Source organism: Anopheles marshallii, chromosome 2 (genome assembly GCF_943734725.1).
Source record: "Anopheles marshallii chromosome 2, idAnoMarsDA_429_01, whole genome shotgun sequence".
Taxonomy (NCBI): Eukaryota; Metazoa; Arthropoda; class Insecta; order Diptera; family Culicidae; genus Anopheles; species Anopheles marshallii.
Window position 1 is genome coordinate 39,620,413 of NC_071326.1, and position 70,712 is coordinate 39,691,124.

Genomic DNA, 70,712 nt, shown 5'->3' on the forward strand with positions numbered 1-70,712 from the left:
TTATACTCCCAATTTGCTTCCTGTTTCCCATCAGTCGTTTCGATTACTGTGCCATGTATTCAACGTTTGCCTAAACGAATAAGAAGTCTTTTACCGTCTAACTCATATCCTGTTCTTCTCTCCCACGTGATGTGATGATGTCTAGCCGACTGCCTTGCAACTTCTTGTACCTACAACGGTTCCATACATACTAGTGGGCATGAGAAAGTGCTACAGAAACATATTTACAACACGATTAAAATAAATTGTTTAAAACTTATGAAAAACTTCTTCCTCGAACGACGCTACTACGAACGGGACACGGAATTTTGAACGATTACTAAAACAAACCGAAACGGTTGTGCACGTGCTCTTTTGCTGTGCATGTATGGCTTTACTTTTTACCACCCAGGATGGCCTGAATCTGTGCGTTAGTTTTGCCTTTCGTTTCCGGTACCTTAATGAACACGTACACCGTACAGATCATCATCCACGCGCCAAAGAACCAGAAGGTCCAGTCGGACCCGAGCAGCTCCTGCATCGTACCGAAAGTCTTCGTCACCAGAAACACGAGCGTCCAGTTGAACATCACTGCCAGCGCTGAGGCGAGTCCCTTGATGTCCGGAGCACACAGCTCACCCATCATCATCCACGGGATGGGACCGAACCCGAGCGAGAAGCTAATGATGAACAGCACAACCGAGGCAAGCGGCAACCAGCCAATGTTCGATACGTCCACCTTGTCGTTCTGCATCTTGAAGTACACACCGAGCACGATTAAGCACGCGCCCATGATGAAGCTACTCTGCAGCAACAGTATCCGCCGGCCAGCCTTGTCGATCAGGATGGATGAAGCGAGCGTCATTACGACCTGCACGACACCGACCACAATGGAACAGACGGCCGGATCCATGGTACTGCCCGCGGATTGGAAGATTGGTGCGGTGTAGAAGATCACCGCATTAATGCCGGAAAACTGTTGGAAGAACATCAGCAGTAGGGAGATGAACAGGGCAGCACGGTTGGTCCCGTTGGTGAACAGATCAGACACCTTCGCATCACCCGAAGCAGCGTCGAGATCGGACTGGATGGTCTGTAGGGCCGACTGTGTATCAGCATTCGGTCCCCAGAACCATTTCAGTGCTACACCCGCATCGATTCGGCGACCCTGAAATGAGCGGTCGATTGGAATGTTTAACAACGCTACGCGATGGAACGCAAAATCGCCGACCGAGCATACCTTCTTGACCAAATATACTGGACTTTCCGGTACGATAAACATTGCCACAATCAGCAGCACCGGGAATATGGCGCACAGTATGCTCAGTGTAACCCAGTGCGTGTAGGAACCGACGGCGTATACGAACAGGATACCAACCGTTAGATGTAGCTGGAAGAAAGCGCCCAAAGCGCCACGAATGGACGTTTCCGCTACCTCCGAGATGAACATGGGTGCAACGACACAGGATGCACCGGTTGCAATACCTGAAAAGAGCATGAGCAGAAAGACGACGTGTTAAGGTGATGTGAAAGTATACGACGGGTTACGCCGCCATTGCTTACCAATAACCAAACGGCCAGCGTACAACATGCCGGCGCCGTTGGCAAAAATGATCAATGCCCAGCTGATGAGATATGGTAATGCTAGCGACATTGTGGTGTACTTGCGACCGATCTTTTCCGCCAAGTATCCGGCTGGCAGGGCACCGAGGAAGGCACCGACGGCAAGAAACGCTCCTACCCATGATCCTGCAACGATTACAAACCATATGATGGGTACATTTTTTTTTGTGATCTGCCAATAATATTCTTTACTTCCATTAAAAGTGGCACATGGTGTCCTCACTGTACAAACAGTAAGCTTGTCCATCCATTCTTCTCGATTGCCTCTAATTACCACCTCAAGAGGCCACGCTCGACCATATGATGATATTTACAGTGCCAATCGATTGAGCACAAGTCCTTCCACAAGGGCCGTCCTTCAAATCCATTCTCCAAACTATAAACGGCCGAGCTTTTTTATCGCTTTTTTGCCGATATTGCAGCTGGTTGGTAGATAAATATGATTGCATAGACCCATTAGAAACGCATCATGGTCCCACCCCGCATCGATGGTAAAATGGCCGAACGGGGATGATGCGTGCGCGTGCACTACCGCCAATGAAAGTGTAATTTATCTTGCACAGACAACCGCACACCGACCGAGTACGTGTGGTGTCCATTTCCCGCCCTCCGGTGCTGTACGTGAGCAGCGAGGGGTTTTAAATGCAAATACGAACGTCTCACGTTACTCGGCCGGTGAAGTTTGAAAACCGGTTGGATTTTAGCTAGCTTAGCGTACGGAATTCCCTAAAACGATGAAACTATTTCCAAATTCCCCGATACCTGAAGGTGTGCAATAATTTCTGAATGAGAAGTGGATGATGGAACTATAAAGAAACTGTATTAAAATCACACTCAAGCCTTTATATCTTTTATAATATCATCTATCAAATGTCTCGTCTAAATGCCGCTCAACTGATCCCGCAGTCTTGAGGTGGGGTTTGTTTGGATTCTCATTACTTAACGAGAGTAGTGCAAGTGCGATAAAACAACTATTAATTTCTATTTAATTCATCCCTACTGCCCACTCCAAGGAATCCACACTCACAATTCAAGTGATTTACAGTAGTTAAGAGGCCATAAATTCCCTCAATAAACGAATATAATCCCACCAAATACCGGGCAATACCGCCCGATTGAAGAATGAACCCGACCTGGGAGCCTATTTACAGCCCCCCCGCAGTGGGTGACAAACGTCAGCCGTGTGTGATAAGACGTGGCGCTGCGCTGATAACAGCGCGCCCTTTTTCCGATGGTCGAGTACCGCATGGGGTGTCTCCTTGCCGCCCTGTTCTTACCTTCGTCGGTCGTTAGCAGAAAGCTTTCACGCTCGAGCCCACTCGTGTCGCTTTGATTGGCCGGCACGAGCTGGGCCAGTACGGGCGACGTCCAGGCCAGGGCCGTACCACCGCTGACGGCTGCCATGCAAACTGCAAATGAAGCCAAATTGTTACTCATTATCTTGTTAAGCAGGCGCAACCGAATCGGGTCCGAAAAATGGTCCCAATTGCCAGCGGCCGTACACGCGTGCGTGCCCGTTGACGGGTGCGTGCACACATCCGCACCGTCTGCGGTTACTTACTTCCGAGCGCAGCGACAAACTGGTTGCGCTTCGACGTGGAACCCTGTCCCTCCGGGATGGGATCGTACAGCATGGGGTTGGTGGCCCCGGGCGCGTTGCTGCTCATGTTTACTGCCGCTCGGTTGTCACCTCGGTCAGCTGGAAGGAAAGAGAAAGGTAGAAGAAAACACACACATACAATAAGTATTTTTGCTAAGTAAACGGCACGATCTTGTAACACAATCCATGGTGGAAAAATTGGCCCCAATGTAAGGAGTTTTCCATCCCTTACCCGGGCCCTACGGGCATCGGGTGTGCCGTTAAGTGAAAATTCAATATTTAAACACTCGTACGTACACGTCCCCCGGTACGGGCCACTCGATGCGTTTGCATTGGCACCATCGGACTGTGAAACGTGCTGCACGCGGCACGAACGCGCCACACTGCGCGATCACCCACCGTTTGCCCATTAATTCACGGCACGGCCCCCCACACACACACACCCAGCTGTGGATGCAGGAAAAACAAACAAATTGTGACACGAAGAAAGGAGGTAGGAGGGAGGGAGGGGGGGAATGAAGGGGGGGGGGGGGGGGGGATGGAGGCAACACCCGTGGTGTTGGTTCTGATCGATTCCGTCATCGATGAGCGGGTGGCCAAGGAAATTGTTTTGGCGCAGTTTCGCACGAAGCAGTAATACCTTTACCACCCGCCAATTGATGGGGGGTTGGTTTGTTTGGTCCACTGACCGGGCTATCAATCAAGTGTTGATGGATGGCATTTGCTTCAGGAGAGCGAATCGTATATAACTGCTTTAATGATAATTGATTAGAATATCACATGTACCGCTTGGTTGTAAAATGTAAAATGTAAAATTAAACTGCCTCTTCAGAGCTTTGGTACTGACGTATGGAGTAATTGCGGGAAGCTTTTGAAGTAGAACTGAAATATATACACTTCTTCTTCTTCATCGGCCCAACAACCTCAAGAAGTCTAGGGCTACCATTTCTGGCTTTCTTTGACATTATTTACCCGTCGCGGAATAGTCCTGCGTACGGAGGATTGTTCTGGATGGGATTTTGACTCGGTACAGGTATACAGAAATATATTCACGTATATTCTACCATTTTCAAGAATTGCAAGATGAAAGCGGTGAGCTTGCTCATCTCAGAGCTTATCGGCATGTCGGATTTAAGAATCGAGAAAGCTTTATACAAATGGAAACAATTCTGAAAGGGGAGGTTAGACTCGGGCCCGTTTGTTGAGTCAAATGTTGAGGCTCAACAAACTTACTTTCTGTGGTCAGATACAACACGTTAGAGGCGGTTAACGAGCCTATTTCAGACGAGATTCGAAGTTTTAATACATTTTATTCAAGAATACGACGTGTCGTCTGGTACCCAATATGGCGAACAAGTGAAATACAAAAAAAATCAAATTAATCTGGAACAAGACTCAGAAAGATGAAATAATAACACATCTAGCTCTTTGTACGTTCCAGTTTAACTTGAAAGAAATTCAGAAGTTATTAAAACGCAGTACTGACTATCCTAACTGAGGTTATGGTTATTATAGTCAAATAAGTCAGAAATGGCAGCTCTAGCCCTCTTGAGGTTGCAGTGCCACTAAAGCAAAAAAAAAAGATGGCCTCTAAAACCGTTACACTTTATTCAAAACTAACTGTGAATACTACGTCTATGTTGATAATTTGTAACAAATTGCCAATAATTTACTGTCAAACATTAATTCAGTCAGGGTCCAGCGTCTTTTAAAATTTTTCAAAACATACAAATGACTTCAATCTTGTACTTTCTTTACGTCGAAAAATCACCAACAGTTTGATGCATTCCATCAAACCCATCGTTACTGAACATCATTCACCATTCACCAGACCATCGAACCGTAATATGATCGCATTTCAACTCACCGTTGGGCCGTTTGGGAAACACGAAACCCACCATTTCGCCGTCACACACGGAAGACGGAGGACACATGGTGTCACACTGCAAATTGCGTGTGCTTTGCGAGAAAATGATGAGCTGCTGTACAGCGAAGCGGTTCGCAGCAATAATTCGGCCCACGAACCGAAAAAACAAATCCATCAGCCGCATCAATTCCCACCGTTTCCCGGTTCATCCGTGAACATTCGTGTTTCGTGTCCTTGGTGTGACCTTCGCCATCCCCCTGAGGTGCACACAGAGATTTTCCCGCAGTTGACTGAGGGAAAATTCGACCATCCTCGTGTTTCGTTGTGGCGGCTTTCTATCACCCACCAAACAATACACACTCACACCACAGACGGTGTGGTGAGTCCAAAATGCAGACCAATCCACTACGACCGGTTCCGTAGCACCACAATCGGTTTTCGTGCGGCGTGTTTCGCTTTCCTTTCAGCACTGTTTATCAGCAAGTGGATTGTAATTATTATTAATTTAATGATGATGGGCTGTTGATGGAAAGATGGGACCTTTCGACGCCAAAACGGTAGCAGTGCAAATGGCGACACTGGTGGGTGCCCTTGAGCGAAACGCGCCAGCAGTGTGACATTTACATCGCCGACAAATAATGCATTTTAGTTGATAAGAATGCATTCGATGTGTGGCCGGGTGTAGCTCTGAGGTGCTTAAGATTATTGCAAGTCAAGGGGCAACGGATGATTGGAGTTGTTTATGGTTTATTCGTCCAACTTTGTTGCTTCAAATTTTGTATACAACTTATACTTTTTACTTTTGTAATTGAACGCTTGCTGAGCACCGCTTTAATTCCAAAAAAATTACAACAAGTACAACAGACAACAATACCAACAAAAACCGGCAGCAAAACTGTACACACATTTTGCTTACATTCCACACCCACCCACATGCAATGCCAATTGTCTTTGGCAAATTCATCGATTGGGGATAGCTTTCGCTTCCTGGGTTTTATTTTTACCACCAAACCCCGCACCAACTGACCTGCTGCTTGACCAAACGTTTGCATAATCCTGCACCCCATCCCACACCTGGCACACTGGGGTGTGCAAATTTTGCAAAACGCTTCGCGTACACGGCGTGGTAAAAATATATGTCTGCCCGTACGTCCCGATCGAACGAGTTCGCCACACGCCACTAAATGAAAACACACGCGTGAGCAAATGTTACGATTTTGTAGCGTCTATAGGACGTCGGGATTACGGAGAAAGCTGTAACGAGTGCGAGGCAACGTCAACAATCAGGTTGCCAATCGTACGGATCGGATGTCGTTTGCTATTACATTTACCTACACGTACCAACCAGCTACTGACAGTTGTTGCATCTTTACCTAACCCAAAATAGCGACACTGATAGCAGGGTGGCTCCATCTTATCAAATGCTACCGATAACCCCACCGGCGCGCTGTAAAGCGCAGTTGCACCCCAACACGTTCGATCGGTTGTTGCTCAATTTGTTCAGTCGGACAGATCTTCTAATCACCCGGATCGGATCCCGGCGACCAAATCAAGAGCAAAGTGGATTTTATTGCTGCATGGCAAGGAGAAGAAGCAGCTTGATTCGTTTGCATTGGAAACCCATTCATGAATCAATCGTCCCGTAAAGCTATCGTCGAAATCTTATCGTAGCGCACTGAAGAAATCGTACCGATGGCCGCTATCTCACGGATCAGGCATGCGAGAAATGCGTGCCGATCACGCTCGTCTTAACAGGAGTTAATTGGGCAATTGATATCTTCACCGCTTGATAAGATACTTAAGGCCACGCGTAAAGCAAGCGGATATTCGGATCATGCCTGGTGTACTGCTATTATACACATTTCCATTCAAATGACTTCCAGTGGGCCGTGTATCACTTCGTGGTCTATCCCATTCCAGATCACTCCAGCTTTTCGGGCATTGAAATTGTCTATAGGCTGGCTTATCAGTGGATGCTTCGCCGAGGGCGATCGAGAAACATCTCGCTCTCTCTTCTGATCCTTCCTTTCAATCGTCCTACAGAACGCCGAGAATAATACACGGGGTGCCTTCATTCACGCAAGGCATAAACAATGCTATCTGTGCGTACACTTCACTCACGAAAGATAAGACACAAATGATCAATTACATGTGTCGGACACACGGTCTAACGGTAACGTGCCCGGGGAAGGACGTTGATTACTTAATTCATGACCTACCCCCTGCCAAACAGCCCCGTGACTCTTCCTTCCCCTCTCGTCGGCCTTTCGTCTTAAGCGTGAAGGTCAAATCACACCTCGGCCTGTTCTCATTTTTGGGCGATTGGGGACGTACAAAAGTGCTGCGTTACGGCGGTGTGTTTGATTTCTTTGGATCTTCAGCAGAAAGCACATTTCGTGCAGCATGGAAACGATCGTTTCCGCATCACAATCAATTGAAACCGCAAGAAAACCGATGCCATTTCCAACGAGAAATGGTTTAATCAGTCCTCATCTGCAGTGTATTGGCCCGCCGGTTCCAATAAGCCCGTCGTCTACGCTGCCAATTGAGTTCGAGTTTCCCGGTTACATACTGTCACGCTTTTGGCGTAATTTGCGTTCAATTGTGTTTGCATCGATCAGTTTGTGGCAAGATGAGCCTTCAATTGAAAACCGATCGAGTACTCGTACTGATGTTCTCCTACACAGACCGACAGCACCGTTCCATCCGTGCGGAGTGTACCATAGTATTTGCGCATTTGTTTATCGCAAATCATGCCTTTTAAGAGACGAAAAAAAAAAGTGGGATGATAAAATGGTATCTTTTTTTTGGTATCTCATTTTGGCACCTTTCCTGTCCCTTCCGCACATAGATAACGCAAGTGTCATTATCCAAGGCCAGCTAGCAGCTGGCACAAACGGAATAGAAATGCGGGAAGAACACAAAAGATATGTTTGTAGCGCTATGACAACAGAACGAATTGTTGACCGAACACACGACCCACACATGAATTTAGTTGCTTAAAAAAAGTATCACATCGTCTTTTACTAAACCGTCACACCAAACTGTAATCTCTTCCTACAGCACGAATACACGCCGAAAAAAAAACAAAACTCTAAACTGGTGTGCCTGGAACCGGTACTAAACTTTTTGAAACGCCCTATTTGCATGTGGTCGAACTGGGACAGCTTGTTTGTAATCATATTCCAGCAAACACACGCCGTGGGTTTAACCAATATTTTTTACATAATCCCAATCCCAAAACGGAGCGGCCATTAAACTCCGCGAACGAACGGTAATGGTGGCAAACGGGGAGCACTTTTGCGGACCAAGACCGGAAAACCCTGTCAAAACTTCGTACCTTATCCTGCAATCTGCCAAACGGTTTTATGTTTTGTTTTCCACTGTAAAATGACAGCACTAAAATGCACGCTCAGTACGCTCACAAACAATCTACCAAACAATCAACAACAAACAATCTCACAACAAACTACCCAAAGAATCCCCTGCGGCAGGACACGGGCAAACGTACAACACTGACCGGCGTTAATGTGTCGCGAACCGTTTCGGTTGCGAGTTCGAACAGTATTAAAACCGTCTCGGAACGTGGCGCACCAGAAACTGCAGCCGGTTGGGTTAGAGAGAGAGAGCCCAGACAGTGGGCTGGTTCGCTCTAGCGCACATGATGCGCGGCACACGATTGGGACGCGTCGCATCCTCCACGGCGCACGGCACAACAACAACGATCGTTACCCCACGCAGACACTAGAAATATGATAATCGGGTCCGCATCGGCTGCGCCCGCTCGCCATCCTCCCATGGTCGCGATAATCTCGCTTTCCTTTTCTTCCCGACCGCTAAGAGGATTAGCGACGAATAGTAACGACCGAGCGATCGTGCTGTTAGTAGTAGAGCGAGTAATAAACCGCACACCAAACCGGCGATCTCGTTGGGGATGTAACGTGTAATGCAATGCTTTAACATAAAACATCCAGCCTCCAACAAAAGTTTTCTCTCTCTCTCTCTCTCTCTCTCTCTCTCTCTCTCTTACGAAAGTAATATTAATGCGCAATGTTGATAACGTGTTTTATTTGTTTGATCATACAATTTAAACCTCATTTTCTTCTCTCCCCGTTCCTTGTTCGACAGCACGCGTCACACAATTATAGTGTCGTTACAGCTACAGGCACTAAGCTCCCCGAAGAATGTCGTACGACACGAATGAGAATGAAAGTGATTTTTTTGTGTGTGTGCTTTTGCATAAATTACTCGTGATCGTGCAGCCAGTTCAATCCGGATGCTGGGGAGCTTGGTGCGAAAATTCGATCGTCCGTGATCAAAACCCAGATTTGACATTTTGGGGGCTCGCTTGGAAAACTGGTTTGGTGACGGAAAGTTGCTTTTGATTGGTTGGTTGTCACCAGCGGGGTAGCGTTTCTTTAAACGGGTGGAGTATATTTTATTAGTTAACACGTGTACACACAGGGAATTCATCTTTATGTACTTTGCATTATGATGAATTGAGTATTGTAGTTAAATTACAATCGTTTGGTACAGTATTTATTGTGATTTAGATCAGCAAATAACACTAGAATCAGGACACCAAAACACTTTCGTAGAAGTGGATTATATCCCAATATTTTTGTTTTAAGTTCATACTATAACAAATATATTCTTATGTCATAGATCAACTACAATAGCATTGAATTAGTATTAATTCCAAAAAATATTGCAAATAGAGGAAATATTATTTGTTAAAATTACCAATCCGGTAGTTCTAGTGTTAAAATGACGAATTCTGCTGTATTTTCGCCCAATAAAATATAGTTAAACTCAATTCCACACCCAGTGACGTAGCATGTGTAGCGGGAACCTGCCAGTGCGTAAATGCAATCCTACAGGTTACCACCACATGCGTACAGCAGGGTCACACAGGTCCTTTCATTGAACCTGCGAAACCCGGTTTTACATACGGCACACCGCCCCTATCAGCCATCGCGTACGATAGTCGTCCGATTCCGGTTCGTACATGCGCACTGCCAACCGCGCTCAGTTCCCCTCGCCAGTTGACCGGTCGTTCCTTCGCACACTGGTGGGAGAAAATTCGCCTTTTGGACACTTTTCGCACATCCCTTTCCAAACGCCAAATTGACTTTCACTTGCCTGTTACCCGCTTGAAATCGCCGTTCCCTCCAATCTTACAGCAAGCAACGCATCACCGTGTTCTAATCAACCAAGAGTACGTGTTATGCCCTGCAACACCCCACAGTACAGTGCCAGCAAGTTTGATCTGTCGGCAATCTGTTATCTCGCACCCGGAATGCTCAACTTGTCAAGCAACATTGCACGCTTTTGGGCGGCCCCAAAATTCCGTCGTGTCACAACAGTCATCACGCTTTGTCATCTGTCGGAGAGGTGGCCCCCTTTTTCGCATAAAAACAAACAACTTCGACAAGGCCACTGCAACGTTGTTGCATAATAGGGACATCAAATTACCGTTCAATGAAGTACACGTTTGCCGATATAGCACGGATATCGATTGTTCACACTGCTGCCGTGGAAATGGATTTCCGAAAACACTGCCTGCACGTCTCTGCAGGAACTCACGCACTGTGAAAGTACCTCTGCCCAGTTACCGACACTGGAGCGGCTTTAGACGTCCTGTTTATTCTGCTGCCAATCAAACACTAAAACCCACCGAAAATACACTCACTTGGACGGTTGATCGATAGTTCACCCCCACGGAAGGAAAGCGGCTTATGAGGCAAGGTCTTGCCGTTGCACTCCGAACAACGTACGGCTGGCGATTGCCCCTCGGTACAGTCCTTCGCCTGGATCCCACGCAACGCCGATGAGGGAAACCGGCAACGCTCGTACATAAGAACGGCATGGCACTCCCACACTACCGCGTAAAAACTCCCTTCCAGAAAGCGGAGCATAACTCCACGTGACGTCAACCCTGTTCCGCTCAAACTTGCGCTCTGGCTCTGTCTTGAAAGTGTTTGTGAGCAATTTGGCTCCGAATATCTCACACGCATGGGGAAGAAAAGCGTCAGGATTGTGATTCTCGTTTCGGACCGTACCGTTGTCCTCACGTGGCGTTATGTTTTGAATTGTCCCGTGTATTGGAGCGACGTCTTTTGTCATGGGCAAGGGCGGGTAGAAACGTTAGGGCAGCTGGAGTCGTTGGGACAACGGGTAACATATCGCAGAGAATTGGTGATGATAAATGGAAGGCACAGCAGCACAACATACGCATGCTTCCGGTGTGACGGTTTTGAAGTGCTCCCGTTTTCTTTACGCACCATGTGCTTGTTGGTTAATGCATATTCCAAAGACGACCCTAGTCGTAGGGCAAAAGGGAATTCCCGATAGCTGTGCATGGGGCATACACACTGACTGTGTTATTTCTACAGAATTGGAAATGTTTCGTCATCGTGCCGTAAGTCTGCAGTGGGTTTAATGGTTCTGGAAATAGAACCGAAAAATACGCCCGGTGTTTCCAGCATGACACCGAAACAGGGTATGAGCCCCTAATGATACTTGACTTCGAACATTACTGTTGTTATTTAGCAGTCTTCATAGTCAAAGTCTTAAAATGATGGACCTAACTGAATGTTTAGCTGAATATGTTCAAATAATCTTCAAGGAAGAATCATTCTTTTGCATCTTCACTGAAGAATCACTCAGAAGTTAGGAGTTGACACTCAAAAGAATTGTACGCTGAAGAGTAATGGAACTCTTAACATTTAGCCATCTCTGAAGATTAACGATTCTTCAGAGTTTCTGAATTTTAGGAGATTGATGATTTAATGCACTTATGTAGGAGATATTGTGGGGGAGCTATTTCTAGTTATAATTTCAAGATTGATTGATAAAAATCCTGCTGCGTTAGGCTGTTGCGATCGAAAGGATCTTTATCCAATTTAGGATATTTCGATATTCATTTCCTTTCTTCAACGATTTATTCATCTTCAGAATCAGAGATGCAGCATCGAAAGTGCATCACCTTCACTAATGCTGTTTCAGATTCATCCAACACTTCTCACTGCTCGATTACACAGTTGCTGCTGAGCATTCCTGATAAACTTTTATTTCATACGCAACGAGCGACACTTGACATTCCGTTGCGCAACAACGCGAGCTGCCTTTAGCATTGAATTTTAAACGTTGAATGCATTAGCCAGGCAATGCTCGAAGTCGGACCTTAAAAAGGTAATCATCATCGAATGTATAATATATTGCGATCCCGGGTTGGAACCGATCACCGGGTAATGCGTTCGTTTGTTACTTGAAATGGCATTAAAATCGGAGAAGATCTATTTTAGGAAAAGCGGAATCCGCAGTGCAATATTTCCAGCACAGTTTAGCACGAGAACAACAGCCTCAGGTATATATTTCGGTTTGTTGATGTAAGTAGCATTTAGCGTATACCTTTTGCTGGATCAAAGCCAATTCAGATGGACGCCGATCCGGAAAGGATGTTGAAAACTTTGAGTATGATTGCTTCAGAGTTTTAACAACCTTTTTACCGATGATCGGTAATGAGGTGTTTGTGTCCTGTTTTTCCGCGCCCATCACATGATGCAATTCCGGCTCTCCGCCGTAAGGCCAGTAACCTCCAAACGTCCTTGCAAGCTGGTCCAATTGTCCAACGCAAAGTGTTTTCTGTCGAGCAAAATCGGTTTGTTTTCCCCCCGAGCGTGAGATTCTCGAAAAATGGCATAGTATGGGAGTGTTTTTCCCCTCTGTAGACACCTTTTTCATGACGTCACCTTGGGAGAGAAAGAGGTCCCTGCTAAAAAGCCGGTTATGAGCTAAGCATGACGACATCTCAGCCAAACAACATGCAATACGACTTGTGGCATTTGTGTCCTCAAATGAAAAGTACCGGTTGTTTTCGATTCAAAACTACGGAGTTTGGGTGTAGAATTTAATGCAGAATATATAGCTTTGGTGTGTAAAAACCCGAATGCACATACCGGAAAAAAAACCCCAACCAGTTTTCAGTCATTCCTCATTTTATTTGCCTCTTTCGCGGTCGCTCTACTAGCCGACGTCTGTCTGGTTGTATAAATAAAACAACCATTAGACGACGATGAACCACGCGATGTGGAATGGTTGCGTAGTGTGTTTGTTCGTATCGACCGCACGAACGAGCCCCCAAGAAGCTGTTCAAGAACAAGAACACGCTCAAGACGATGAAAACTAAACGATACGTCGGCATGCCAACGTGTGGAGGCAAACGCAAAAAAAAATATTCCAACGTGTCCGCGGTCAACACGGTCCGTCGTCTTACGATCGTGAACGAAAAGCTTAAACAATTTCTAATCTTATAATCTCGTTTCCGATGCTCTTGATCGTGGGTCTCGGACGCATTGTTATGCGATATGAACTTGTTTGTGGTGGTTTTGCAGAAACAGGATGTGTGTGCCAGTAGCAGGGTTTTGTTGAACTAGCTGGACGTGTTTCATAAACAAGTTCCATTGCCACATTGCCACACTGTGCAATGTGGGCGAATGAATAAAATATCAATGGCTGTAGAAAATCCAGATACTGCTGATGTTCGAAGCACTTGAACGTTTAAATCCCCTTCTAGTGCTGCAATAAAACCAGTACGATAGACATGCAATTAGAGGGAGATTCTTTCCAGATGAGGTTACTATGGTTTTGATTGAAAATGTACAATTTACACTATCGTAGTTTATCATTGATATTCACATACATTTGTTGTATTCAATCATGTGTCTAGTTCAATCTTTGTTAAGTAAAGCACAAGAGTTCGAGTTACCTATCGAGTTCGAACGCCGGTTTTGATTGTTTGCTCAAATGTTATAAGCTTGAATGGATTGTTTATCTTTATTGTTGTGGATTGAACAGCTCTACAGCCGTTGGCGGTTATGTTGGCGCCTGCCTTTTTTAGGTCTGTTTTGCCTTATTACTGGCTATCTGTGACATGAATTACTCGTAGTCAGCCTTGTGTATTGGGAGCACAACGATGATGAAACGGTGATGAAAACACTCAAATGATATTAAACAGTGCAAACTCGCAACCTCTATAGTATAAAACAGTAATATTTAAGTGTACACTTCCAATTATGCTAGTTACAACGGACATTTTAAATATCACCCGATGTAAACACGTTAGCAAACCGTTACAAGGGCCCTTTGAACCGCACACCATAAACATGCCGGGCGTTACAATGTTTTTGCTGTCAGATCATTGATTGCGTTTGTTGATATTGCAATGGAGCACAACAACATTTTCATCTGAAAAGTGTCGCGCCGGCAAGCAAGCAGGAGGCGTGAAGAAAAGCAACGAAAAAAAAAGCCGTACAATGTGTGGCCTATTTTTTCCATCCCCCGTAATCCGCCACCAGCAGGTGTAACGTTTGGTAAATAAAACAGATCGGCGGCTGAGAGGCTAACTCGTCTAAAGTGCTAAACTCAAAAACGTGCCAACTGTGCAGTTTTTACATGGTGAATCATGCAGTTTACGTTCGATATACTCCTGTTGCGTGGTAAAGTAGTCGTGGGAAATTTACCGTAGTAATTTCCAGGCGGTAAAACAGGCAGCAAACCATTTAATTCTTGAGCTCACAGTAGCAAACAGGGCTTCATTTAGAAATCAAAATTTTAAGTGAAATAGCAAAATTCTAGTTCGGCCTGGGTTTCTTATCAGTTACGCTGCAGTAAAACCATATCGGAATCAACATGCGATAACGTGACGGCAGTGAGGATCAAAAGGAATTAATCATCGATTTTGTTGCTATTCGGCGTAGTAAACGGCCGTGAAAGGAGTGATAATCTTGGGTGTACCATTACATCGTAACCTGTACGTGGGACGAAAGTGCAACACGATGTTCAAAATCGAATCATACATCACACCCATCATTCTGAGCTACGTGGAAAAGTACGTGAAAAACATCCGTCCTGAGGACTCGCAGCTATCACTATGGGGTGGCGAAGTGGTATTCCAAAACCTGGACCTAAAGCTAGATGTCCTAGAGGAAGAGCTGCAGCTGCCGTTTAATTTTCTTTCCGGTCACATACACGAACTCGGCATACGCGTGCCATGGACGAAGATCGCCTCGGAACCAATCATCATCACCATCAACACGATCGAGTTTGTGTTAAAATTACGCGACACAATTGAACGGAACGTCGTGCCAAAGCGGGAACCTCCGCGCAAGGGCAAAAGTACGGAAGAAACTCCTCCGCCGGGATACATGGCTTCGCTGATCAGTAAGATAGCGAACAACATTACAATCCGCTGCCACAACGTGATACTGAAGTACGTCGAGGAGGATATCGTTGTGTCGATGAACATCCAGCAGCTATCGATGGAATCGGCCGATGGTAGTTGGAACCCGGCCTTCATCGACATGTCCCCGACGAAAGTGTCCCTGCGGAAGTTGATAAACATTGTCGACCTGACGATCTGCTTGGACAAACGCAATTCAGCTGGCAAGATTGAGGTATGCCAGGAACCGGTACTGTACCGGAGCACTCTACAACTGCGTATGCTGGTAAAGTATAATGCGGCATCGCACGATCGCTCCTCGCTGACACGCATTGATGTACATTCCAAATTCCTCGACTTTAACGTGTCATCGCAGCAGTTCCCAATGCTGATGCGTTTGTTCGATCTAGCGCTGGCGCTTAAGCAGGGTAAAATCAAAACCGAACCACTGCAACCCGTCGCGGAAGGGGGTCTAGATGAGGAAGACGATGCGGGACAAGAATCGTTGCTTTCCTGGGCCTGGAATTTGCTCCCTTCGTTCTTTCCCGAAGAGAACGAAAGCGATCACTCAGAGGAGCATGATTTCCGCGTACTGCACACGGGTTTGTACATCGATCAGCTGCGAATAATCTTCAAAACGCAGGAACTAATCGGCGATGGAATGGTGGGCACGACCAAAAAGATCAAGTACCATCCGATACTGCGTTTCGATTTTTACAATTTTTACGGTGAAATGATCGCCTGTGGACTGAAATGGTTCAATGTCACGTTGGGAATATCGCGCATCCAGGTACAATCGCTAGAAGATTGTCCATGCGGACATCGGGAGTGCAACGTGCGGGAAATATTCGAATCGATCGAGATGAAACAACCGGACGAAAGTTCAACCCATCTGGACCATTCCTTCTTTAGTGACAGTGCCGGCGGGAATAGGAAGTATAACGTAAACTGGAATTATCATTTAAGCAGCTTCAGCCAGGAGTATTTATTGCAGAAATTCCCTGCCATTGCTATCGATATCATCCACGAGGTTCAGCTTCCCGACGATAGACGAACGTCCGAGTTTGGAAGCGATCTGGAGTTTAGCAATCTGGCGGAAAAGTACATGATACGCGTCTTTGTGGGACGTTTCCGAGCGAAGATCTCAGCCGATACGATTCATCGATTCCGGACGCTTGCATCGTACAAAGATATCTATGAATATCCACCGTACTATGAGGATAAAGCGATGCCAACGCTCTCTCAGCTGCCACCACCTTCTGCGGAAGATTACGATGCACTTATGCACGAGATTCCTCTACGACAGATCCACATTACGCTGCAGAGTCCCACAATAGAACTGCACACTTTCGATCACGGATCTACGGAGAATTTGTTGCTTCGAAAACACAGCAGCGGAAAGATACAGACACCTCCTCTTAAACCATCTCTAACAGTGCAGCTCAACCGGGTCGAATGTAACATTCTGGCACCACTTTATCCGAATCGGCTTGTCTACACCACCTGCCAGTTACCAGAACCACCGGCCAAACTGTTCGATGCCTGTTACCAATCGATATCCGGTAACTTGGAGCGTTTGCAGCTGCAGCTTCATCACTCGCGATGGAGCGACACCACAATAGCCACAGCGGTCAGTATGAACTATCAACAGCGCACATTGATCCATCCATCGCTGTGGCCCAACGGGGAGCTTAACAAGACGGAACACAATCTAACAGTCACGGATTTAAAAATGATCACCAATCCGCTGCAAGCGCTTACGGCTACTTCTGTCGTACAGTCGCTCTTGGCAGAACAGGACACACCCACCATCGAATGGGAGCCTTTGCTCCAACCGCAAATTCCACTTCCTACAGCTGATCTGATTCTTTCGTTCGTTCATCTTCGGAAGGTTGAAGCGGACCGTACGGATTGCTACAAGCTACTGGCTCGCAATTTAAAATTGCTCACGTATCAGTACGATGCAGCCACCGAAAAATCGCTCACCGCTTTGTGGCCTGACCATTCCACGGAAGAAGACTTCCTCACGGTCATACTACAGCTGCCCAAGCAGCTTGATGCCACCATCGAACATCCACCACTGCTGTATGCAAAGTTGTTAGATCTGAGCTTAAATTTGGATCCAAATTTTCTAGCCTTTCTCGATCTCTGGCAACGGGCTGTACCGCTTATGGATCGGGTCGTTTCGCAACGTCGTCGCTTCGGTGTCTCTTCTTCGAAATATGCCCATCGTTCGGCACACCCGAACCTTCGACCTTTGGCAAGAAGTGACGATAAGAAGGAACATTCTGCGCCGGCTACTTCGGTCCATTCGAGTTCGGGCAAAGGGGTGGGCGTTCCGGGCGGGGGTCCAATAGTGCACGGACGGCCTCCGTCCACACTCGGGGTAGACGATGTTGAACCACCACGAACCACTTCACCGGAACGGGCCGCAGATTCTGCTGAAGATAAACAGTTTTGGGCGAAGCTTGCAAAAAGGATTATCTTCCATCTGGAAGTGAGCCACTTTACCGTGTGTCTTCCATTGAATAATATCATATTTCACTCGCTGAGCGACTCCCTGGAGGATGAGTTTGGGCAAAATGAAATATTCATGATTAAGTAAGTATCATTATGGTTAGATTATTAATGCTCGATCTATCAGCAACTAATGATCACTTATTTATATTTTCAGACTTCCACTAATATCCGTAAATTCCGCATTTAAGTGTCAAACACTGTCCGGCTATATTAATCGGTTTCCGATCAGCATCGCTAAATCCGTCTGGCCTTTGGAGAAGGAAAGCTTTCCGTGGACTATTTCGCTCGCAAACGCATCCAGCTGGACGTACCAGGGTGGCGAAATGAACAAACTGCTGGACGAAACGACAACAAACATATCGATGGTGTTGACCTTTAATGATGAACAGTCGGCGGCAGCTGCATCCTGTTCATCCGCTTGCTTCCACATTGATACCACTCCGTTCCGTGTAACGTTAATGAAAGAGCAGCTGGAACTGTTGCGGGCCACTTTAGACCGATTAATGCAACTACCGATGGTACAAACCACTGGAAACGATCCCAATGAAACGAGTAAATCAGAAACCGTTCATCAGTTTCTAGAAATTCCACAACTACCAGGTGGCGGAAGTTCTTCAATCGCCGCAATAGATTTGCGCGAATTTCTCGACATAACTCACAATTCGAGCGGAGGATCAGATGAAACGCTCAAAGAGAAAACGACCTCAACGGAACATGGTGGTCGCCGTATGATGCCATCACTGTGGCTACAGTGGACCTTCTCAAAGCTGACCATTAGCTGCATCACCCGTGAAGACGGAACGCGCAAAGAACGTATCAAGCTGAAGATCGAACTGGAGGACATCATTTATTCGCTCGACAAACAGGAGATATACTCGCAGATGAAAGCAAAAATTGGTGGCATGAGTGGTGCTTGCTACGAATGGCAAGAAAGCGTCGCATCCGGCACGCACCAGCATGCATCGGGTGGATGGGTGCGTAACGAAGCCCTTGCCATCACGGTGCAAACGGGGGAAGCAAGCGAATCAAGCAAAGCGACCGGTACGGATACATTTTTCAACATGACAGTCACTCGGGCGGAAACACAAAATGTTCACACCAAGTGGGACACGGTTAGAAAGTCACGCGAGCACAATGACACCCTCGTGGAGGTGTTGATAAAGATGGAACAGGTTGATCTGCGGTTGGATCTGGATTTGCTCGGTGAATGTGTGCGAATGATGAATGTTTTGCAACCCACCACGTCGGCAACGGCATCGCTTGTGGTGGAAAAGGATTTCGGTACCAACTCGTGTGCCAATTCGGTATTAGGCGTAAAAGATTTACCTTTGATACTGTTTGCCAGTAAGGGTATTACGGTATTTCTACCATTACGCTCCGGATCAACAGATGATCGCGAACTTTGCTCGGTGTACATTATGAAGATCAATTCGATCACCGTACATCATAATGTAGAAAATCCTATTTGCCGAGTTCCACTACGGCCAGACGTGTACACGAAAGCGGCTCAGATGCGCATTCTAAATGTGCCTGGTTCGAAAATAGAAGATCGCCAGTATGAGCTGCTGTTGAAGGAAATCTCGCTGAGTACTGCCGTTTGGAGCGACGTGGTAAAGTACTTGCACGACCAGCAAACATCTACCACACATCACGATAATCCAGCATTCGAGTGGAACAATCTCCACCAGGGCGTTCAACGAACGTCTCATTTCGATGTGGTGACAGTGTTTAAAGAGTTCAACTTTTCGGCCATCTATGCACCGTGTATCATCTACAAAAACGTGCTAATCTGTAGCCGCGCGATAGAACTAAACTGTATGTCGGATTTAGTGGTGGATATAGATTTGGACCAGGTACAGCTTGCCGAGCGACTGCTGAGTAAAGGCAAACAAATCGGTGACTACATGTTTCCGGCGCCTGCCGAATCTCCACGACATTCTGTGTCAAATGCTCGAATGTCGCGCAGTAATAGTTCCGTCGATACGGGAAGTCTCCTCACGTTTACCTCCAATGCCGAAGATGCAGGGCGAGAATCGGTACGATCGTATCGCGATTCTGCACCATCGACGCGTTTTCGACGGAGTAACTCGAAGCTATCGAAGTGCGAGGAAGATTCCGGACTTGAATCTTATCGAACGTCCGATGGCAAACGGCCAATTTCGAGTGGTAGCAGAAAAAGTAGCACCCAGCGACATCGTAAAATATCCTCAATTTCTTCAGAAAGTACTTCAAAACCGTTACGCTCACGAACGACTTCTGCAATGGCATCAAACACAAACCTGTTGATCGTCCCGTACGAGGTATGCCTTCTCGGTGGGTACTTTAAGGTAAATGTGTACACGCAGCGAGATCGTAGCAACGCTAAGCCTGCGTTGAAGTTAGTCTTAGTACAACCGAATGCGCTCGTATCGCTAAGCTTGCTGGAACGTGTTCTTCAGCTATCGTTGTTCGATCTAACCGTAGAAGTAGACGAACTGGCGATCGCAAAAACGGTGTCCGGCGAACCGGATGAGCTTGGTATTCCACAACCGATCGTTAAAACACGCTTCGTAAATAGTTTAACAAAGAAAAGCCGTGAGTTGAAGATCGACTTTAAACGCCCCATCAAGCTGAGCCTCTCACATGGCAAGGTAAAGAAGATGATGGAATTAGTGGCAGCATTGGACGATCTTTTTACCCCACCAAAAGTAAGCAAGCAGCGTGGCACGGGAACAACGAAACCATTGCCCAAGGCTGTGCTGAGTAGAAACAAATTTATGCTCATAAAATCGCACCTGTATGATATAGAAAAGATTCAAATAGGCCTATCGCAGGTGATGCTGCACTTGCTAGAGGAAGATACTAGCCAGCCGGCACTTTACAACATGAAACTATCGCTTTCTTCCGTACACTCAACGATAAGGGTACAAGAACGACCGGAGCGTATCGTGTTTGAGTTGGAGCTGGCCGAGCTACTGTTCAGCGCTGGAACGTTTGTCATCCTTCATCCATTCTCCTTCAAACTGCTGCTGACTCTTGCACAGGAATATTGGAAGCGTGATCCACTCGTCCAGATTAAGCTGCAATCGTCTTACCTGCAACTGGATCTAATTCCCTACATCTTTCAACAACTGGACCTAATCCAAAAGGTAATGCTGGACGCGCTGCGCAGTGAAGAAACCGATCGTAAGGATTCGATCTCTACGGTGCAAAGCGCAAACATGACGCCGAGTCGCGAGTTGCTGATACCAATCGTACCGCCACGGTTTCAACAGAAGCGTACGAAAGAGATGCAGGAGGAATACTACCAGGATGATCTGAGGTAAAATATCCATGCTTTATCGTCTTTCTCTTCTTCTAAATCTTTGTTTATTTTTCCCCTACGGGTTTATGTTGCAGGGCCGGAGCGTTTCAATTCATAGAAAGTATGAAAATTAACGAGCTTCCATTGCCGTATCAGATAAAAATCATCAACCGCGAGGTCGGCATCATCTGTTGGCGCTATCCGCAACCCAGAGCGCTGCATCAAGTGATCGTTTATCCCGTGCCAATGAACACAACCAAGTCGGTTAACATCCAGTGCAAGTTGGAACATTACGCAGACATTAATGGCACTTTCGTGGAGGTGTGCCAGTTTACACTTTCCGAGAACGAGAAAACGTTTCTCAAGCTACCGCAGCGTAAGATTGCATCGGCCATTTGGAGGATAGTAATGACACAGAACGTGGTTTACGACGAGGGAATGGCTCGAGCACGAGATGAAGATGATGAGGTGATCGGCACGAGTGAGCACGAGGACGCTGCACAGCAACGGAATGGAAATGGATTAGGTAGAACATTGCTAACCACCATCACCGATGTGCTTACGGACAGTTCCTACTTGCCCGGCCAACGAGTGGTAAGCTTGCCATACCGTTTGCACCCAAAGATCTTTGTTGCCTGTATGCGAGTTGATTCCATGTTCAGTGCAGCACTGGTACCAAATCTGGAAGTAACGATCGATCTGAAACCCGTGCAGATAAATCTTTTCAACCATGTGCATTTGACTCCGGCACGCCAACTGCCGAAACCCTTCGAGCGATATCGACTCTGCAGAGAATCGGCTGATTTCGGAGCACATAAGTTCCTCATGCTCAATGCTCACCGACTGCGCGGCCTATGTACAATCTACGACAATCTCGATGTGTTCGTTGGTGTCGAGTTCAATTTGCACTGCGATCTGCTCGATTACAATTACTTTACGTTCGAGAATGCCGTAGAAGTTAGCAACATGAAGGCTTACGCTTGGATTGGAGAGCGATCACTCGAGCTACGGACTATATCGGATGATATCTGCATACGATACGGTCCCTCCATTGGTTACAACCTAGCTGTTGCGGAACGTATGTGGAATCGAAGCACGTCGACGACTGAGGAAGACTCACCGATTGTGCTGTACAGCAGATATATCGTTTGTAACCGCACTCAGTCCGGTGTAAAGTTCGGACAGAACGGAACGACCGAAATGATCTACCTTGGGCCGAGTGAACTCTGTTTGTACGCGTTTCGAAGTTGCCGGCAGCGTCAGCAGCTGCAACTATATTTCACCGAGGGCAACACACAGGTAGTGACCGAACCGTTCGATGTGTCAACGGACGGTTTGCAACAAGTTTGCGTACAATCGATCTACGAGGAAGACATGGAGGATGAAAAGATGCTAATGATCCGGATAGAATCGCTCACGGCGGATGGCACCGAGGGTAGCAGTAGTAACACCCAGCGTAGCATCACGATTGAAGGACAGATTGGGTTTTACAACATGACCTCGCAGCGGCTAAAGTTTCAATATCGTTACTACAAAATCGTGCCAAACAGTGATCGTAACTATACGACTACCAGCTTCCAGGTGGCTGCTGGAGATAGTGCTAACCTGTTTTCGCCGGCCAATAATAAAAATCAGCAGACGATGAATATTGCGATCGATGGCGAGGATGGGCGGGTCGTGTGGTCGGGCGATGTTCCGTTGCGTGAGATCATGAACGGAGGAAGCATGCCGTACCTGGTAAAGATACCGACGTCCACGATCACGCGCGAAGGATACATCAGCTATTGGGTGAGGATTGTGCGTGAAAAGCTGGTTGACAGTAAGATAGCACCCGCCGCGAATGGTGAAGTGCTTGAGCGTGTGTTGGTGATCGTTTGGCCACTGTTTATGGTAGAATCGCTGCTAACGGTTAACACCACGGTAAGATAGCTATTCGAGGAGAGATATGGGGCACAGATATCAATGATTAAAATGAACATTCTTTGTGTCTTTACAGGCATACGAGGAAAAATTAAACCAGTCTTTTTCGATCTACGGACAAGGACAACGAAAGCAACTGAACGTGGCCGGCACGTACTCCGACGAGCATGAGCTAGCATTCCGGATGGACTTTAACTCACCGCATGGTGAGGACAAGCGCAAGGCACTGCTATCGTACCGGTTGATAGACGGTAAAACGTTTTTCCAAGTCCCGACCCGTTTCCGTAACATCGAAAACGCACTCATAGCGCTACGCAACGGGCGACAATTACCCAATTGGCCGTGCTCACGCGAGGAAGAACTTCGATGGCGGCGGGAAAACTCAATTCAAGAAGCAACCTTCCCGTTGTACCACTGTTCCGCTGCCTACGAAATGTCCTGCTGCCTGATGCTCAACATCGCACCGTGGGCATTGTTCATTAATCAGCTGGGGTGTGAAGTGCGGCTCAGGAATTATTCAACCAGTGATGTAAACATCGTTGCACCAAACAGCATTATTATGCCGTTCCACGTGGAGACTGGTTTCACGCTGGAAATGAATGTAAGCATTGGACATTCGCTACATTCCGAGCTGATCTACATCGACAGCACGGACACGAAGAAGCAATCGCCCAACGGGTATGCCGTCTTACCGCTGGAAGGTTCAATCGATATAAATATCCGCACGGAATTCGGGGTAAGTATCGTTTTATTGCTAGTGGATTTGCAGATACCTAAAGTTAACCTCCTCTGGTAACGTTGATATGTTTTGGGAACCTTGTAACTTGCTAAACTTCGTGTAAGCAGCTTTACATTTTTGATACACTCTTACGGAACACAAAGTCTGGCTTGACGGCTTTGATGGAATCTCGGAATACCTGCAACACCCGATCTACCCGTTCACTGGTAGCATTCTGTCCCATAAGCCCGATGCGGAATACTTGCCCAGCGGTCGGTCCCAATCCACCGCTAATCTCTACCAGATAGGTTTTCATCGCATGCTGTGATACCAGCAGCCAGTCAACACCCGCCGGCACTCGGATAGTGGTGACGGTTGGCAATCTGTCGCGTTCCTGCGCGTACAGTTCGAAACCCAGGGCAACGAGTCCATCGTAAAGTCGCTTGGCACAATCTTGATGGCGCGAAATTAGGGACGGGATCGATTCTTCGCAGGCGATCGCAATTGCTTCACGGAGACCGTACAGAAGGGTTGAAGATATCGTATGGTGGTAGCTGTGGAATATTGAGTAATTCGAATAGATATATTGCATCTTCCATAATTATAGCTGTATAACAAACAAAATTAATTGGGTAACAATGTGGACACTTACATGCGTGGTCGTCCAAAGCATCCCCAATAGTCACCAACCAAGAACATATCCCAATAGTACACTTTCACTTTCGTCTGGCGCCGTTTGTACCGTTCGCTGATGGGGATTTTTTTTTTCGGCCGGTAATCCGTAGTTCCATGAAGGTCCAAGGTAGCCACAAATGAGCAAAAGATAGGAATTCAAAAAACAAAATGGGTAATCAACGCTCACGACGCGCATTTGATAACGACAATTACGTCGCGATGAGCAAACAAATTTTCAACACTTACACCGCGCGATGGTTGAAGGAAATTGGCGTAATGCCCGGCGGTGCACCGAGTACCTTCTGCGAACCGGTATAGCAGGCATCTATTTCCCAACGATCCATATGGAAAGGTGTTCCGCCGAGTGATGCAACCGTATCCACCACCAGCAAGCAATCGTGGGCCCGGCACAATCCTCCAACACCCTCCAATCCCTGCAGCACTCCGGTGGAGGAGTCACCCTGCGTTAGGAATAGCACCGAGGGACGGTGGGTTTCGAGGGCTTTACGAATCTCGTCCAAAGTGAGCGAACTGCCCGAGCTGGCTCGCACCATATGCACGTCGGCACCATACCGGGAAGCCATATCGGCCGCCCGATCACCCCAGTGACCGGTGTGACCGATCAACAAAACGTCACCATCCTCGAGCAGATTGCACAGCGTTGCCTCCATGCCACCGTGCCCGGACGCACTCAGGCAGAAGGTGGCCGCATTGTTCGTTTGAAACAGGTACCGCATGCCCGCCTTAATGTCGTCCATAATTTTAAGCGTTTCCGGATGCAAATGTCCCAATATCGGGCGGCTCATCGCCTCCAGCACGCGCGGATGTGCATTGGATGGTCCCGGTCCCATTAGTAACTTTTCCGGCACTAGCAAAGGTTCGCGTAGTACCTCCGGGGCGCTCACACGATATTCCATGGCTGGTAAACCGAGTGTGGCTGTACGGCGAAGGGTGATACTATTTCGACTTTCCGACACCGGTAATGAGCGTGCTGCTGGTTCAGACTCCGCGAATACACTGACTAGGCTGTTTTCCACCTCTGGGGACTGATTTTTATGAGACCCAGTGAGAAGACTCACTTATCTGCCGCGTATGTGGTTTGCATTGCGCGTTCGATTGTTAGCAGCTGGGTTGTAAGGTATGGGAGAGAGCGAGAAAGAGAGAGAGAGAGAGAGAGATCAGCTCGCCAATGTATTGGTTTGGCTGGTACGAAAAGAAACGTAAACGACGTTATCAGCTGTACAATCCGGTTGTGCGTATCTCGCGAGAGCAATAGGAAAACATCATCCTCTTCCAGTGAGACGCAGTCGAGCTCCATCGTGGCGTTTGTCCATGTGTCGCGTGTTACTTTTACCAGTTGATTTTATGCATCTCATACCACCCTGTTTGGCCTTTAGCTTGATGGTGTTTTATTTACAAAATAAATATGTTTTCAAACTACCAACATTTGGCTACAGGTGTTGGGGTTTCTGCACGTTTGAATAGTTGAGCTACGACAGGATTTAGACGCTATTTGATGTGTATACGGAATTTACATTCTGACTGATAACAGATAATATCGTCCGAGAATGAGTACGTCGCCACATACGGGTCAGTGGGAAAAATGGAGTTCAGTGAATTCGCAATGGGCACGGGATGTGGTCAGCGTGGTTTGGCCCCTTTTTCATAGGTCATGGTTCGGAATTTAAAAGACGTCGCTGAACAGTGTTTCCCGTTATCGAACTCTTCAACCCTGTCTGTTAGATGTTTTGTTTTAAATAATGTTAATAAAGCATTTTGTTTTTCGTTTCAGATTATGAACTTAGTATTAACATCGCTAACGGAAAACAAGGTTCGAATCTTTATCTTGGCCTCACAATTCATCGTGACGAATTATTCGAGCATTGATTTACACTGCTGGTCTTTCGCATTACCGTCCAATGAACGGTTGGAACAGTTCAAGCTAAGCAACTCTGGGCCGCACAGTTGCTGCTACAGCCTGCCTAAAAATGGCGTGAAAAGTGAAAAGTATGTATTTTGCTTGAAAGAAATCTGATTTGAACTGAACTAAAAATAATTTGTCTCACGAATCTCTTCCACAGTCCCAAAGGCACGGTCATAACGATGCTTAACAATGTATCGCATCGCAAGGGCAAGATCAAGTCCAGCACCAACTTTAACCACTACCTAACCATCTACCAGAGACGGGAGAATGGAAGCGAATTTTCGGCTCCAATTTTCCTGAACAAACCAATCACCCGCAAGTCACTTAGCGTGCCGCACGATGATGCAGTTGACCGGCGGCATCATGCACTGTCGTTGTCGATCGTATCGCATCAGGGCCAACAGCACATTTCGATCTATGACGATCCGTGCCCATCGTATGCCATCGAAAACCGGACCGATTTCAACATCTACGTTGCCCAATCGGACACGGTTCAACCGAACAAGGCTGCGACAGCTGTTGCCGAAACGGTGGAGAGTAATTTCGCCTGGTTCCAGACGGTGGGTTCCCGGCAGACGGTGTTCTACACACCGCCCGCGCTCGATGATCTATTTCCGGAACCACAAGAATCCGAAACGGCCCTTATATTTGCGTGTGTCAGTGGCAGTGCTATCCGGTGGTCACACCCGGTAAAGATCGATGAGGACAAGAGCATCTTTTTGAACATTCCACTGTACGGAGACCTGAAGTTGGCGATGAAGTTGCGCAACCGAACGGCGGCACTAGTGATCGACTACATCAGTCAGGATTTGGAATTTTCGGCGAAAGATATTCGAACGCGTCTATCCAATCCGATTCGGCCTCCAGAACCAACATCACCCTCGGAATCGGAAGAAACCCCACAAGAGATGCTGTCGAATAAGGATTGCCCATCGATCGAGTATGATTCGGACAATGAACAGTCTAGCTCGGGCAAAGAACAGTTCGTGCAGAGTTACTTTCGAACGGTGATGATCACACTGTTTAATGACGAGCCTCGACAATCATGCTTCAAGAAGGACATCATCTCGTTCAATTTCGAGCGTATTGGCTTCCAAGCGAAGCGAAGCGGCAACGCAAACCAAGCCACACTGCACTGTGCCAACATACAGGTGGACAATGAACTGCACGCCAGCGGAGATTACGATTTCCCGGTCGTGCTTTGCAGTGAAGATCACGAAACGAAGCAACGGAAGTTACCCGTCCAATCTCCACCGAATCCTTACCGGTTGGAAGATCAGCTGGAACAGCTAGCCAAGGTTGCGCTATTTACCGTTGAGTGTGATCTCGTTGAGGATGATGGCGATACCGATGGCGGTTGGTCCGGTGTGGAGGCATTGCGGCTCAAGATCAATCCTATCCGAGCGTACATCGAGGATACATACATAAACGTCCTAGTTGACTACCTGATGGAGTGTCTTCCGGCGGGTATGCTTTACGAGCAGCGAGATAGCGATGTAACGCCCATTCGCATCCGCTGCGCACCGGGAGAAGTGCTCGTTCCGCGCGCTGTGATGCAGCAATCAAGCTACCTGGCCGAACCGATCAAATTCCGGTGCGTACGCATCGAACCGCTCGCCGTGCTGCTTTCCGTGCACGCCTGCATGCGCTTGTACATTGCGCTCGATCACAGTCCGCTCGAATTTGCGGCCTTCGAACGACGCTCGGTCCGTTCGCTACCGATCAAGTTTGGTAATGCGGTCGGCATGCACTACCTGTCCGGAGCGATCTTTGGTGGCGGTTGGGTGATCGGTTCGCTCGAGATACTAGGCAGTCCGAGCGGGTTGGCACGCTCCGTAACGAGCGGTTTGCGGGATTTTGTATCCTTGCCCGTGCAGGGTCTGTTTCGCGGACCGTGGGGTTTCTTGGTAGGTGTTACTCAGGGTTCTGCGTCGCTGATACGAAACATCACCGCTGGTACGGTGAATTCGGTCACGAAGTTAGCCCAATCCGTTTCACGCAATCTCGATCGGTTAACGCTTGATACGGAACACGTGCAACGTACGGATGCGTTACGACGCCGTCGACCACAGGGCATGACGGACGGGTTCACCCAGGGCCTTACCGGACTCGGCATCAGTCTGCTCGGAGCCGTTGGTGGACTAGCACATCATCCGTTGCAGGCCACGAATCCGATTGGTGTAGTGACGGGTATGGGTAAAGGAATTGTCGGAGCCTTTGCCAAACCGATCAGCGGGGCGGCCGAACTGGTCGCACTGACCGGGCAAGGAATGCTGCAAAGCGTCGGTTACAACACACTGCCCACACCGAAGTTTCATTCGCGGCAATCGTTGCAGCGGCTGGAACCAATTCCTCACAAAGCACTCTGGGAACCGCAAGCCGTCGGCGAAGGATCACTCCTATTCACCGTCCAGGCCACGCTAGCTACACACGGCGAGTATCGATTGGTGCTGGTTGCAATCTACAGCAAGGCACTCGTGCTGTACGACGTACACGAATGCCAACTGTTGGAGGTGCTCGATCCGAAAACAGTGTTTTTCGATACGGACGAGGAAAGCGACGCGACAAGGCTCATCATTCGTGTTCGTCCCAAGGTTCCACCACCACCCTGCTCGGACTACGATCAGTATCCGATCTCGAGCCGTACGTATGATTTTGTGCGGGATTCCACCATGCAGCTTCCACGGATCGTTGGTAATGCAGCGGTCCAGCACTCTTCCAGCAAAACCGCTCCGGCCAACAGAGCAAACACTACGATGAACAACACAAGGCCGCTAGAACAGAGCGAAGAAGCGATCGGAATGGATGATAGCGTGCTCGAGCCAACAGTTATTGATCAGCGATCTGTCGTGCTAGACATTGAGCGATCGTCCACGGCGAGTGGTGCGGAGGAGGACATGGACCGTTCGGGACTGCTGCTCTTGAACGATGAAACCAGCTCGACAACGGCGATGGACCGAATGCTGGAAGATGGTTGTGATGAGCACGAACGGGATGGTTCAACTGATGATAGCGAGCGTAAGATAGTGATATTCCTGGATGAAAATCTGGTCAAATATCTCATCACGTATGTTGATCTGTTAAAACGCACCGTCGACAGTGAACTGGGTCGGGGTGCGGAAGATATTGTAGCTTTTCTTCCATTCGAATGTTGAGTGTTCTAGTTCCAGTCATAGGTTTTAGGTAGGTTACGCATAAGCAAAGGGGTAAATTATTCGACAAGTGCACTACGGAGAGCCTGGGGGTTGGGTAGAAGTGTTATATACCTCAATAAAAGGGTCATCGTAAAAAAAAGAACCCTTTCTCACCCGTTGTGTACCAATATTCCGAAAAGTTTATTGTCAAGTAATACCTGAGATGATGAAGCATGTTGTAGAAAAGTACTTACATACTAAATATCATTTAATTGCGTTTTCTTGCAATGGCAAGAATTTCCATACCCTTGTTTTTGTTCCCAAAACAAAATGCTTAAGTATAATGCCCCCCATCAACACCCGAAGACGGAATATCATCCGGCACGTTTGCGTCCTATATCCTACTTATCCTTACGTAGCTTCTGGCTAGACATCTCAATCGAATCGAGCCATAGCTTCAATTCCTCCGGCATGGGTGGCCTCTGTTCCGCACCAGGGAATTCCTTCATCAGTGCCAGCACGTCAACGTTGGTAATACACTGCTTTGACATGGCGACGGCACGCACGAAACCATCCGCTAACGTCACGAACTGTTGCTCCAGATAGATGGCTTTGTCGTCCCACCAGACCAGCTTGGTGGTGATTTTATAGGCGGTAAAGATTGGGATCGTGCGTCGATAGCGCACACTGGAAGCTCCCTGTACTGCACCGCCACGTTTGGCCTTAATTTTACCGTAGATCCCGGTAAGACCGTAAAAGTGGAACCGTGCAAAGTCCAGTTCCCGCAGATACCGAGCATTGTTCATGTGCCGGATGAAGATGTCCACGTCCTGTGTCGTGCAAAGGCCGTAGATGGCGGTTTGCTCAGTAACTTTACGATTGCGTTGAAACAGCATACCGTAGCCGAGGGTTGCCACGCACCGCAGGAAGTAGTTCACATCCCAGATCATGTAAAGGACGAGCAGTCCGACCAGTAACACACAGGAGATCATTGTCTGGAAAGGTTAAGCGAAAATTAGTATATGCCGTCTACTATCGTATTGAATTATAAATTAGATAATGACCCTAAGCTATTATTTGGCAAAACAAGCACACTGTGTAAAATAAAAGTAAAGACTGTTCATAAAAGAATTCAAAAACTGTAGTACATTTTTTAAATATGTTGAAAATCCTCTAAAAAATTCAAATTAATAAAAACCTCATTAAAAAAAAAGTTGCGCCGTTTTAGCTCGAAATTGATTTGTTTACATCCGACAGTGCTCGAAAGCATGCCGCGATTCGCGGGCAGTCAAAACTGCTCGACTACACATCATAACCTCATTTCTCTGACGTGTATCTTTCAAAACAAAAACTTTCGAACGGGAGTCATCTCTTCAAGAAAACATGTTTGTTTCATCAGAATTTGTGGAATCTGTATAAAAAGATTGTGCACGAGACTGTTCCCATCCATAGTTTCGATTCAACATGATAGTTTCCGTACGAAGGATAGTGTTATTGTTGAGCTTAGTGGTGCTTACCGTCACTACACAAGTGGCGACCGGCGGTTCGAATGATTCCAAGTTCGTGCCAACCCACGAATGGCAGGAGATTAAGGAGGGTCAATCAATTCCGGAAGGACTGCACGTAAGGATCAACTTAACCAGTGGCAAAAAGGAAGCCAAACTACTGGACAAAGAGGAGCGCGGTACGGATTCTTCGCTTTCGATGGTTCCAGGAGAAGAAGTTAAGCATCACCAGCTAGCTGGAGCAAGTGCAAGCAACCCAGGGACCGTTGGTGGTATGAAACTGGAAGCACTCAAGGAAGCCCTCAAGGATATTCCAGCTAATGAGTACGAGGAAGAATCTGGCGACGAGTCAAGTCGTGGCTGGTTCAAGAGCTACGAACAAATCAAACAAGAGCTCAAGGATGCAAATGTGGAGCTGAAAAGCGACAGTGAAATTATGACCGATTTGTTTGGCCGTTTCGAAGAAGCAATTAAGAAAACATCCCCTACAGAGCGACAGGAATTGGACGCACTGTTCGAGGATCTCGAGTACCTGGCCCATCAAATCGATAACGCTCTACAGTTCATTGACCGTGGTGGTGTGGAGAAAATCATCTGGCCTAGCATAAACCGCACCGAGGACGGTGTTACGCGCACGAAAGCGCTCAAGCTGCTAGGCACGGTGGTACAAAACAATCCCAAGGCAAAGGTCGCACTGATCGAGCGCAATGGTGGCTCTAACCTGCTCGCCACACTCGGGCGCGCCTCGTCGACGGACGAACTTTCGGCCGCACTGTACGCGTTCGGCAGCCTGGTACGAAAGTTCCCCTTTGCCCAGAAACAACTGCTGACGCCGCATGGGTACAGTGTGCTGTACGGTGTGTGGGAAAAGAAGGTCGAGCTGAAGGTTAAGGTAACGGTGCTGCAACTGATTGCGGACGTGCTGGAGGATTACCACAGCGCTACCGGAGCGACAGGGCCAACCGATCCAACGACGGTAGAGCAGTACCGCTCGACGAAGCTAACGGAGGGGCTAGAGCGGACGGAATTTTGCAAACATGCTGGAGAATTCTTTCACCAACACAAGGCTGCTCTCATACCGGAAGACAACCAGATCGATGAGACGGTGAAAGCACTGAAGGTTTGCGAACAGCTGTGCCACGAACCGTGGGCTCAGTGTCCGCTGTTTCGGCACACGTTACTAGTGCTGCGAAACAATCTGGACCACCGATTAGATGAAGACAGCGAATTGACTGATTACAGGAAGGAAATTAAGCGTAACGTCGATGAACTGATCGTGGATCTGTACGGTCAGCCGAAAGATGAACTGTGAGGAGTTCCGCGATATTTAGAAAATAGTCATTAGTCACAGGCTACGAATAAATTATTTATATTCTCACAAGCGAATGCTTGCCGGTGTGTAAGAGTTTGAACATTTGTTAAAAATTGTACCAAAACCCGTTTGAATTGCAGTGATTTACGGTGTGCTTCAACCTGGTTTTAAATGAAACAGGGTCAATGTTGGGTAAACAATCTAGACCGGAACCGGTTGCTTACGTCACGAATGCCATACAGCATAGAGAAAACGTTTTCTCTAAGTTTAGTTTCTTAGCAAGGAAATCTAATTGATTTGTACGTGTAATAATGCTACAGAGTAATTATATGAGCGCATTAACCTGATTCTAAATTCTAACCAAACAATTAAACAAAACTCCTTGGAGTAACTCCATAATACCCTACACCAGCTAGCTTTGGTTTTGCTGTCTCATGCTATTGTTTTGGACTTTATACCCCACTTAAAATCCCAATCTACGGTTTGACTGACGGGTTACTTTGATTTACATTAAACTGCTTTTTTCACACAAATCATACGAGCGCACTGTAGTAACGCAAAGGGACACGACTTCACAACGAATGCACTGAAATAACTCTTACCGTGATTTGTTAATTATTACAGGTGCACACTCGATAGAAACCATTCAACGACTATGGTTCGACACAGAGTTATGCGAAGGGAAACCTGCTGTTAGAGTAGGCGCTTTCTAAGCTATGTGTGCGATTGTGTGTGTCTTCACGATATTAACGCACACCTTCGTGTGCGTACTTCTCACCTGACTTTCTAGCCTTAATAGCGATCGAGTGAAATAGAGAGATCGAACAGGTACGATTGGCTGTGTCAGCAATCAGGAGAAAGCTGCATCGTCTTCACTTGCGTAGCTGCTGACTGCTCACTTCGTTCGATTCCATCCAACCTTTCAGGACGGCCGGTTGTTCTGGCCGTTCGCGACACTCCGGGAACTGCTGGACGTACTCGAGCAAGTTGACGCCGATGGCACGCTGGCGTGAGTACGCGACCGTACGGATAAACCCATCGTGCAGTGTAATGAACTTATGCTCGAAGTAGATCGACCGTTCGTCCCACCAGATCATTCGGGTTTCCACCTTGTACGCTTTGAAGATGGGCAGCATGCGCCGGTACCGTACCATACATTCGCCCTGCAGAAGATTCTTCGCGTTACCGAGCGGCCAAAAGCGTGACCGTCCGTACCAGTAGAACCGGCAGAAGTCCAACTCGCGAAGGTAACGCCCATTGTTCATGTGGTTCAGCAGGAAATCGACATCCTGCGTGGTGCAGAAACCTGAGAAAAGTTAACACAAACCCGGTGATAAACAACTGGTACGCGACAGAAGTGGCTCACACTCACTCACCATAAATTGTGTGCTTGTCCGTGACCTTGATCGTACCGGGGAGCAGAATCACGTGCAGTACGGTGGTGAACACTCGTATGAAGTAGTTCACATCACACAGGGCATACAGGAGCCCCACAAAACCCGCCAAGTACCACATTGTCCCAGCTGCAGCAGAAACACCGATAGGAATAGACGGACTATTAGCACGCGGTTATGCTATCAGTATGTTATCCGAGATCCAAACGCACTGTCAAATTGACAGGTTACCGAATTGCTATGGGTGTGATAAAGACAAAACATTGTTAAAAAATATACCGATAAACGCAGTCACTTTGGCGCTCTGTGGCGTGCTACTTGGAAATTGATATTCATAATCTTTCTTCTTTCCTTTTTAATTTTGTAGAACCGGCATACTTGGATCCGATCGAAAGCATTAATTAAACTTACCTTACCGTTCAGAGGTTGCTTTGCTCAAACTAATGACCAAAGCGGAAATGGTAACCTTTAAAACCTAACTGGCGTACAGCTCCATCCCTGATAGCGTGTACCGATAAGATAACGTCGTGGTTCAGATGATTAGGATATCATAAATACATTCGCCTAACGAATATGACGTAATAATTATCTCGAAAATTACCCTCAAATCTCAATTTTAACGTTTTACCCCCATCGAAAGCAAAACCTGCGTTTGAAGAGGACATAACATGATGCAATCTGTAAAACTTGGTTGCGATGTCCTAGAAGGTTTAAAACTCTCATCGATCATCGAATATTAGGGTTAGGTCTTCAAATGGTTTTTTCAAAGTGCGACAAATAAGCAAATATCAACTTTTGGTTCAGATTCCTCGTGGCCTTGACGAACTATGTCCTGCATGGTCAGATACGGCTGTGCTCGTAACGCTTCCAGCATAACAAAAAGTATCTTGTACAGGTACTTCTTCAATATTTGGCCGATTGCTTTCAAAGGATGTTATCACAGATGAAGATTTTGCTCAACTTAACGGTCTGCTAGTCTGTTATCGGGTGGATAATTGCACAGTCTTCAGATAGGACTCAGATCAGAAATATCCTGGCGGCCACGAAATGCCTCACTGGCATCTTCGCTCCGGTGAGACACCTGCCGTTCGATAACAAAGCTCCGAAACAAGTTGCCTCACGGTTTTCGAAGCGATACAAATACGGGATTCATCGCTATGTGGCAGGTTTCAAACTACTTGCTATTTTTCCATTGTATTGTACACAATTTTCTTTCGCTCACTACTTATTTAATCCAACAAAATAAGCACGGTCCTTTTCGTTTTCCAAATTAAATCGTTCCCATAAAACATATTCTGGTTTGATTTATTTCACATTTTGTCCGCAGATGAGTAGAGTGTACTGAAACAAAAGTAACCTTCTCAAAATTGTTTTGTTTGTTGCACTTGTTCCTCTGTCTGTAAAATTTACGTCGTGTGATATGTTAATCGTACTATTATGTGGCCAAATTTGAGCTTTTTCACAAGACTCTACAGACTGCTTAAATGTTACACCACCTTACACAACCTGCTTCTCGTTAGTGGGTTTTCATCTGTTGCGGTGCATTTTACGTTCGTTGCATCCGCTAATAATAATCCTATCCGGTGTACACACTGTTTCTGCTCATTATGCCACCTAAACATGCATTCGTTTAGCGATTAGAGAAAGAGAGAACACACTTGCACTACATACTAATTTGTTTCCGTTTATGGGCGTGGGAGGAAGACGGACACTTACACAAACGTGTCCAATTTGCGGGGGGATAGAGTAGAAAAAGGTATTAAAAGAAATAGTACCAATTTTAAGTTTAAGAAATCAATCCATTCTTTCCTGCGTTACATAAAAATTGCTTTTATTCCTAATCTTCACTAACTTCACTCCATAGAATTCACTACACAGCGGGTATGAAACGAGTTAACCAGAAATATTCACTGATTATCATCTATCGAACCACGTGTTGATGGTGATGTACATGATGTCCTTTCTAACCAAATGATGATCGTAACGTTTCTGCCTAGCAAAATTTGCTCAGTATGCAAATTGAAACAACTTTAATTGCATATCCTTTCCTCCCTACTGTCGACAGCCTTACACACGTGAATTGATCTTTGAAACGAATTGGAGTTTAAACAAAAAAAAAAACATATACATGATACATCTACATGTAAATAAAAGAATATGTGTGATAAACTCCAGGCAGGTGGTTTGTGAACTAAACCAACGAAGAGGCGAAGTATAATTATTTACCGATTTACACTTCCCGAAACAAATCGAACCTAGACGATTCTGCGGGAAGTTTTCCTTTCTTTAAAAAAAACATCAGAAAAGGACAGACACCAATACACTTGCGACACACCAGGGGGCAGATTTGTGGGGGGGAATTGGAAGGGAACTAGGAAGTTAAGGTTGTTTAAAGTGTGTAAGGTCGGTAAAGATAGAGAGAGAGAGAGAGAGAGATGGTGAGCCCTTGATGGTTGCGCTTACATGAGTTATGTCGTATGAGCTTTACATAATACTACACCACTGCTTCTGCGGTTGCTGCTGATCGGTGACGATCTTCACCTCAACCTCATCATCAGCAACGGAGGTAGCGGAGGAACCTTCCGGTTGCTGTTGTTGGCCCCCCTCGGCATCCTTCTCCGGCTCTGGCTTCTGCCCGGCCTCGTCAGCCTTTTCCTTTGGGGCTACATCTACCTCCATTGCGTTGCCAGCAGCATCCGTATCCTTCTCGGTCGGCGTATTGTTGGTAGTGGTGGTGGTGGCTTCAGCCGTAACCACCTTCGAGGCATCCTCCTCATCAACGGTCAGCGAGCGGGGTGTGCTGTGCAGCTTGACACGCGACAGTCGATTCTTCAACATCGTCACCGGTGTGGCAACCATGCCGAACAAACCGCTGAAATCGAGCCGGGCGCGTTTCGGACTTTCCACCACCGGTGCATCATCCGAAGTCGATTCTGGCGTCATGTCTTTGCGTTTGCGCGACGCAGATCCCGGCGTACGCAACAGTAGACTGTCGCTTCCAATCTCCGAACCAATCGTAACGTTCATGCTGGAAATTGAATCGTTAGCGGCCGAGCGACGGTGATGCGTGAATTTAATGTCCGCAATCGGGCGTGTCGAGCGGCGGCCGGAAATGGAACGTAGCGGGCGTCCGATCAACGAATCGCCACCGTTGGTTGGTGTAGATGGGACCTCCGGCTCGACACCCTTCTGGGTCGCTTTAGGCGAACGATTCTTCTCACCAGCCTCCGCCGCTTCGGCTGTTTGTGGCTTCTTTTTCGGGCTATTGGCTTCTTCCTTGTTCAGAGCAGCACCGGCCGCAGTGTCCAGTTTGCCTGGCGATTTGCCAGTGGGATTTGTTTGTTTGGCGGACATCTTGGATTTTCCCGCGCTCGAAGGGGCCAGCGGCTGAGTATCTTCAATATCCCACGGTTCCAGCAGAAGCGAATCCATCTCCTCGCCGTCCGTGGTGAATCCTTTAAGTGATTTTTCAAACAGCAGCGAATGTTCAAACTCAGAATTGACCTTCTTTTCCGATTTTGGCTGGTGTTCCGCCGATTCCTTTGCTGTGGCCCCTTCATCCGAGGATTGCTTTTGCTGAGTACGAGCATTTGACGGTGCGCGTCCTTTTGCAGCACCACCTTCACCAAGTACTGGGAGCTGTGACGCGGTCGGTTCTGGCTTTTTCGACCCCAAACCTTCCCCGCCACCGCCGGTGGAGCTCTTCCGCAACTTTTCGTTCCCAGCCGGTTGGGATCCGTTTGTGGTTGATGGCCGATTTGTACCGGTAGGAACAGGAACCATCGAGCCACCCTGCTGTACTTTCATGCCGTACAAATGATCTGTTTGGACTTGCTTTTTGCCGGGCGTTGCATCAATCGTACCGGCCATGCCGGCGTGTACTACGGGCGTCTGTGGTGCAGTCGTATCAGGGTTCGATGGTGTGCCGACAATGCTACCGATTGCTACAGGGATCTGTGACTGTTTGTTGTTTCCCTTTGCCGGCCGGCCAACGGATCCGCCAGCAGCATTGGCTGGACCACCACCATTAGTGGCCGTTGGTGTTGTCGTTACGCTCGGTGCTGCAGCAACAACACCACCAAACCCTTGATACACCTGTGGCGTACGACGTCCGGACGGGTTTTGATTGGACACTTGCAGCGACATCTAAAACGAGTAGAATTAAAGATAAAAGGTTAGAGAACATGAATGCAGATAAAATATCACTTGAGGCAGCACGCCCTGTATTTGTTTGGATCAACGAGAACGAAAAGAGACAAATCTTGCTCCAATGTACAATATTTGCGCCGTTCCGGGCGTTAATCATTGAGTTACTTTTTTGTGCACTCAGCCGTGGCGCGTTGTGTGGACGACGACTGTGTGTCTTGGCGTTGTACAGTTGACGATTGCGCGGGCACGGTTCGCGCTAGCTAGCACATACAACACTACTACCAACACAACGGACGGTGCAAATGTAAAAACCAAGCCGGCAACGAATAACGGCCTCCTATGCTCTGAGGTATATACAGCGCGTATGTAAGAGCGAATATTTACAGTGAGTAACACAAAAAGCATACAACCTAAAGGCATTTTTATACAAATAATTTAAACATTTGTGGTTTTTTTTTTCTAATTTAGGATACAAAAAGGATTAAAGATTTTATCAATAACTCTTTAATTTGTTGGTAATTTATTGTTAACAATATATTATTTGATTAGAATACAATATTATTCAGTAGATAAAATGCTCTTGTTAATCACTTTACAATACTTTCAGTGATAACATTTAACTTGATAACAAATAACTTGCCTAATATTGTATGTTTACGTGTATAGTCTACCAACTCTTAGTCAGCATTGTTTCGGTGCCAAACATCAGCGCATGTGTATGTTGCGAATACAAAACCAAGTGAAGAACCGGCAAGGTTTTCGCGGCTCGGTGTGTTTGTGCACACTCGCGGCGCGTTCTGTACAATAATTACCCGCCAATGAAACACACATAGCTTCCTTTCCTGTTTCATATATTTTTTTGTTTGTTTCTATTTCAACTATAATTTTTGCCAGTAATTGTGCATAGAAAAACAAAAGCAAAATAAGTTCCCATTACTTCTCCGCGCATGTTCCACTACACTTATTTAAATAAACGCACAACTGCAAAATCGAATTTAAAGTCATTGGACATAGAATAATATAACAACAACCACACCTACCCAAACACACTAGTCTCGTGCCCTCCGCATTCCAACCATCCCCCCAGAGTAAAAAAAAGGGAACGGAATCTTTATCAGGTCGTACCAAACGCAACACACACTGGCCATTCAATCGGCCTATTTCGGCCCTCACAGCAATATTGTACGGAGGGGGGAAGAAGGCGTATGCGTGAGGAACGTTCGGGGGAGATGATTCTTTTATTTTGTCACTCACTGCACCACGTTCGTCTACTTCTGTCACCTTGCTGTGCATTTGTGAGAGCATTGTTGTCGGAGATGTTGTTCGCGTTGTTGTAAGGTTTCGGAAATCATCCGCTTGCAAGTTCTACGCTTCAAAGCGAGATGTTTTGTAAACCCGATCGAGCGTTTCAATTTAAGCTGTCCGTTCGTAAAAGGGTCGGACGGTGTAATGGGAAGAAATTAGCCAAGAATTGGAAACTATCGATTAACATAACAAGACAGATTCCGCCATCAACCCTACGACCGATTAGTGTTAAACTAAAAAAAACTCTTAACGAATACAGAAAACTGGGAACGTATATCAAGATCATCGTATATGGTCCTTAACACAAGGGTTCTCAGCAACAGATACGACAATATTAAATATGGCTATCACTCAGAACAAAGTTTATCCTTTTGAACACAATGGTGTGTGATTTACCCCGAGACACTACTTTGCATACCCACTAACACTACCCAGCGCAAATGGAATGCGTACTATATGGCAATTATCGATGCACATTCATTGCGATGCTGTATGTCATTATACAGCATCAGGCCTGATGTTAACATACGATTTGTAGCCATACATCCACATACAAATTGCAGAATTGTGCTGCAAAAACATCCCCAGTAGAATGGGTGAGTTGAAATTATTATCACTCCCAAGAGTGTTGGTTGTGCGGCTCGGTCAATAACATGTCGACTTCGTCGAGCGCGATGAGTGAGGACGCGGGAAATAAACGCGACAGCTCTTTCTTAAAATATCACCCACATAGCAATCACCTGTCCGTTGGCATGCTGCCCTCGCAACGAAAGAATATTACGTATTTGATGGACAGGAAGAGGAGGAAGCCATATGCTTACGTAAATATTTATACAAAAAAAAGGAATCAACTCGCGTCTGCTGTTTCATATCGTTCGGCAAAAACGATAACACTTTACCCGTACGCTCGCCACCACTTTGGCTGGGTAATAAAGAAAGTGAAGTTCAAGATACAGGAAAGCAACAATTTGTTGACCATGACCGTACGCAAGCGGAAAAGGCAACAACAAAATAGCACGAAATCGATACACACCAACACGCTTTGTGGTGCTTGAATTCGCAACACACATGCTTCGTTTCGCTCCTGGTGGGGGATGTGAAATAATCTAAGGAGGCATCGTCGTCGTCACGCACGCGGTTCGCTAATTTCTGTCCATTTCTGCTTCTGCTGATAGAGGGTTTTTCTTTGGGCGTCTCTTGTTTTCGCTTCGACCCACATCGGTACTAATACCGCTAACCGATGCAGGTTTGGGAATCAACAACACGCGTAATCAACAACATCGAGCCGATAGAACGTACAAAGAAGGAAATAGAAACTGCAGGGGTACCGATTTATTTTGAACGGGGTAGTACACTGTTAGGGTAAGATAAAAAAGGTGATTTAGCATTTGTCCCATAAACATCATTCGTCCGCTGTACATTTAGATTGTTGTGGTTTGGTAATAAATAATAAAAACAGTATCCCATGCTTTGAGCACCCTTAGAGTGTCTTCGAGAGATTGAGGATTGGTTCTGCAACTATTTTCGTGACACCTTTACGAGTTGTTCGTGGGATTCGTCGGGAATTCTTCGACGTGCTCCGTTAGAGGCGCTTCGACGTTACTGTTTTCAATCCCAACCCCTAAACGTCGCAAATCCATTGACGGTTGGTTATCCGATAACATTGATATATGCTACTGATATAATTCCAGAAGAGCTCAGAGCAGCTGAGTTCCAGGAAAGTTTGATATCGTCTGTGATCGGTATACATTGTGGAGGAAGAATTTCGCGGTTATCTTGAAAAATGGAAAATTGACAACATTTCGAAACGCAAACTGAAAACTTGAAACAAAAAAAATCAGTAATAGGAATGGAAGCTTTGCCGCCACCTAGTCAAGTTAACGCTCCAAAGAATTATTGAATCCAACAAGAAATTAATTGTTAAAGGGTGCGAATAGTTGTGGCTCATGTCCCCCCAATCTATCGCTGCAGTGGTTTGTGTAAAATACCGAGAATAAACTACGAAAATTAGAAACGTACGCACGTTGTTCGAACGAATCTAAATCCGTCATCCTTCACACACGCAGATCGTCGGTAAACGATCGTTGCTTGTTAATGTGTATCCTTTGGGGAATATAAGAGCGAACGGGAACTTTTCGATGGTTTCTTTCGCTCAAAACCAGCCCTTAAATGTGTCGCGGGATTTTCAACAAATACACCGACAATCCGATCATGCTGCCCTGCGCAGATATGTTAACATGCAGTGTGAATGAGTTTATAAATAACAACATGTGCCGGGTTCTAAAGCCGGTGAGGGACACATGGCCCAAGACTATGGTTTCTTCTTTTGCGAAACGACAATGTGCTCTTGAATGTTTCCCATAATGGATAAAAGTGAGTATAAACTCTACACACTTGACAAAATGAGTAGATATAACAAATATCTATTCATCGCGACATGACTTTCAACATTTTCCATGTTTCCTGTCTCGAATGATTTTTTTTCTTATTGCAAATGGCGCGCAAAAATGTACGCACGTGATGAATTTGGCTTCTCCCTTCAAGTCCCAATCAAGCCGGACTTTAAATGTTTACAAACAAGGCACAAGTGCAAGAGCACGATCGGAGCATTTTTTTTTATAACGGAACACCTTGTCCCTTGAACAATGCGAAGGGAAGATGTTGGTTGTGGTGTCTTTGGTCAGATTCAAGTTGAAAAGAAAAAGCGGTTGGACAGCTTTCCATTTTGTTCCCTTCCCAATTGGGAAGATATTCGATGCAGCGGGCTAGTAATTTTCAGACCAACACACGCGAGGTTGTTGGTAGTGTTTGGCTAACATTTGATAACATTTAATTATTATTTTCACCGTCTTTGGGCTCAAGATTCAGCGTTTTTACTTACTGCCCACTACGATTTGTAACTTTCTTGATGCATCCCGCTTGAGTCTTGCTTAATGGATTCAGATTGGTTCAGATTTCAACTCCAAAACGTTGCTGTTGGTTTGTTGGATAATTGAAACATTGGGTCGAAGGTTCCTTTTTCTCGTAATATTGTAATAGAAAAAAAGCATGTATCTTTTAAACTATTTTAATTAATCGAAAATGTGATTACATATGTATGCTCGTCTACACCGCATCATTCGGTGGGCTTGTAATCATTATCAACCAATTATCTCATCCAAGAAGGCTGCTGGCGACGTACGTTCGGCTTAATTGTTGTTCTTCGCATTCGCTTCTCTATCATTTCTTCATCGTAGCAACACAAATCTACCCGCCGGACCCGAGCAAATACCAACGCATCTTTCTTTTGTGTTTGAGAAGCTGTAGATCATAAAAGTGAGCATAAAACATCCTTATGCTTATGGAACCACATACATACACCAAAGCGTACAGAGCGAGCGAATTCACTCTCACGCACACTACCATGCATGGTACGGGTTTGTTTTATACGAGAGCGCACATACACATTCGTCGTTCATAGTCAACGGTCTTGTCGGAAGAATTGAAAGTTTTCGCCTGTACCGGAAAACCCTTCTACGGGGAAAGATTTTTCCCTTCTTATTACATTCCAAATTCTGCCGATATCAGTATTTTGCACGAAACAATAAACCACAAAACATGATTTTGTCTTCTTCTCTTCAACCCATAATCGGTTCGGGCCCTTCACAGCACAAACGCCATTTTCATTTAAACATGAGAGAAGGAGGACAGCTATCTCATTCTCACGCACCGCGCCATTGCCATTGGCGAACAACTAAAGCAGTCCTCTTCGTTCGGTTGTTTTTTTCTGCACGGGGAAAAGTGTGACCTTTCTCGGCAGAGAAGCCCGCGATTTATACCCGCACGCACTCCCGGGAAACCTCTTTCTTGCCACAGGTTGCTAGCCGTAGCAGAAAAACAAAAATAACCTAAAAATAACGTTCCGCGCCCAAGGAACGCCAGCGCCACCCGACACTGCGTGCCCTTTTGAGTACCTAACTTTTTCTACACCTGCTTGAATCTTTCCAAGCCTACGAATAATATGTTAGGTGACTTTGCAGACTTTGTTTGCATTTAAGCATGGCTGTATGCTTCCGAGGATATCACAGTTTCTAGTTGCACTTGCCGTATTCGAGTATCAAACGATTTCATCAATAACGCACGCACGTACACACACACAAGCACATCACAAAGCAATACCATAGAACAATATAAGGAAGCCGCCCGCACTAGGGGCTTTTTGCCTCCGAGATTGTGATGCTAACGAAGAAGAATAGAATCTACTCATCTTTGAACTTACTTTTTCCTGCAGGCTTTGGTGGATTCACAATACGTTTCCTGCTTTCTTTTCACACGAACGGTAGCGGAAGAAAAACCGGTAACACCACGGGAAGACAGACGGGTAACAGACACGGAAAAGACGCGCGAGTTCGATCTGTGGACGAACACTGGTATTAGACTTGAACGAACTAGCTGGACAACAATCACGAGCAATCGAATGTAGTATTTGCTTGTGCTAAAATCGCTTAGAGTTGGCGACGAACAAAAGATTTGCTTTTAACGCACGCACGCACATCAACGCTCCGTCCGCTCTGCTCAACGATCCGATTTTTTGTAATTTGTCAAAGTCGATATGAAGGCCCCGTTACACGATGATCTGGGTTCGCAAATCGACTAAACCCCATAGCTGTCAAATGCATTGATCGATTTTTTCGATGTTTTGTTGTTGATAAAATATGCTTTTTAGCGTGTAATTATTGATATTTTCTCGATATTCTTTGGTAAAACATTGATAATCAACCATTGTTGGTTATTCACATCAATGACATAATTGTTAAATGCATTCCATTAACATTGATAGTGTTCTTCGGATAACAGCTCTCAGCAGTAAAAAACACGCTTAATAATTACATAACTCAAGGAATAATTTGTTACTTTACAGTAGACACTGGAAAAGTGAAATAATATTTTTCAAATTCGATAGTATTCGGCTTATTCCCCCAGTGGATACGATGATACCACTGTGATGAATATATTCGGTGTATCGACCATGTCGACATTGGAGAACTGTCAAGTAAGAAAAAGACGGAGCTCGCAGAAGAGGATGGAGTGAATCACATATCCAAAAGCAAAAGCAAGAAGTAGAAGCAAAGTAACGGGACGATATTGTAATACTGGAAATATATTAAAGAAACGTTAATAATTGTAAGTATTTATGGGGGCCGGAAGCAATTTTCAACCATCTGCGACTATTTGTTGCAGTTGCCAATGGGGTAAGGTATGGGCGTTGGCAGTATTTTGTCGAATTGGCGATCAGATGCCCCCCGTTACGAATGCGGCTAACTCTGGTACGGTGATCGAAAACTTGGACCGGCCTTTGCAGACAGAGCGGAGGCGTTGTTGTTCGTGTTTGCCATCGTGTCCTTTGGATTTGGGGAAAAAAGTCACTAATTCTCGAAGTAACGTGACGAATCTTACGTGTTCTCCGTCCTTCTAGTAAAATGGAACAACTCATACAGAATCAAATGATCTCGGCCGCCGTGCAGCTCGAAAAGCACCTTGACAGTGAACTAGATCGGCTGGAAAATCTGAATACGGACGATCTGGACAAGCTGCGTGAACAGCGCATTCAGCAGCTCAAGAAACAGGCTCAGCAAAGACAGGAATGGAAAAACAACGGGCACGGCGAATACTCGGAGCTGGCGGATGAGAAGGAATTCTTCGCGATATCGAAAAAGTCACCCAATATTGTGTGCCATTTCTATCGCGACTCCACACCCCGTTGCCGAATCGTGGATATGCACCTGAAGATACTGGCCACCAAGCATTTGGAGGCGAAGTTTTGCAAGGTGAACGCGGAACGCTGCCCGTTCCTTACAGAGCGCCTACGCATTAAGGTGATACCGAGCATTGCACTGATAAAGGACAGCAAAACGAAGGACTACATCGTGGGCTTTACCGATTTGGGCAATTGCGATGATTTCAGCACCGAGATGCTCGAATGGCGTATCGCCCAATCCGGTGCGATCGAATACAGCGTAAGTAGTAGCAGAGGGAGGTTTCGATCTTCAGAGGTAGAACTATGCTTGCGCTAACTGACATTCCACTTTCAGGGTGATCTCTTGACTCCACCGGATGTGAAAAAGCAAAAGAAACCAACTAACTTAAAAACCATTCGTGGAGGGTACGATTCGGATGATTCCGACATCGACTTCGATGATTAAATGCTTCATTTCTACGTGACCTGTGTTGCGGTGAGTGAAGAGCGAAAGACAAAAAAGGCAATCGTAGGTCTGGAGAAGTGTATTACGCATGTTGCCGATGGTGATGCGAGTGTATCTGGCCAGAAAGGTACGATTCCATTCACCGCAGCTAATTATAATTACAAAATTGTAATGTGACGTCGTTAACTATTGCTTCGATTTATAACTAAACAAAACCCCTCTAGGACATAACGTCGAATAATCTAATTTCTCTCCCATCGGCGGGATGAGAACGTCTTTTCTCACGTAGTGAGTCGAACAATCTTATCAAGCGATGAAACAGAAGAGGTAGACAAATATAGGAGTTCGCACAATCAATTTGAAGAAGCGAGCTGTTTTGAGTTTACCTTCCACGATAGGCAAAAGCAAAATTTTCACAGTATTTATCTAGGCTGGCACGTATTCGGAAACATTCGGTTCTCCGTGAACCTTTTTTTCTAACCAATAGTGCAACAGCAGGGAACAAAATCTGGCCAGAGATGGTTTTTAGTGCGCGCTTCGCAAGTAAAAATCAAAACCATTTTACAGCGACAAATTGTAACTGATGTATTTATTTTCGTTTCCCGCGCTTGGTACGATATACACTCATCCCGGCGAAAAGGATTTGGTTTGATTTAGAGTTATTTTGGATCGTAACAAGAAGGATACAATTCTTATGCTTACACTTAACGTAATAATGTACTCTTTATAGAAAGAATAAATCACCTGAGGAAGTGTTCTTCTAGTACTATGATTTTGTACAACGATTGTGGTGTAATGTACATTCATTTGAGATGGGATAAAACTTAAACTGCATTATCGATATTAATTTCATTACATTCTTCCGACGCATATTTTTGGCTTTTCTTTGAGCAGTTTTGCTCTATTCATCAGTTTTGTTTATTTGCTGTTTGCTACAGAAGAAAGAAAACCTTTCGATTGTGGATTGTAAACGCATTTCAAGCGGTCGTAAAAAATACCTGCTGGCACAACGGTTGGTTTTCACGAAGTTTGTTCGCTCTTTTTTATATGTTTACTTTTCAGCTTAATTTTCAAATGCTCATGGTCTGATGATGTGTAAAACATGTTAAAATGAATCACATTGATACATATAATTTGATCTCCCATTTTTACAATTTTATCTAAAAAAACACCTTTTAACCAATAAAAAAATGGTTAGTAACATAAAATAAAGCTCTTTCGAAACACCGAAATTTAAAAAAATTGACATATTTTGTGCAAAGTACAGAACAAATATATTACTTGCACAAACTGTCATCACTGTTGGACATGCATTGTATGTTTTCCGTTCCCTTTTCTTCTGCCACCCTTCAACGCAACTAACCCTTCCCACCTTGGTTACCCCACAGTCCACAACAGCACATCAGCGTCAACCAACACACGAAAGCAGTTTTGGCTGGTGACGGATGGTGGTGTGTTTCTCAAAAGCGGCGCTGTTCTGTTGTTGCCACCCTTATTCTGGTCCCAAAAGTGCCAAGGGAGACAAGTGGACGATTCTAGCCATTCATTGAAGGTAATTGGAGCGACTTTCGCCGTTTCGTGGTGACGTTGTTGTTGGCTGTTTGCTTCCTACACACTATTGTTCTTTATTGTGCATTTGTGCCACGAACGAATCGAGGTTGTAAATTTTGGATTTCACCAACTGCAACGCACTGCAGCTAATGCAATAAAGCAGCTTCCGGTTGTGTGGGGTACGGTAGCATACATTTGGATTGTGTCGTTGTGTGAGTGTGTGTGATTGGTATACTACTACGTCGTCTAACAACCAGATCGCTTGGAAGGATGTAAAGGGACACCGCGGTGACAGGGAAGGTGTTCGGTGTTGTCCTAAGGCGCATACCGAACCACCGTTGTCCATTGTTGTCACACAAAAGCGTGTGTTCTGTGCGTGGCTCCGCGAGAGAATTAAGAACATCTAGAAAATTGAGAAGAGAACTGCGCGAACCCGAAAGGTCTGGTGAGTTTTCTGGATTACGGAGAAAAATGCGGGGCATTCCCAATGTGTGTAAAATGGAAATCACAGGAGGCGGAAAAATGAAGATTGGTTTCATGTGTGTATAATCATCAACGCCTCGTCCAAAATCCCCCACCCCCTCAAAAACTAATAATAATAAATGAAAGAAATACGCATAGACGACCAAAATCGATCTCATCTCAGTCACGAGCTGAGTAGTAGGCTTTGGTGCAGTATCATTTTACGGCTGGTAGTATAGCAATGGTTGAATGAAAAATGCCGGGTGGAAATAGGAAAGGGCTCAAAGGAAAACCTACATACACTAGCCCACACACACACACACGATAATCCAATTACGATCATTTCTTTCATAATCCGCTCCCCAACAGTTGGAAAGCGGGTGATATATAAATACACCGTCGAGACACATACACAAGCCCGCCCGTCGTCTGCTTTCGACGACTGTCACACAATTAACTCCTCCCGCCCCTTTCCCCTTCACTCTCTTCCCCGTCCCTGCACTCCTGTGATACTAGGGGGTGAGTTATTCTTGCAAGAATCCGCAAGAAGCAAACGCGCGAATCGAGATAATACCAATTTCGCTCATTTAAAACGAACCGACGCGATCTTTCCGTCTCGCTTTAATGTCGTGTTGTTCCACCTTTTGTTTGTTATCTCCGCAGCGTCCGTGGTTGTGTCGGTCGGGCAGTGACATTTTGTATGTTTTTTTTTCTTCTTTTCCTTCCAGCGGGCCACCGGTTCCGAAAAAAAAACCGCGACTTACGAATCTCACGGATTTTATCTCATTTCATTACAACGTTTTGCAGTGTTTCTGTGTGTCTGTTTGTGTGTTTGTGACGGATCAGTGAATCATTAAAAAGCCATTATTTGATGCTGCCGAGCCGTAGTAACGACACTACCCCCGGATGTCACATACTTCTTCGCCGTCCGCTTGTTTTTGCGAAATCGGGTAAGAAATTGGTCACTTATGAAGCATCCCCCTTCTCTTGTGCGTCGTCGTGAGCGTAAAGTGACAGGTTTTTTTTCTGCGTTGTGTGATGGGACGTGTGCCGCCCAATACAAATAGATTAAGGAGAGCGTTTTTGTGTATTTACTCGCAGGGTGATTAGAGCTCGCGCATCTGTTTTTTTTTTTGGCCAGTGACACAAAAGGACGTGACGTTGCTTAAGAGAAAAGAGAAAGAGAACAACACAAAAAAAAGGATGCAATAGTGTGCTAGGGACGAATCGGTGCATCACAGTTGCTCGCCTGCTGCGACCTAGAGATTACATCATCTCAGTAGTATACACACGTTCACTCTCCGGCACACTGCACACGCACGGCACCGACACACTCTCGCGTGCTCGCTCGCGCGCTCTGCTTGGATCTCGTGCGGAGTCTGTGCGTTTCGGTTCTGAGGAGGTTTCGCGAACGGCCCGCGCTGTGCTAGAGCGCATACGTTCATCCATTGTGCAAATATCGCTCGAATGGTGGAGTAGTGTTGTTGTGCTGTCGGTGCGATTTCTTCGACCTGCACTGTGTGTTTGTGTTGTTTGCCCTACGATCGCGTGTCCGTGTGTCGAGTTGTGCGTATCCATCGGTGCACGTAGTATACCGTGAGGTGCTAAATGAAAGTGTTCTGCTACGAGTCAGTGGTTAGAAGGAGAGATAACAAAGGAAAATACCATTAAAAGTGGAGCAAAAGTGCGATCGATAAAGTATCCGTTATCGTAAGCGCAAGCATACATACATACACTTAGCGTAACATTCACGATACGCATCACTCCGCATTGCCGTATGCTTCAGCATCCTTTGCCGTTGTTCACTGGCTAGCCGGCCACACTACTTCCCGGGGAGGTGTAATACAACATCCCCAACTGGTCCCAGTTACCGCGAGCCTATAAACGAACCGACACAGCAATGAGTGCCAGCAGCAGCTACGGACCGTCCGCTTCCGTTAGTGCCGTCTCCACGCCGATCAATGCCGGCAATAGGCCGGATTCGGCACCAGCCTTCGGAAGCTCGCACCAGGCGTCCACACCACCGAACTCGGGTGGAAAATTTCTCGGTAAGTTGCACCGCCGGCATCACCATACGGTGGTACGCCAGTTCTTTCCGGCTTTTTTTTGTTGTTGTTGATTTTTTTACCAACCATTTATCCCCAGACAAGTGCTTCATTGTCGCTTCCTTCTCGCTTGGTGCGACACCATGTTTTATGTGCGATGTTTTTCTTCCCCTGCGGCAATTTCCACCCACTTCCATCGGCTATTTTGCGGTAGTGTCCTATTTCCCTTTCGTTTCATCCATGGTATTGGTTTGATGCGTGTGTGTGTGTGTGTGTGTGTCTGTTTGTCCGATCTTCGAATATTAAACAATGCGAATTTAATTAATTCTACAATGGGGGTATAATAATGGTAGATTTACCTTACGAACCATTCCTTCGGTCATATGTTTTCACAGTGGAAAAGGTCATTTTGCACCAATCGGACCAATAGCGGTTCTGGTCTGCGTTTAATTTGTATTTTTGGCATTGGTTTCGCCCAATTTATCAAGCCATTTTTTTCGAAATGGAAAATAAAGCTATGATTGGGAGTTGGTCCGTTCGTCATTAAAATGAATCAAATATTAAAATGTTGCAGTACTACCGGATACCATTTTCTGCAGCTATAGACCGTACCGTACCATACCGTATAGTTGTAATACTTATAATTCATATTAATTTATGTACTTGTTTGTAGCAGCTAAGTTAAGCATTAATAAGATTTTTTGTTGCTTTTTGTTGTTTATATTTATTGTCTATTATGTCGATTTATTTTTTGCAGATAAATTAAGTTAAAAAAAAAATCTAACCGAAAGAGTTCTGTACGACCAACGGATTTTTTTTTGCCATCACAGAAAGAGAACTTATTTGCAAGATATAGTATCAGCTCGAGATTTTACGCGGAGCTATAGTATCACTTAGCAAAAGATAACATTTTGTGGATGATGTCGTGCGAAATTGTATGAGAATATGTCGGGCAGATGTGAGAAATTGGGCTCAATTGGGCCACTGGACACACACATTTCAATTCTTCTCAAATTTCTCCAATTAATCTTGTAACCTAATGCAGCAAATGCTGCTTTAGCCCAAAGAATTCACTGGCTGCTGGTGAGAATTCTACGCAACACACAGTCGTAGTTTGCTTGAACTTTGATGATTGACGTTACACGTACTGTGCAAGTGCACTCGACTAGTCAAACTTCACCGGGGTTACGATTTTAACAGGCAGAGTTGGCGCTTTGCTTTCACCAATTTGCCAAGGTTTCGGAGTGTACTGAGAAATCATTGCACAGAATCAGCTTCGTTTCGAACAAAATCCAGAAAGGGTGAAGGAATCAAGAACGCTATCGGAACTCTCTAGTTTGATTTGAACAGAACACCGACTCTTCCAGTAAAAATCCAGAGCTCGTTTTGCTGGGTAATTCCATCTTTAGTCAGTTGGTAGAAATATATTGTTCTTCAAACAGTTCTCGAGCAAAATTTTACAAAAATCGTGTTGTAGAGTTGGATTACCCCATGTCCAGACAGTAAAAACCAGTTGCAATATCATGCTACAAGCCTAGAAAGTGAAAACAATTGGATCGATAAGCTCAAAATATTAATCTTGAAGGATTAAATAGCTTTTATATAGATGATCTCAAATATTATATGCGAGTGTGCTTATCAGTCCCAGGAAACGTCTCAGAGAACCAGATTTTTTGTTTGCGTCATTAAAAAAAGTGTTCGATATTAAAAGAATACACATTTTCCAAACATTGTTTCCTAGCTCTATTGTCAATGTCCCATGTTTGGTAAAAGCTTTTAAGCAGAAAAATATGATTATGTACCCGTTGTACGAATTACATAGGTGAGGCGGTCATAGAAATTGGCCAGAGGGAGGTTGCGTTATGTAATTACTGTTTACTGCTCCATGGAGGTATTGGTGATTGCAACGCGATAAAATAATAAATTTATCGTTGCCACTGCAATACCTGGTAAAGTTTCCCGGTACAACCGACCTATTGACAAAGTTGTCCGTTCACTTGCTTTTACCTGCTCGCTAAAGTGAGCTTCAATTATTTAATTAACTCTATAAAGGTTCTTCTTGTTGGGTGACGTACCTAATTGCGTTATATCGTACAGTTTTAAAATGTTTTGGTCTTTGTAAAGAGATAACTATATTGAAGAGTGTAAGTAAAGAGAAACATTAATACAAAATTAGACTACAAATAAGAATAAATTAACTAAATTTTAAAGGAAATACAAACTAAAATCGATAAAACTTTTCATAATGGTATTTAAAAAAATTTTATGATAAAATATTTGCAATATTTGGAGTTCCTTTTGTCTCCTACTGGAGTCCTTTTTCTAATGCTTTGAAATATTTATAATAACTCCTGGCATTTTATTCAGCTCTGTTAACATTTTATACATATTAACAAGTCCGCAACAAGCTCTAAAGTTTTATAAAACTGCTTTTAAAACAGAACCGAACCATCCATGTCGAATTCGATCGCGTGAAACTGTTCCATTTGCTATCGGCAAAGTCGGCCCCTTACGTAGCCGAACTGCAGCAATCACCTCAAGCTAGACTAGTTACAACAAATCTCGTCGAACATTAACTTACCCGCAAGTCTTTTGACGCAAGCTGTGGTGGTACAATTTGCAACGATCGCAATACATCGTCCGGAAGGTCCCCAACCCGGGGCCAGGGGAAACGAAAGGTTCAATCGCGTGTCAAGAGACAATTTTGCACTGTCCACCGGCGTGACACTTTGGCGCCATCGTGTGGTTGTCCTAGCTTTGAGATTTGTTTGCTTGTGTTTAGTGTGCAGCTTGTTTTCTTCACTGGTATAGCGCTTTCGAGCGCCACCGTTCGCCGCTATGTTACTGTCGTGCTCTGTCTAAGGTGGTCGCTTTCCTTCGTGGTTGTGTGGAATGTCGGCCAGGCTTTCCCGGTTGTTCCATTTCCCGATTTTGACACCTTGCCGGTGATAGGTTGGAATTGCCTTGCAAAGGAAGAAAAGGAAATTCCGGCTGAGCACCGGAGACGGGATTGTGAGTTTGATCGATTTCGCCGTTTGTTGTAGGGAAAATTGTAAATCACACGCGCCCGGCTTACATTATACTGTGCCGATGTTGCAATTTATTACATTCCTTTACTTCTCGTAGCGTGACTAATGGTGGAGGTGATGTAAGAATCGTCAGACTTTTGTATGTTTACATTACTAATGTGTTTAATGGATTGTTTTTAAAAGTTTGTAAATTTTAGAATTGAATTCGATTTGACACGATGAATAATCATGAATTCGTTAGGGGAATTCGGAAATTTTCGGCACGAGAAATGACAAAACAAAGCACTCTGCTTGCTGCTTTTATCCAAGTCAGGTCACGTTTTTCGTATTGCATAAATTAAAGCAAAGTTATTCTAACAGTTCCTTCAAAAAATAATTAGTAGTGTTGTTCTTAATAAAGCTTTTGAGATGAGTCATTCATATCAATCTTTAGGGAGGAATCATTCAAATCAATAATCGACTCTCAAAGGAGTCGTGAGTCCTCAGGGTGGATCAAGTCCTTTGGAGGCTCTAGGCGAAATGATAGTTTGGGGACAAAATGTTTGATCTGGAAGCTTAGAGGATTCATTAATGTTTGGAATAGAGAATCAGATTCATTCATTCATATCAAAGATTCATACTTAGTATTTGATTCAGATTTACTCAACACTGGTGATTAGTTTTATAGCAATTGAAGTACGGCCTAATGTTGGGTGGTATTTTTGTATAAATATTCTTGAACAAATTACTTCGGTACCATCGTACAACATTGCCGAAGTTCCAAAGATGCGAACAGAGCGTCCTACAGCACGATATACCCAGGATTCATCGCTCGATATTTGCTCGATTGTTTAACAGAAACCGTCGGAAGATTTAAGCTTTCCGAACTGAAGGTATCACACACTCCGCTATCTGTTTGCACTGACTGAGCTACTATTTTACTGCCCAAACTTTATGACAACGCCGGGTCGTTACCGTCATACCATCACTCCTGCATGCCTGCAAGCCACTAGTACCTATTTATTGCACCGAGAACGTGACTTAGCGAGCGTTTTGCCGTTGCGCTTGGCATTCGTTTTGTAATTCCCATCCAACCGCGCACTGTGTTTGGCCGCTGGTTTTGACGTGTGTTTTGTTATTGTCAAGATTTATTATTCATGAATTCAAATTGTTTTTCGCTGTCTCCGAGACGTCTCCGGGTACCGCGTTCCCGTGCCCGCCCCTTGCGTCCTTTGCTAACCATCTCCAGGTAATACGACTACCCCAGGCGTTAACGAACCGGCCGTTGCGCGCATGATGAATCAGGGGTTGTGGCCGTGCTGTTCATCTGGCCGTGGGTTTTGGCAGGCGCAGCAAAGGATATGGCACCGGGATGGGCTGTGTAGCAATGTGGCAAGGAAGCTGCCGCTGTCATCGGAGCCGCGAAATGACACAGGGCTCGCTAATTAGTGACCCGAGAAGTGTGCTTGAATGTTGCTGCTTTTTTGTGCCAGTGACAGTTGGCGATGACGCGCAGAGCTGAGTTTTGTTGAACGAATGTGAAGATAAGAATGTCGAACTGGCTTGACAAAGGAATCTTATTTGAAATAGAAAACTGTTTCTATGTTCTCTATTATCTCCCTGTCAACCGTAAAGTTTTCGTTTTTGGATAGCGTACCATATTTCCTTCGGTCGGTGGATCAGCGAATATTAACTTAATGAACCATCTACGTCGTGAAAATAGGAGATCGAATAATTATGTTTCTAGAAGGAAATGAATTTAGTTGAAAAGATTTATTTCAAGTGATTGTTTAGATACACAATTGGTTTATTATGGTTGCTACTTTTATTTATGTTTTTGGTACAAAAAACAGCATCTTAAATTTTGGGACAATAAATTCCCAAGGTTTACAGCTGCATGCAAGGAGTTACATTCATTCAGTAATATTACATTAAAGCGAAAACCGATGAATGCTATAGCAGACGAGCTTTTTTCAAGAGGAAGAGAGCAGATGAGATTTTTTCATGGCATTTCTTTAAAATTAATACTTTTTCACCAAGTAAAATAACGATGGGTATACTTACTTACTTATCCGGCGCTACAACCGCTTCGCGGGCTTAGCTTGCTCACTCCATCTCTATTTGGGTCTACTACACCTCCTCTGTCAATGTGGATGATCTAAAATGACTTTATGGTCTGGATCGTCCGGTGTCATTCACATGACGTGACCAGTCCACGTCGTAAGTTCGCCGCCCATAGAACTCGTCATTATAGCGGCCAATGTCCTTCCACACATGCGGGGCCAAAGGGTATCGTCAGTTTTGGACAAAGTCCATGTGAGTCGAACGATGGGTATAAAACCGCTAAAACCCAAAAAAATGACAAATTTGCATTGACCCAACTTCACTATACATACTTAAATCTCCAACTTTTTAAATCGTTCTTTGAAAAATTTGGACTTTCGGTGAATTTCTTCTTCTTGTAGAAGTGCTTCTTAATGTTCGATATTTCTGACTTCTATTTTTTCCCTTTACTGAAATCATTTTGAACAAATTAAACGAGTTCACTACCTTTAAAGATTTGTTTGTGTGTATGAAACATGTAGCAAATGTTTTTTAAACTCTGTTCGATCTAATTGGGGCCCAGTTTGCTAAGCTGGACTCTCTATGTTCATCATACTTTTATTTATAAATGTTGTTCTTGGGGATAAGGGTTGTATTTATAGCGTTTTCGCACAGTGCCGGTTTCTCCATTTGCTCCATTTACTGTCGTCACCTACAGGACCCCATATGTGCACCATCTGTATTTATATATACTTTCCTCATCATTTGTCTTATGTTTGGTTTTATTTCTTTTTTTTTTCACGTTCTTTACGGTCTGCGTATACGCCCATTCAACGGTTGTGTTCCGGTCGTTCAATCGGTTCGTTACACGTGTTTCCCTACCGTTTGCTATCGTTTGCCACAGACGTCAAGACGGAGGAGAAGAAAAACCGCCGAACTTCGCTGCAGATGCTTCTGCCCAAGCTTCCATCGAACGACAGTGCCGGCCCTAGCCCGGGACCGTCCTCGCCAGGTGAATTGAACGAATTTTCCTACCAAACTACTCCCGCTACAACTAACACAACCGGTAGATCGGTTTGGCTAGCTTTATCTGTCACCCAAACCCCCCCCGTTCGGCTCCTGGCGCGTGGTGTGATGTTTGCTCTGGTGTTTGGCTGTATGTGACCTGCCGCTTGCTGGTCGGCATCTCGGACGCTTGGTTGTTGTTCTTTTTTCGTTCTCTAAACGTTTTACTACTCGTTGTGGTGTATGTTGTTTTATTTTCCAATCTATATATATGTGTGTGTGTGTGTGTGGTTTGTGTGGTGTATTATGCTCAGTTTGAACATTAATATGTGTCACATTGCTGTGTAATATCTTTCTACTTACATTTATCTGCTGTCGTACATAAAACGTTGTAACTTATTGTTTTCCACATGTACGTAGTGTTTGTCTAACCATTACCTTTTACCGTAACCTATTTGTTTTTGATTGTGTTAATTTATGTATGTTTTACGTATCCTTTCATATCCTAAATGTAGCACGGTGTTCATTCTTCCATTGTAATATTATTTGTAGTGAATTATTTATATAAGTCAAATGTACTTTATAACTCTATTTCATGCAACCATATATTTATCTATTCAACTATTAGGGTCTGGGAATTTGTGGGTAATTGTAACGGATGATCGCAATCTATTCTTGGATTAAAGAATTTCTTTGAACATACTTTGGTGATACTGTTCAACAATGAACTAGAATATGTTGAGACGGTTGTGGAACCCTTCACAATTTCAGGATTTCGTCCAAATTGAGTGAATCCTGTGGAAAGTTTTCTTAATTAGCATTTCCTACATGCATGAAGAGTGTTGAGAAAACCTTGCATAAACTCGAACTCACCTTAGAAAAGCTCAAGAAAGGTTAAAAGGCTATCTGTACGCAAACCAAACCAACTTGAAGGTTTTAAAATTTATTTTAAATTATTATTTACACTAGGAAACCTTGTAAGTTAGATGTTGGATTTAAGTAGAAGAGATTAATTGCCCCTTTTTGCGAGAGTATATCGATGATTGTACAATTTATAGCAACAAAATTTGATCTACAGGTATACTGATACATTAAAACTGAACATTATTTACCCAACGAGGTTAATTAAAAAGAAGCTAAAAGGCATATTTTCATCGTTCATCGATGTCATCTTATACGTTTTGTAGTTTCCGATGCTTCAATAGGGAAATTTGGTTGTGCTTTTCATATTTTTCATCATCAATATCGAACATTGTTTAGCCATTCAAAGTTGCTCCTTAAGCGTATTGTTTGCGAGATGTTAAGACAATCACTTCGTTGACTATCGCTCGCGGTACATTGAAAGTGTAAACTGTCTTACACTGATAAGTCTTCCAAACTTCCCAGAAAAGATTAAAAAGTGAATCGTTCAGTAGGAAGAAAACCTTCACAAGAAAAAACCAACGAGCGATTATGCTAAATGAGACGATTTACACAATCTTCTTGCGTTTTCCTCGCACTCTCACCGTAGGAGAGCTTTTTTGGTATTATTTCGTGTCGGTTTTTTTCGCCCTACAACCGCACTGCTACTGCTGTACGCTTCCGTGGCTTTGGAAGAAACTGAACCCAGAAACCACCGGGGCGAGCCAAGTGCGAAAGACGTGGTGAGTTTTGTTTAATTACGGTGAAATGATGATGATCCACCCGCACCCAGCGATCATTCGAGCGTGGAAATGTTCTTAATTTCCTTTTTTAAAAGGTCTTCAATGGATGGGCGCGGGTATCGTGTTGTTGTGTGGTGCCTTTTCTTCTGCTGTTTGATGTGGAAATTGGTACATTTCGTGTTGCTTTGCCAGGTTTGGTTAAGTGGCATTGTGCGAGTGTGCGATGCTGGGCTCACTGGTTTTTTGAAGTTTTTACATTTGAGCGTTGATATTGGCTGGAGTTGGTTAGCTTCGGTTATTACATCATGATCATTTTTTTTGCTACAAATTCGAAACTTTTTTTTCATGTTATCCTGATTCTGTACTCATTCTAACGTCTATACAATGAGAAATATCTTAAATTTCAACATGAACGTAAAGAATGTTAAATATATTGGGCATTTTTTATCCAACTGCGGACTAATCGGGAGGATGTGCTTCTTGGTTAATTTATTTATTTGTATCTTCATGTGCGTGGGGTTAACCCTTAACAGTAGTATTTTTTATCCTGTATGAGTCATGTAACGTGCAAATAATTTCCCTGTGTTCCAACCTACAGCAGTGGTAGGTGGAAATAAACATTTTCCAAATTACTATCGACCGCTCGCTGAGCTTGGAGCTCCTGGGCCAAGGGCAGGAAGAACAGTGCGGCTTTTACAGCACGGCATCACTTGCAAGGGATGGCAAAAGCTGCATAAAAAAAAACCACCACACACGCACCACAAAAACGCATAAGCACCCTGAACCCGGCTTGCGTCACATCGATGGGGACCGATTCGTGGCTGTGCCGTAAGAACCTGGGTGGAACAGAGAAGCCGAAGTGTTGTGGTTTATGGAAGGAAATAATAATATTCCAGAAGGTCCCTGGTGAAGGAACCCCGGCGACGCAAGCGTCTTGGTGCGTTGCGTTGTTGATGCCGGCATTATGTAAGAGAAATGGGAGCCCGCACTGCTGGGAGATGGCGGAACGAAGCAGAATGAATGCTTCTTTTTTAACTCGAATGGGGAGGCCTTCATTATGGCGTTGCTTGTTTCTGCAAGGCTTGGTGGAGGGTCTCGGTGTCGGTACCATATGCCACACTGCTTGCCGTCTGTTTGAAGACGTAAAGACGGACGTGCTCATGACGTCATGAGCACGCGGGGTTGACATAAGTTCGTCATTAGTGGGCTGCTCTATTTATCATCGTCACCGCAGCAATCGAAGGGCCGCCACTAAGAGCCTTAAAGCCAGCGAACCAAACCAACCCCTGGGCCTGGTTCGCATTTCTTAACGCTGTGTCGTACAGCACGGTAGACGTCCACAGTTCCCGGGAGGTTTTTGGTTTTATTTTTGCGAACGACTATACGAATGTAAAAAAAGCTCTGTAAAAAAAAACTCCTTGGGGAGAGTTATTCGAGGCTCGAATGCAACCATGGACGTTATGTTATTTCTGCAGAATTGAAATGTTTTTTTTTCACCGCCGGCGATTTACGTTTGGACCGTAATTCTGTGTGAGTTATGGCTTTGTAAAGAGATATTTTACTATCCCGAGGTCCTTTCACTATGAGCGTTGTATTTGTCGTTCTGGATATTTGCACCAAAGTAGTATCGGTTAAAGGTTTTGATTTTCTTTAATATATTCTTTTAACTTCAATTTTAATAATTTGTTAATATTTAATAGAAAACAAACATGAACAATGCAATCAGAAGATAATATTGACCGGCAATGTCTATGAGCAGGCAAAGTATAAAGTCAAATAGATCTGTACAATTGAATAAAAAATAACACAACAATAACTTTGATTCAATCGTTTCTCTCGTGCTAATGCCGTTGATTGGTGAACTTATCTTTCCGTTAAAAACGGTTCTACCAACGGAAGTTTATCAACCGTAATGAAGAAATAAACGTTACGTCTGAGCAATTTACGACCCGGCCGGAACACAAAAGTTAACCGTTCTGGGCCACTGTGTACAGTACGGTCCTCAGGTATGGAGTCTACCTCTGCATGACTCTGCGACCTGCCACAACAGCGATGATCAGTCGCGTGGATCGAACCCATTTCGTTTCGAACGTTTGCTAAAGTTGAGGGGGAAAAAAATAATCCCCGGAAAGTATAATGTGTTTCGCCGACGTTACTGTTGATTGATCAACTCACTTGCAGTTGGCGAGTGGATGAGAACGGAGGTTAAGTCCCCAAAACCCGGTGGGACAGATAGCTTCTGTGGGCAGTTTTTTTCATCATCATCATCATTATTCCTTGCTGCCGCGGTCGTTGGTACAGCGATAAGATCTTCGCCCTAATCAATGGTGCTTGGTTCTTTTTGTCTGCGGAGTCTATTGCCTGGCGTCTGTCGTTTGTTCTCAAGTAGATGGGCGTGCTTGTCTTGCCCTGCCAAGTGTAGATAAAACTCCACAGCGGGGGGATGTTTCAAAGGCAAAATTGATTTATTGTCCCTTACCGTTAGGTGTTGCCGCCCGCTTTTATGGCGGTAATGATCTTAAGGGGGACTGTTCAATCAAAGCACGCTGATAAGGTCAATCCTTCGGTGGATGATATCCGTAGCTGTTATTGTGAAGTGCGTACAATTTTGTGATTTCTTTTGTTAAGTGTCTCCTATAGGACCTGGCCTCGATGTATCGATTGATGCATTGCCGCAGAAGACAGTAATTTTTCTATTCAGAAATCAACTCACTGTCACATAAATGAGCACGATTGCTGATACGTACACGAATCCGGTCACGAATTGGGTGAGCTGCCAAGTGGTAGTAAAAATCACGAGTACCTTATCGTGACGCTGTCCGAAGCCGTTCCAAGCAAATCAAAGCTTGATAAGGAGGACAGCTGGACATGTTTACCTTTGATCGAATCAGATATCACAATTGTGTTCGGTTTGTGTGATTGTTGGTGGGTTGCTTGCGCTATGTTAATTGTGTATTTATTATCGTACGTATTAGTAATCGCATCAGTAAACCTCTCCATTAATCATCATCATTATAACATGTACACAACAGCAGCAAAGCAACGTTTTAAAATATACAAAACTATGTAAAAATGTTGTTATTTGCACAAATAATTCTGTTGGATAGTGAAATAATTATACTAAAAATAAGTTTATTTTTTAGACGAGTTGTTAAGAAATTGACTATTTCTCTCCACCACACATGTTTAAAAGGAAATAATCTGTACAAAGACCGCATTGCATTGGACTCGATAGATTTCATCAAAGTGGATGGCGTTACGAGGCTTTTGCCATACTATCATGCTCTGTCCAGTAAGAATGTTCGGTTCGAGCATTTCACTTGTTCGGAAGAGGAACGGTGGATCTGGGCTGAAGATGGCTAGATGGTGTTGATAAGTCACGATAGTGCAGCAAGTACTCTAACATCATGCATTCTACGATTGAAATAGTAGATACGAAATTGAGCCTCATTGACCGAGGTAGAAAAAATGTGAAGAAATTGAAGAAATTTCTTGAAGAAATTGTGAAGAGAAAATTGTCTTACAGATTACGTTGGATGTACAGTATGGGCCATAAAAAAATTTTCAATGCTTATTTTTGGCTATGTAGAAGCGAATTTTTCACTCATATCACTTATGTACGTGACCTCTAGGATTCAAATTGTCATAAGATGTTACCAAAACAGTGATATTTTGAAACGATGTCCACAAACTGCGGAGGCTGTGGGGTGCCATCTGGCCACTGTGTACCACATTAAAAGTATCCTCCTTGATGAACAACATCTTAGAAAGCCAGGAAACGGACGTCCGCGGTCGGCTCGCACTTTAAGAGAAGCTTAATTCGTCGGATAAAAATTAAAATGAAATCCCCTACGACCCTACCGACCATTGACAAATGATGCCAACATCTCCAAAACGTCAATGAAGCGATCGGTCAAAGATGACTTAAATTCAAAGTCCAGGGCACGAGTAACATGACCAGGGCACCATCAACCATCAGATCGTCGTGTTCTCTGGTCAGAAACTTTTCACCATCGATCCTGCATGGCATTCTCATGGCTTCTAATGGGTTGAAAATGACTCCGGGTTGCATCAAAGTTGGTTTGAATTTGAATGCCAATGTCTTTTTTTTACATTTTGATGGAGCAGGTTAAAGAGAACTTCGATAAGCACCAGCAGCGCCAACTATACGCAAGTTGCAAGTGTTCAACTCAGCGGAGCGCCGTCGAAAAGGAGTCAAGAGTGGCTGAAGGATATCATGGCTTTTTGACCCTACGTTGTTTGGCCTTCTAGCATCCCAGACTTGAACCGCTTCCATTACTCCGAATGGGCGAATGTTCATGTAAAAGCTTGTGAAGAATTTCACCCTAGTGTCGATGCTTTGAAAGCCTCCACTACCTGAGTATGGAACTCGATGTATGGTTTATACATTTAGAAGGTATGCACCCAGGTTTATACTTTTCTTTATTTAACCATGAGAAAAAGATCTTATAAAATGGTGTACTGATTTTCGCATTTTTTATGGGCCACACTGTATGAAATGCGGATTTGTTGAATTCGGCATGCTGTTATGAATAGACAGTTTCTTTTATAAATTTCTTGACGTAAAAAAATAGTGAAAAGACTTGGAACATTCGCTATGAATCACTGAGTATGATTAGTTTTTGTTTTTTTTTGGTGCGATAAGATGCAAACGGCATGAAAGAGGATATGCCGTGAGGAATGAGCAATGGATGAGAAAACTTTTGAACGGTTCCCAGTCCAACTGTACCGTTCGCTTAAGGCAAAGGATGAGTCTTGAATGTCTTGAAAAAAAAAAACAATCTTTTAATAAGGCTGCCGAGTTGATGCTGTGAGATGTATTTTATATTTCTCAATGTACACAAAGTTTCCTGCGCACTGCATTGGATAAAGTTTCAAGATTTCCTCTCGCAAAACATTGGCCAAAGTTTGGGATATCAAATAATACTTACAAATCCCCCTTGCAATGGCCACGTTCAGTATGAAAAGTTGTGCCGTTTGTTATATTTCGCTTGTTATCGCTTGAAATCGGTTCCCGGTGGTGCGGCAGTGAACAAGACAAACTTGCAAAGTGTCTACCTAAACAAGCAAATCACCAATGCAAATAACAGCAAACTTGTCCATTTGCCGGCAGTGCAGCAACAAATGCAATGGGCAGACAGGTTGATGCTCGTCCACACTATCTTGTGGGTCTGTTTTTTCTTTTTTTGCTACGATTAAGTGGAACATGCTTTGCTTTCTTCGTACACGACGGATGTATCATCCTTGGGCGCCCAACGATACGTAATCGAACGTCGGTACTGAAGGACTTTCGCCAGAACCGATGGCACAGATGACGCAACGGCCAACTAGCCCGACACACTAAACCTCTCGGGTGCAAGTGTAGCGTGACTGCATAATTTAACTGTACTCAAATATTTAAACCGTCCCGGGGTGCGAACCGGACATCGTTAGCGAAGGAAATCGCGCCTGCTACACCCGGGGGCACTGCGAGACACTTGAAGTGTGGTGTGTAGCGTGAGTATGTGGGAGCATCTATTTTTCAACGAATTGATAGTGATGACCGTGGCTAAACTTGTCGTTTAGCTTTTGGGCTACTTGGTACCGGTGCCCATTAGGGAAATTAGTTTCGTTCTTAGCGGAACGCCAAGGGAAGATTAAGCTCCGCTTTTGGGGGACATTTCGAACTGGTGGCGTACAAAAAGAAACACCCCATGCGTGATTGTCCGCCGTCATGAAGCACCTTTTTTTAATTACATCGAGACGAAAAATAAAATGACAGATAAAAACAATTTTAGTTTTTATTATTAGTAAAATTATGATTCCTTTTTTTCACCTTTGATGTGTGTGAAAACTAAACAACTCACCCGCGTTTGCACTGCTGCAAGCTTGCTTCAATGTCGAGAGAATCGTTTATTATCATCCTTCCGAATGGGTTGACTTTCACCCGCAAGCAATAGATCGCTTTCTAAGGCACGTTCTCAGCCTCATATCTGAGCGCATGATTTGAAGGATGGCCATGAAGAGCCTCCGCCGGCAACATTACCCCCGGAACACGGTTATAAATAGGGCCCCTGATGAAGCAAAATGAACGCTTCAATAATGCAGGTGCTTACCTGATGTTTTATCTACTGTTTACCCATCTCGGTGCCGGAGTGGTGTTGCTATGGTGATGGTTTTTTTTTTTGCATAACGCAGGTGAAAGATAATGCGACACCAGAGAAGATCCTAAGCATCGTTCCTTTGTTTCCACAAGTAGCGGGCAAGTACTTAAAGACCGGTTGAAAGTGTATCGTGCTGCTAAGTTAAGTGTTAGGCATGTGGCCATGCTCTGCACATGATATGACGTCTGGACGTCATCAGCTTAATCCCGGCTGGAATTTGCCTTTGTGGCCGTTATCTTTTTCCAAAAATAACGACCGTTATATCTCTCGTCTGGTGACCGGTTTACGACAGATATCGATAAGTGTTCGGTTGATTGATTAACGTTATGTTTAGAAACACGTGAATCATGCCTCTGTTTACGGTTGAGCTAACAGTTGGATTAGTTGCGATTAGATACAAATTAGGAACATGGTCGAACTAATGTTGTGAACTTTATCCCTTGTTCACAAAATCTCGAAAGACAAAGATAGTACGAGATTGGACGGGTCGTTTTCTATCTGAGGTTTGATTAGACGGCGGGTAAGGCGCATTCGGAAACATTTGGTGGGCGTTTTGTTCGATTGGAGGCGATTCTGACTTTAAACTTTGGAATGGAAGTGTGAAAGTTAAGTTTTTCAGAGGTTTTTTGTTTATAAAAAAATATTTGTTTATAGTTTTTATAATTAACAATCTAAATATTTTAGGACTAAATTTCCAATCCTTCCAACTTCTGTTCCATTGGTGCTTGTGTACTACATTCCATTGTTTTTTGGTTTTAATCTTAAAAATTGGAAAAATACATTTCTTTGCCTTAAATCTTCAACATCAGCAACTCCAACGCACAAAAAAAAAACCCCCATTTTTTCAACCATCGAATGTGAATGTGATAATTGAAACCGTATGGGTGATGGGTGTTAATTTCTCACAATCCCCGTTTCTTCCTGCGAAGGGCAGCACACCGTATCCGGCGCACAAGCTCACCACTATCCGTTGCCATGCTTGTGTGGGAAATCACAAATCACATCCAGCTGTTGATATACGTTATTGCTAAATCGTTAGAAATGGGGGGCTCCTTGAAGGACGGCATCGATCGTTCCCATTGCCAGGTGTCCGTGGATGGCAGATGTGGGAAATGTCTGCCAATATCCATATGTGTAATCGCTCTCTATCTCTCTCTCTCTCTCTTCCTGTGTGGCTGTGTATTGCAATGATTTGGTTGTTCCTGATCTTGTTACCGTTGCTCCTACTTGATTAGGCCTCATCCATCGGTACTACAATTGGCGCTGTCTAAGCTCGAGTCGTACGACCGCGTACGGTACGTTAAATTTTAAAGTGTTTCCTTTTAACCGTGTCACCTCACTCTCCACCGTGCGCGCTGCTGGCACGTGATACCAGGTGGAAAAAAAAATCACCTTTTGCACGCCTTAGCTTAGCTTGGCCTTACCCCGCTACCTTTCTCGCATTCACCCTTTCTCTCATCTGTCTTTAGAATGATTTCACTCGTAGGATCTGTTTGTGTATCACACCGTTCTGCAGTGCCTACACCTACGCTGTCTGTTATAAGTGACACCCGGCTGCACCTAGGGCGCGTAATTGTATGACGTCGATGATGATGATGATGATGACCTTGCCAATGATGTGGGTGATGTGAAGGTCTCCCCCGATACGGGGTAGTGTGTCACCGGCAAGCGTTCCAGATATCTCTCTCTCTCTCTGTGTGTCCGTGTGTCCTCTGCGCTGGTGTTAAGATAGGCTGTCATTTACTGATTGTGAGGTGTAAGATAATGCACTGTAATCACCATTGGATGGTACAGCACCTCCCCTTCACCTTTGCTATCTAGATAGGTGAGCGGGTTATGGGTGGCAAGTATTATTTTCTCCTGCTCTGTTCCATGCAGGTGATCACAGCGTTTAGAAACACGGGGACACGTGTGCACCGTGCACCAAAGCCATGTCTCGCATCCCCACCGTTGACGTGCCGCATGTAATGTAACACATCGTAGATAGTTATTTGTTAAAGCTAGTCGCAAAGCATGATGCGTAGTAGCAAAATTCCTTTAAAAATGGGTTAAAGTTGTTCAAAAGAAGGGCATATTCCTACTCGATGTGGCTTGAACCACCGTTTTTGAATTAACAGCTGTTGACGAAAAAAAAAAAATAGGCCGCATATTTAAACGTCGCTTATCTTGTCAGTTTTATTTTCAATCAGTTACTTCCTACACAAATACGTGTAACGTTAAAATTATTCACCTCGCTGGACCCCGTGTGTGATTTATACCCATCACATTATACCGCAAAACCCATCCACGGTACCGTTTCGAATGGTTTCACACGAGGTTTTCGGGGTTTCTTTTTTTTTTGGTTGGTACGAAAAGTTGAATGCCGGCGCGAAAGTGTGTTTACATCGTTTAATAATATGTCTACGTGTGCGGTGCCAACTTCCGACACATATGCATTGACATGTGTTTGCCGTTCGTGAGCGTTGGCCATGGTTTTTTTGGAATTTAATTTACCACTGCCATTGCAAGTCAAATTTCTGGCCATAAATAAAATAAATTTAGTCAGTTCTGTACCTTTTTTAAGTTTGTTAAATTAAATGTTTTATAAAATATTTGATATTTAGAGATATTTTTTTCCTTATGCGCTCGAAACGCTCGATAGCACAAACGATAAAGTTACCCGAGGGTCTACAGTCATTGAACATTGAGCAAGAACTGTCAAATCGGATGAGAAATATGTTCGATAAACAAACACTTGACATACAATTTGAGAGCTTTTGCTCAATGTTCAATGACTGTAGACCCCCGGGTTACAGTTTCAGATCAGCTTACTGATAGCTACAGTAATGGTCTGGCCATAGTTTTTGTATTTAAAATCTATTATTCAAACTTAGACACTTACTTAAAGTCCAAGGCGTAACGACGTTTTGTAAATTACCACCATTTTGGTTACGGTTTAATGTATATAAGAAATACGAAAAATGGTCAATGTTGTTAATTTTGATTATACATAAACATCTTTAAGATTGGAGTATAGACATCCAAAAGTATGGAAATATTTAAATTAAAAATAAAACACATACAACCCATCGTGATGCTAAGAATGATCGCGTGGTAAAACAATATCCGAGTTTGGGGTATCCTCTAGGGATTCGTCGAACATGATCGACATTCAATAACTTAAAAATGTTACGAAAGGAGATATTTTAATCTAATGATCAAGATATTAACCGATAGTCAATAAATTCTGAATACCGAATTGCAAAATATTTTGAGGAAATCGTTGTTTGATCACTGAATCTTTGGGTCCCGTAGCTTCCTTTTTGTGTTGTACACTGATTTCCCATTTTTATCAGATGTTCCTGAGATCTTAGATTTCAAAATTATGCTTCAAGAATTGGACTATTTGTTTTGTAATGCCTGACTGCATATCATCAACTAAATTTATGCCCTCTGGAAGAATGTATCCTTGGACGTACTAATTGAAAACAATCTATTTTGTATAAAGAATGAACAGTTATAGCGCTACTGCGTGCCGTTCTAACGCTGGAAGCGATCGAATATCGATTGATCTCAACGTGATGAAGCACAAACACACATTTTCACGTAACGTTTTTCCCATTGCACCGCACACAGGCACAAGTGCTCCGATCGCCAGAACCCGGAGTTCGGCAAAAAGCCTGCCATCGCACGGTGAACCTTTGGCAAACCCTGCCTCAACGGTTAATACACAATTTACTCCACTTTACCGTGCGCTGATAATGTGCGATGCAATATTCATGACTATTTTATTTCACCATCTTCAGGCGCCCTTAGCGAAAGGCGCAACGTGCGAAAGCGGGTGAATCGGGAAAGCGCCCAAGCGTGGTTTGAGGGTCATATGGTAATTAGTAGTCGATTAGTAGGCAAGTCAAGCGGCTCCCGGGCCCGCTCTCTCTCTCTCTCTCTCTCGCCGTACCGCATACCACCGGGCGGGTCCGCCGCCACCGGCGTGCAGTCGAAATCGTAGTTTCGAAACCAGGCGACAAAACAGTGCTTCCGTTGGGGTTTGGGTGTACTGCGCTCGGGTTGCGGTCAGGGTCGGGGCTGCGTGTTGTCATACGGCGCGTTGCAGACACACCAACACACCCCGTGTATCGGAGCGCATCGATATCGCGTTGCTACCGACCGAGGCACCCGCAGTCAGTGCAGTGGCGCGCGCTAGTGATGGTGAGTAGAGTGGCACGACAGTTGCCGTGTCCATCGCAGCCCGGAGAGCGCGCCGTTGGGACCGTCGCGTGGTCAGCGTCGTGTGTTGGCCCTTAGTCCGCTTGCAACCGCTTGACGGGCGGGCAGTGTTCCGACGCAGCGCAGTAGTGCGTGTTATTGTGCGCATCCGTCTGCCGTGATCTTCCGTAATCTGCGGGAGGATATTTTGCTAGTACACATGAGCCCGTTTCCTCAGTGCGCTTGATCGTGTGATCGTGTGATCGTGTTTCCGACCGTGCCAAGCGTCGTACTTACAAACGCAACGCCATTCACTCAGAACGCCATGTGTGCGGGTTTTGGGACAGGGTGTAAATAAAAATCTTGCGTCATTTCGCTGTTGCGCTCTGCGCTAACCGAACGAAATTTGAAACAGTGATCGTGAAGAATTTTTAACAACTCACTCCGCCCCAGTGAGTGCGAGCAGGCGATTTGAAGGTGCATATGACAAGCGACGGGAACGGATCATGTGCGATCGTATACGAAGTGAGGGGCTGTTCGTCCGTCCCGCTGGCAATCTGGTGCGGGCGTTGTTTGTTTATCAGCTTTGGCTTATTCTGAGTGAAAGGGATTTCCTGCTTTGTTCGTGGATGCATCTTAGTGCGCCGTGATAGTTTTCCGTGCCGCAGAAAACTTAACGAAGAGAAAGGAATTGTTCTATCGGGTGCAAGTGTTGCTGTACGGCGGGAATAGTAGGAAAGCCCTGTTGTGCCATTCCGATTGCTCATCGCTGTAAATAATCAAACCAGTACGAAAACCCGGCCCCAGTTCCGTTCGTCAGCAGAGCACCCGGTGATAGTTTGCTTGTTCGTGCTGTTGCAAGACACGAACGTCAACAGTTAGTAACGATCATCGAACGAGTCTGCCCCCGGAATGAATGGTATAGTGTTGCGACGGAGACCTGATAAAGGCCCCCCTCCCGTGCGTTAGCTTCCGCCCACATATGAGCGTTTGACGGACACTTAAGCGTGATAAGTGCACAGTTTTAGATGTAGATTCGGTGTGTTTTTTTTTTTGTTTTTCTCGTATGCTGTATGAACTGTGTTGCTATGTTTTGTATGCTGCCTGCTTGCGTGGGCTTGGTTTGCGTGTGTGTGTAGTGATTAAACATTTTGTCATCGTACGGCGCATTTACCTCCGCTAAACGCCTACATCGTCTGCTCGCCAAACGCCGCACCGTGGTCGTTTAATTAGTAGTAGTGCGTAGAGATCAGCAGTACCGTCAAACAGTGTTGCTGCTTAGTCCATAGTTTGCAACGGGCGTAGCACGATTGCTTGCTAAAACCGGACCAGCTCACTGTCCGCGTTGTTACCACAGTGTCGTAGACAAACCGGACCGGAACAGAGCCAAGCGACGAGCATGTTGTGACGGTTTTGTGTTGTTTTTTTTTTGTGCATTTGTAGCATGAGGTTGAAGCAATCGTCCCGTATTCGTATGATTTTTAAGCGGCTGTTCTTGGTTTTGTTGTGCGATCGTGCCTTGCTAGTGGTAGATGGGTCGAAAAGTAGAACCAAAAAAATAACACCAAGTTAAAGAAACAAAACAAACAGATCCGGGGAGCGCTAGTGTAGTCCGCCCTGCTATGGCGCAAAAACGGCTTCCTTTGAAGACACGCAGCAACGGCAACCAGTAACAACAACAGCACACCGGCGCTCTGTTCGCGTCATAACAACAACCACATCAACAAAACATCCACCAACAAACACACATCTAGAGGCAGACTGTATCAATTATGAAATTCTTTCTAGGAATCACGGGATGGAACGACAACAGCCCCAAGATCGAGTCAGGCTTCCCCGACAAGGTGAGTGTTTGCGCTTGTGAATGGGTATATAATCGTTACCATTGTTAAATGTTGGCGTTAAAGGAAGTGGAACGTTTTTTTTTTGATTAGTTTACCTAGTTCGTTTAAAAAAAGAAAAGGTTTTTCTTCCTATAAGCTCTAGGTCGATCGAAGACCAGTGACCAACGATCTGTGTAGCATTTAATAGCGCCATCTGAAATCAATCAATATCTTTCCCCCGTTGTGGTCAATTGGGTAGAGCTTGCCGTTTAGATGAATCAATGAATGCCACATGCTGATGAAAATATGAACCATTTCCCAGCAGTATGTTCGATGGGATCTGTGGCTTTTAATTGAATTTTAAATCCTGTTCTTGCTGCAACTCTGCGCAATTCGCTCCGGCTCTCTGAATGCGATTTTAATTGCGTTGGGATGGATAAATAATGAATGGATAGAGAATGATTTGCCGGTACACGTAATCGATTGATCCATCCTTCACAGTTGTACGATTTCGATCCTTTGAAATGCTACTGCTTGTGATATGTTGCGTGAATCTTTTGAGTAGATTCATTCATATGAGCATTCAATGAATAGCAAATAATTGCATTTTATTTTTTTTGCCTTTAAATTGCTCTGAAAAAAATAATTTCCTAAGCGAACTGAAAAGTTTCTTTTTAGCAAATATTTTCATTTAATAATATTTTGAAATCACATAAAAATATAAGAATAAAATTATTATTAATTAGTTTATTTGAACCATGTTTCGACTATTTTAACTATGGTTGATCAGATTATTTGAACAATGTTTCTTACAAATGTGAGTGGATGGAACGACGTAATAAAAATATATATTAACAACCAAACAAACAAACGAAACAACACAAAAAACAGCCACAAACTACCATTTCTAGTTCCGTTCAATTTGTTCCCCTATTTGTTTGAGATGATAGTGCAACGAAGCTACACAAAAGTGTGCCACACAAAACAATAATGTTTCGGTTTATTTCCGGCAGCAAACTCAAGATGAGCTCTGCTGTTCTCTGAAGGATGAAGGAATTAAAAACAAAAAACAGAAATCTAAAACAAACAGTGTCGCATAATGAAAAACAAAACCGGAGCACAGTACACGATTTGCTAATGAAGCGGTAGCAATTAACATTTCCTTGCGGAGCTTGCAGCAGTTTGATTCGCGTGTGCTGATATGAAAAACTAACGAGCCACGGCTGGTGTCTTTGCGCTTTCGCTAAGATCCCCGCCGCCCCAAGTTGGGCGAGCGTTTTGCAAAAAACGGAACGGGCGCTAAAGTTAATCATGCCCGTGGTGTGCCGTTCGTCCTTCGCACGGACATCCGGGGGTTCCGTGTTTGGTCGCTTTTATTTCCTGCGGATGTGGGCCGTTTTCGTATATTTTGTTTTTTCTTCGTTTGCATAGTCCTTTTCCGCGGGACCGGGAATGCCGGACCCCGGGTGAA

General features: G+C 44.8%; 9 protein-coding genes across 9 annotated transcripts in view; 4 read left to right on the forward strand and 5 right to left on the reverse strand.

Moving 5' to 3' along the window:
• Positions 1–373: 373 nt before the first annotated feature.
• On the reverse strand, positions 374–3,269 carry LOC128709683 (facilitated trehalose transporter Tret1). Its single transcript, XM_053804693.1, has 5 exons — positions 3,164–3,269; positions 2,880–3,011; positions 1,543–1,728; positions 1,220–1,464; positions 374–1,147 (listed from the first exon to the last, which is right to left on the reverse strand). Exons 1-5 carry the CDS (start codon positions 3,267–3,269, stop codon positions 374–376), a joined length of 1,443 nt encoding a protein of 480 aa, XP_053660668.1.
• Positions 3,270–14,908: 11,639 nt separating this feature from the next.
• Positions 14,909–29,486, forward strand: LOC128710480 (intermembrane lipid transfer protein VPS13B). Its single transcript, XM_053805534.1, has 6 exons — positions 14,909–17,892; positions 17,966–21,112; positions 21,190–23,014; positions 23,091–23,750; positions 26,200–26,414; positions 26,489–29,486. The coding sequence occupies exons 1-6, from the start codon at positions 14,909–14,911 to the stop codon at positions 29,484–29,486; spliced, it is 11,829 nt and encodes a 3,942-aa protein (XP_053661509.1).
• On the reverse strand, positions 23,863–25,324 carry LOC128710481 (alanine--glyoxylate aminotransferase). The gene is made up of 3 exons (XM_053805535.1): positions 24,654–25,324; positions 24,385–24,480; positions 23,863–24,286 (listed from the first exon to the last, which is right to left on the reverse strand). Exons 1-3 carry the CDS (start codon positions 25,322–25,324, stop codon positions 23,863–23,865), a joined length of 1,191 nt encoding a protein of 396 aa, XP_053661510.1.
• A 380-nt stretch (positions 29,487–29,866) lies between the features above and the next one.
• Positions 29,867–30,457, reverse strand: LOC128708120 (protein THEM6-like). The gene has a single exon (XM_053803079.1). It carries the CDS (start codon positions 30,455–30,457, stop codon positions 29,867–29,869), a length of 591 nt encoding a protein of 196 aa, XP_053659054.1.
• A 472-nt stretch (positions 30,458–30,929) lies between these two features.
• On the forward strand, positions 30,930–32,282 carry LOC128708812 (nucleotide exchange factor Sil1). Its single transcript, XM_053803793.1, has one exon. It carries the CDS (start codon positions 30,930–30,932, stop codon positions 32,280–32,282), a length of 1,353 nt encoding a protein of 450 aa, XP_053659768.1.
• An 872-nt stretch (positions 32,283–33,154) lies between these two features.
• Positions 33,155–33,797, reverse strand: LOC128709100 (protein THEM6-like). Its single transcript, XM_053804083.1, has 2 exons — positions 33,659–33,797; positions 33,155–33,588 (listed from the first exon to the last, which is right to left on the reverse strand). Exons 1-2 carry the CDS (start codon positions 33,795–33,797, stop codon positions 33,155–33,157), a joined length of 573 nt encoding a protein of 190 aa, XP_053660058.1.
• Positions 33,798–36,160: 2,363 nt separating this feature from the next.
• Positions 36,161–38,000, reverse strand: LOC128708911 (uncharacterized). Its single transcript, XM_053803891.1, has 2 exons — positions 37,953–38,000; positions 36,161–37,822 (listed from the first exon to the last, which is right to left on the reverse strand). Exons 1-2 carry the CDS (start codon positions 37,980–37,982, stop codon positions 36,161–36,163), a joined length of 1,692 nt encoding a protein of 563 aa, XP_053659866.1. The 5' UTR covers positions 37,983–38,000.
• Positions 38,001–44,589: 6,589 nt separating this feature from the next.
• Positions 44,590–45,312, forward strand: LOC128706936 (thioredoxin domain-containing protein 9). The gene is made up of 2 exons (XM_053801879.1): positions 44,590–45,126; positions 45,202–45,312. The coding sequence occupies exons 1-2, from the start codon at positions 44,590–44,592 to the stop codon at positions 45,310–45,312; spliced, it is 648 nt and encodes a 215-aa protein (XP_053657854.1).
• A 3,913-nt stretch (positions 45,313–49,225) lies between these two features.
• LOC128710404 (oxysterol-binding protein-related protein 8) overlaps positions 49,226–70,712 on the forward strand; it is a 26,865-nt gene continuing 5,378 nt past the window's right edge. Inside the window, exons 1-3 of the mRNA XM_053805457.1 lie at positions 49,226–49,373; positions 55,326–55,433; positions 69,207–69,262. Coding sequence (XP_053661432.1) covers positions 49,226–49,373; positions 55,326–55,433; positions 69,207–69,262 — 312 coding nt within the window. The remainder of the gene's footprint in view (positions 49,374–55,325; positions 55,434–69,206; positions 69,263–70,712) is intronic.

Coding starts and splice junctions, on each gene's coding strand:
- LOC128709683 (XM_053804693.1), bottom strand. CDS start 3,269: ATGAGCAGCAACGCGCCCGGGGCCACCAACCCCATGCTGTACGATCCC. Junction 3,012..3,163: donor GTTTGTCGCTGCGCTCGGAA/GTAAGTAACCGC, acceptor CTTCATTTGCAG/TTTGCATGGCAGCCGTCAGC. Junction 1,148..1,219: donor CAGTATATTTGGTCAAGAAG/GTATGCTCGGTC, acceptor CGCTCATTTCAG/GGTCGCCGAATCGATGCGGG.
- LOC128710480 (XM_053805534.1), top strand. CDS start 14,909: ATGTTCAAAATCGAATCATACATCACACCCATCATTCTGAGCTACGTG. Junction 23,015..23,090: donor TGCTAACGGTTAACACCACG/GTAAGATAGCTA, acceptor GTGTCTTTACAG/GCATACGAGGAAAAATTAAA. Junction 26,415..26,488: donor AATGGCGTGAAAAGTGAAAA/GTATGTATTTTG, acceptor TCTCTTCCACAG/TCCCAAAGGCACGGTCATAA.
- LOC128710481 (XM_053805535.1), bottom strand. CDS start 25,324: ATGGAATATCGTGTGAGCGCCCCGGAGGTACTACGCGAACCTTTGCTA. Junction 24,481..24,653: donor TCCTTCAACCATCGCGCGGT/GTAAGTGTTGAA, acceptor AATCCCCATCAG/CGAACGGTACAAACGGCGCC. Junction 24,287..24,384: donor TGCTTTGGACGACCACGCAT/GTAAGTGTCCAC, acceptor AATATTCCACAG/CTACCACCATACGATATCTT.
- LOC128708120 (XM_053803079.1), bottom strand. CDS start 30,457: ATGATCTCCTGTGTGTTACTGGTCGGACTGCTCGTCCTTTACATGATC.
- LOC128708812 (XM_053803793.1), top strand. CDS start 30,930: ATGATAGTTTCCGTACGAAGGATAGTGTTATTGTTGAGCTTAGTGGTG.
- LOC128709100 (XM_053804083.1), bottom strand. CDS start 33,797: ATGTGGTACTTGGCGGGTTTTGTGGGGCTCCTGTATGCCCTGTGTGAT. Junction 33,589..33,658: donor GGACAAGCACACAATTTATG/GTGAGTGAGTGT, acceptor AACTTTTCTCAG/GTTTCTGCACCACGCAGGAT.
- LOC128708911 (XM_053803891.1), bottom strand. CDS start 37,982: ATGATTAACGCCCGGAACGGCGCAAATATT. Junction 37,823..37,952: donor CCCGGAACGGCGCAAATATT/GTACATTGGAGC, acceptor TACTCGTTTTAG/ATGTCGCTGCAAGTGTCCAA.
- LOC128706936 (XM_053801879.1), top strand. CDS start 44,590: ATGGAACAACTCATACAGAATCAAATGATCTCGGCCGCCGTGCAGCTC. Junction 45,127..45,201: donor CCGGTGCGATCGAATACAGC/GTAAGTAGTAGC, acceptor TTCCACTTTCAG/GGTGATCTCTTGACTCCACC.